The sequence below is a fragment of the Dromiciops gliroides genome, chromosome 1 (genome assembly GCF_019393635.1).
Source record: "Dromiciops gliroides isolate mDroGli1 chromosome 1, mDroGli1.pri, whole genome shotgun sequence".
Taxonomy (NCBI): domain Eukaryota; kingdom Metazoa; phylum Chordata; class Mammalia; order Microbiotheria; family Microbiotheriidae; genus Dromiciops; species Dromiciops gliroides.
The window spans coordinates 7,980,354-8,049,663 of record NC_057861.1 but is presented as its reverse complement, the minus strand read 5'-3'; the positions used below and the strand labels follow the sequence as shown (position 1 = coordinate 8,049,663).

At 52.2% G+C, this 69,310-nt stretch overlaps 2 protein-coding genes across 4 annotated transcripts; one reads left to right on the top strand and one right to left on the bottom strand.

The window, feature by feature from the left end:
- The first annotated feature begins 18,577 nt into the window (after window positions 1-18,577).
- INPP5J (inositol polyphosphate-5-phosphatase J) lies at window positions 18,578-34,823 on the top strand. Of its 3 annotated transcripts, none has more exons than XM_043976812.1 (13): window positions 18,596-18,960; window positions 22,136-24,147; window positions 24,447-24,557; window positions 25,294-25,402; window positions 25,808-25,924; window positions 26,633-26,808; window positions 27,593-27,704; window positions 28,958-29,067; window positions 29,202-29,385; window positions 30,917-31,054; window positions 32,843-32,920; window positions 33,092-33,196; window positions 33,884-34,823. In XM_043976812.1, exons 1-13 carry the CDS (start codon window positions 18,859-18,861, stop codon window positions 34,457-34,459), a joined length of 3,930 nt encoding a protein of 1,309 aa, XP_043832747.1. In that variant the 5' UTR covers window positions 18,596-18,858; the 3' UTR covers window positions 34,460-34,823. The 3 variants fall into 3 exon arrangements, with proteins under 3 accessions (XP_043832748.1, XP_043832747.1, XP_043832749.1); XM_043976814.1 differs by having other exon boundaries at window positions 18,719-18,960; window positions 23,457-24,147; window positions 33,884-34,822; XM_043976813.1 differs by lacking the exon at window positions 24,447-24,557 and having other exon boundaries at window positions 18,578-18,960.
- Window positions 34,824-36,754: 1,931 nt separating this feature from the next.
- PLA2G3 (phospholipase A2 group III) lies at window positions 36,755-47,871 on the bottom strand. Its single transcript, XM_043989760.1, has 8 exons — window positions 47,779-47,871; window positions 46,603-47,470; window positions 46,081-46,213; window positions 45,002-45,136; window positions 42,851-43,287; window positions 40,396-40,525; window positions 40,168-40,281; window positions 36,755-39,288 (listed from the first exon to the last, which is right to left on the bottom strand). The coding sequence occupies exons 1-8, from the start codon at window positions 47,869-47,871 to the stop codon at window positions 39,051-39,053; spliced, it is 2,148 nt and encodes a 715-aa protein (XP_043845695.1). The 3' UTR covers window positions 36,755-39,050.
- Between the last annotated feature and the right edge of the window lie 21,439 nt (window positions 47,872-69,310).

Sequence of the window (69,310 nt, the reverse complement as noted above, 5' to 3'; positions counted from 1 at the left end):
CAGCCTCAGTTTGCTCATCAGCAAAATGAGGAGCCCTCTCCCTAGGTCAGCATCCCTAGACTGGTGCCCCTAGGCACAGAAGGTTCCGACTTGCACCACGAGAGGGAGCCCCAACACCAGTGAGACCAAGGAAGCTTCCCTTCCTGCTAGGGTCAGTGCCTCTCTTCTACCAGAAGCTTCTCTCCCTCCTCCTCAGATGAGCATTTCCTTTTTTGTTTTTTTGTTTTGTTTCGTTTTGTTTTCAGATGAGCATTTACATTCAAATCTGTGTCAGTGGTATTTCCTGGGGGAATGTAAGCTCACTGAGGGCAGAAACTTTCACTTTTCTCTTTGCATTCCCAGTGCCTCCAGTTGTACCTGGCACAAAGTAGGTGCTCAATAAATGCTTCTTGGGCTGAACCAGGCCTTCAAGCTAATACCAAGCACACACACACACACACACACACACATACACTCAAAAGTTTAATAAATATGTAGCAGGAGAGACCCCTTGGACCTCAACTTGCTCACAGCCCAACCAAGTCACAGGGACTGAGAGACAAACCAGGAATCACTCACCGAGTCACACATGTCTACCCCCACTGGGCCAGCTCCCTAGGATCATCCCAATTCCAAAGAACTGTTGAGCAGTGGTGAGATCTGAGGAGGACCTTCATCACTTCAAGAAGGGGGAGTGGAGCATGGTTAGTCAAGAGTTCTAATAAAAAAGATCTGAGGATCTCAGTGGACTACCAGTTCCATAGGCAACATCTTACACCGCAGCCTAGAAAACGAATGCTGCTGTAACAGGCGGCTAAGCATGGACGTCTTCCATCCTGTGACCACCCATGAAGAGAAGGCATCGCGTCCAGGACCCGTGAAACGGCCTGTCCTCTGCCCTCCTCAGGGTCCACGCTGGGCACCACACCTTAGTGTAAAGGGTGGGGCCGTGGAGTCAATCAATCCCCCCATGTACGTCCATCAGGCCGCACCTATGTGGAGTCCAATAAACAGAGGTATGAAATAACAAGGCTTAAACACTTCTATTGAGTCAGTGTCAATGACAGGCTTTAGGCTAGGAGAAAGAAGTCCTTGATTAATTGCGAAGTCCTACAGAGCCATTGGATGAAACAGGGACGGTTTTTCAGGAAGTGTGCTCGGATTGGTTTGGAAGATGTAATGGTGTCCTGTGGAATTTGTATAAAACCAGCAAGCCGCGTTGCAACCGGGCGCCTGGGGATCTGGTAGCTTGGTGGTGTAGCTGCCCCAGCCACACCCCTGAGAAGGAGTCTTTTGAGGGGGCTGCAAGCAGGGGACAGGAGAAAAGCCTGGCCCCCGGTCTCAGCCTCCACCTCTGTCTCCGTCTCCGTCTCCCCGCCCCTCTCCTGAGATCGCAGGATGACGCTGTGGACTTTTGGGGGATCTGGACTCTTTCAGCGTCGTCCCAGCAGCGTCCCCAAAACAGTGGCGATTGGCCGCGGTGTCTACACTGGGAGCCAAGGACAAAGAGACCCGCGGATTCTTCGAGACACCTTAAAAAGCACAGCAGAAACTACCTAATCTCCCGGCCTGCAGCAGAGAACCCTCCGGAAGCCGTACTCGGCTGTAGCCGGATCAAACTGGTTCCCCACAGTTAATTGTTAAATTTTCAGTGTGAACATTTACACCTTGGAAATCGACAAACACTCCAAATCGGACTTAGTGTATTGTTGTGTTGATTGTCCGGGCTAGAGAAAGTGATGGGGGAAATGTTAATAATGCAGCTGATAGAGCCTGGCCTGGAGTCAGGAAGACCTGAGTTCAAATGCGACCTTAGACACTAACTAGGTGGGTTACCCTGGACAAGTCACTTCACCTTCTTTGCCTCAGTTTCCTCCTCTTTAAATGGACTGGAGAAGGAAATGGCAAAACACCCCAATATCTTTGCTAAGAAAATCCCCAATGGGGTCACGTAGAGTTGGACATGACTGAAATAGCAGAACAACATGTACCAGGCATTGTGCTAAGTTGGGGGGATGCAAGAAAGACAAAAATCAGTCCCAGCTCTCAAGGAGCTTAGAGTAAAAAATGGGGGACAACTTGCAAACACCTATGGACAGATCTGTTCAGGGACAGGTTAGACAAGATGCCTGCTGAGGCCCCACCCAGGTGCAAGATTCTGATGACCTCCTTTGTTAACATTCTCTCTCACCCAGTCTTGAAATTACTTTGTGCAGAAACTGTGCTGATGTATTTGGTCTGTGTTGTACCTCCTTAGTAGAAATCGTGGGCTCCTCGAGAAAAAAGACAGTCCCATTTTTGTATTTGTGTTTCTATTGTCTATCACAGTACCTGACACATAGTAGGCACTCAAAAATACTTAGATGGATGGATGAATGCTGTTGTTTGAACTTTGTTCTCAAACAGAAGCCTGACATCAGGGTGATGTCATGACTTGCACTGAAATGGATTTAAGTGAGGGGAGCTGTTCAAGGTCACCAGCTTCACTCTTTCTTCCAGAGCCATCTGAGTCCAGTGGCAAGACATACATCAGCATAACTGGAGATGTCCCCGGATGTTTAAGGCAATTGGAGTTAAGTGACTTGCTCAGGGTCACACAGCTAGTAAGTGTCTGAGGTGAGATTTGAACTCAGGTCCTCCTGACTCCAGGGTCAGTGCTCTATCCACTGTGCCACCTCACTGCCAGATGAATGGATGGATGGATGGATGGATGGGTGGGTGGGTGGAAGGATGGATGGATGGATGGATTCCCCCAGGAAATATCAAAAGAGACACCCAAAAGAAGCAGCAGCAAGAATACAGAGGAATAAGGCAGTTAGGTGGCGCAGTGGATAAAGCACTGGCCTTGGATTCAGGAGGACCTAAGTTCAAATCCAGGGCCAGACACCTGACACTAGCTGTGTGACCCTGGGCAAGTCACTTAAACCTCCTTGCCCTGCAAAAAACAAACATAAAGAAAGTGAAGAATACAGAGAAATGGGCCTTCTTTTTTGGGGGAGGGGGTGAGGCAATTGGGGTTAAGTGACTTGCCCAGGGTCACACAGCTAGTAAGTGTCAAGGCTCTGAGGCTGGATTTGAATTCAGGTCCTCCTGAATCCAGGGCCAGTGCTCTATCCACTGAGCCACCTAGCAGCCCTGGGCCTTCTTTTTGAAGGCTTCTCCAAGGTCACCCATCCCAATCATAGCATCACAGATTTAGAATGAATGAGTGTTAAAACCTTTATGAGGGGCAGCTAGGTGGCACAGTGGATAGAGCACTGGCCCTGGAGTCAGGAGGACCTGAGTTCAAATCCTGCCTCAGACACTTAACACTTACTAGCTGTGTGACCCTGGGCAAGTCACTTAACCCCAATTGCCTCAAAAAAAAAAAAAACCTTTATGAAGCACTTACTGCATGCCAGCCATTGTGCCAAGAGCTGGGGGTGCCAACACTGTCCCTGCCCTCAAGAAGTTTACATTCTAATAGGGCACCAGGTTCTCAGGTCAGGGAAGTCCCAGGGCTGGTTAGTGAGTGAAGTCATCGGCGAGTGATTGATTCCTAATTTCCAAGAAAGGGAGTATTGATGTGATGGCTGATCCCAGAGCTAGAGGTGGGAAGTGGGGTGGCCTCATCATAGAAAGCACTGACCAATCAGAAGCAGAAAGGGCTCTAGGGCAGGGGGGCAGGGGGGCAGGTGAGCGGGCAGGAAAAGGGACCTTGGGGACTCTCCAGTCCAACCCTATCACATTACAGAGAAGGAAGCTGAGGTGGGCGATAGTAAACAGCGAGGCAGGATTTGAACCCAGGGCATCCCACTGGATCCTGTGGTGTTTGTGAAATCTGAGCCCAGAGCATGTCAGCCTCCCTCAGACTCTTCTGTTGCAAAGGCCGATTAAAAGCTTTCATTTGGACACAGGAAGAGCCCAAAATAAAAAGACAGAAGCACAGCATTCTCATGGGAACTGAAGCATCCGTGTGAACACAATGAGCTAATTGGCATATGGCTGCTGGACACTCACCTCTATAATCATGTAAAAATAGAATGTCAGGCCTGGGAGGGCCTTAGAACAGGGGATGTCAGGGCTGGGAGGGGCCTCAGAACAGGGAATGTGAGAACTGGGAGGGGCCTTAGAACAGGGGATGTGAGAGCTGGGAGGGGCCTTAAAACAGAAGATACCAGGCCTGGGAGGGCCTTAGAACAGGCAATGTCAGGGCTGGGAGGGCATTAGAACAAGGAAGGTCAGGCCTGGGAGGGCCTTAGACCAGGGGATATCAGGGCTGGGAGGGGTCTTAGAAGTCAATAAGTCCACGGGGTAGCTAGGAGGCGCAGTGGATAGAGCACCGGCCCTGGAGACAGGAGTACTTGAGTTCAAATACGACCTCAGACACTTAACACTTACTAGCTGTGTGACCCTGGGTAAGTCACTTAACCCCAATTGCCTCAATAAAAAAGAAGAAGAAGAAGAAGAAGAAGAAGAAGAAGAAGAAGAAGAAGAAGAAGAAGAAGAAGAAGAAGAAGAAGAAGAAGAAGAAGTCATCAAGTCCAAATTCCTCATTTTATAGTGGAAGAAACTGAGGCCCAGAGAAGGGAAGTCAATTGCCCAAGATTACATAGCTACCACAGCTGAGTTAAAACTAGAAACCAGGTCTTTTGACACCAAAGCCAAGGAAGATCAATGGACAGAGCACTAACCCTGGAGTCTGGAAGACCTGAGTTCAAATCCAGTCATGGACATTTCCTAGCTGTGTGCCCTCGGGTAAGTCACTTAACCTCTGTCTGCCTTAGTTTCCCCATCTGCAAAATGGGGATATTTCCCAAGGTCGTTGGGAGATTATATTTATAATTGTTTCCATGAATGCCACCTAATGGCTCCTCTGCCTGCTTAGTGCCCTGTCTCCTGGCCTTCCATGGGCTAGGAAATCTACAGATCAGCTGTTTATTTAGTTCCTGCTGACTGTGCCAGCCAGTGCTCTCCAGCCTCTGCCTGCCTGTGTCCAGAGCCAGCTCCTTCCTGACTTCCTGGGGCTCTCCCCTGGCTGCAGCCGGGCCCCTATTTGCCCCGCCCTGCCCCGCACCACCAGCTGGGCCATCCCAATGCTGGCTCTCTTTACTCAAGGGTTTCCTTGCCTTCCATGGAGAATAGCCCAACCCTGAGGCCAAAGAACAGGGATGTCAGGACTTTAAGGGGCCTGAGGCCAGGTGTGCTGGGATTCAGGGGAAGTCCTGACCCTCAAGGGCAGGGGGCCCAGAACTCAGTGGCTCAGCTCCTCCGTGGTTCTCCTGGGAGAGAGGACAGGGTTACCTCTCCAGAGAGTTTTCTCTTGTTCGATGCTCTCCACAACCTATCGAGGTAAGTAGGTCATTTTTGTGAACACATCAATATGACTTGATACAAAGGAGCATCAAATTTGGAATCAGGAGACCTACGCCTAGCTGTATGACTGTGGACACGTCATTTGCTGTCCCTGTGAAATGGTGACCCAAGTTCCAACCAGCTTTTGATCCTGAGTCTATCAGCCTCAGTTTCCCCGCATGTGAAATACAGAGAATAATAGGACTTCTCCATCATTTAGGGGTGCAGCGAGGGCCAGACGGGAATGAGGCAGGGTGGTATAATGCAGAGAGCAGCAGACTTGGAGTTGGAAAGAGCCGGGGTCAAAGCCCCCCATACTTAGGAGCCACATGACCCTGGGTAAGCCAAAGAACCTGCCAATCTGTAAAATGAGGGAGCGAGCCTCAGTGGCCTCCAGGGGCCCCTCCCCTTCTAAACCCTGGGCCCCAAGGCCTCATCCAGTCCTCCCCCCTCAGAAAGGCAAATGGGCTTGACCACAAGGCCCCAGGGTGAGCCAGTCTGAGGGGAGCTGGCCAGCATGCCTTCCACCATCCCTCAGGGGGTGCCCACTCCCAGCCTCACCCTCCAGGGACTCCTTGTAGGAGAAGGGCGGATTCTCCAGCGTTGGCCATTAAACCGCCTCATTCTCTTCCCTGGCCCACTGGGCAGCAGCTTGTGGCTTCCAGGGAGAGGGTGAGGCGCTCTTCTGAGGTCTAGGATTGGAAGAGATCTTCGAGACAGATCATCTTGGAGCTGAGGCCCAGAGAGGGAAGGTAATTTGCCCAAGGTCACACAGCCAGTATGTCAAATAAGGCACCAGCAGCCCCTGTCCAGCTCATGTGGGTATCAGGAGGACCAAACGGGGCAGTGTGGTGTAACAGCTAGAGCACCAGAAGGTAGCTCTGTGGCCCCTCCCCCTCAGCCTGCTCCCCGGCTCTTCCTCTGCTCCTACTGCCCCCCCAGATTCCCTCCTCGAAGCCCTGGGGTGCAGAAAACAATCCAGGCTGGGAGGGGCCTTCTGGAGGGTTCAGTCTCCCCCCCACCCACACCCCCATGTCTCCCTCTGGCAGCTGGCCCCTCCCAGCCCCCCCCCGGGGGCTGCCACCCTAAGCCTGGAGCCTGTTATCACGGCCCCTTAGTCATCCCTCAGCTGCCCAAATATAGATCTGAGAGTGCCTTCCCCTTCCCCCAGCCTGGGGCCCAGCCTGCTCTCCAGGCCCCAGGTCTACCTCCAACCCCCTCTGGGAGGGATGGCAGACCTGCCCCAGATCTCACTTGGGCGGGGCCCTTCCAGGTGGGGCCTCGGGGCACCTGCTCAAGTTTCCAGCTCCTGTAGTTGGGCTAAGAGGTCAGCTCCGGGCCTCTGTGTACCCAGCAGCTAGCTGAGACGGAGATCACACCAATTGTCTTCACTCCGTATCCAGCACCCAGCCCGGCAAGAAGCACTTATCTCCTGACAGCTGCAGGAAGAGTATTATTAGCATGGATATAATTATCCTACTTTACAGGCAGGGAAACTGAGGCCCAGAGGGGAAGTGACATCATCACAGCATCATCACAGATTTAGAGCTGAACGGACCTTGGAGATCAACTAGTCTAATCCCCTCATTTTACAAATGAAACTAAAGGGCTCAGCCAAGGGTCACACAGCAGGCCAGGGACAGCGGGAAGATTTGAACCCAAGTCCTCAGTCCTCAGATTCAAGATCCAGCATTCTTTTTTTTTTTTTTTTGGTGAGGCAATTGGGGTTAAGTGACTTGCCCAGGGTCACACAACCAGTAAGTGTCAAGCGTCTGAAGCCGGATTTGAACTCAGGTCCTCCTGAATCCAGGGCCGGTGCTCTATCCACTGCACCACCTAGCTGCCCCTTCCAGCATTCTTTCTACTACTGAACCACTCCATCTCCTGGAGTCGTTTCTTCATCAGCTTAGCTAATGATCTACTGAATGCCCACTGGATGCAGAGCTTAGTGGGGACATGGAAACCTTATAGACACAGAGTCCCTCTCCTCATGTAGCCCATTAAGTCAGAGAGAGGATTATGGAATCATACAGTATCTAGAGGTAAAAGGGAACCCTCATTTTACAGAGGGAGAAACTGAGGCACAGAGAGGTTATTTATTTATTTATTTATTTTTGGTGAGGCAGTTGGGGTTCAGTGACTTGCCCAGGGTCACACAGCTAGTAAGTGTTAAGTGTCTGAGGCCGGATTTGAACTCAGGTCCTCCTGACTCTAGGGCCAGTGCTCTATCCACTGAGCCACCTAACTGCCCCTACAGAGAGGTTAAATGACTTACCCAAAGCCACATAGGCAGTAAGTGGTAGAGGCTGGATTTAAACCCAGTGCTTTTAAATAAATAAATAAACCTAGGGCTTCTGATTCCAAATGCAGCATACTTTCCACTCTACCATTCTGCGGTGCCTCTCCTAACTTACAGAGGAGCTCTCCTAGATGAGAGAAGGTTGCTGAGGCTGAGCATGCCCTGTAAACTCATAGCTCACAAGCCCCCATCAGTGTGATTACTTACCTTTAGTACACAGAGGACACAATTAGTTCACAGCAAAAGGATTTAATGAAATGGCATAACCAAAAATGTTGCAGTAGAACATCTGCCCCATGAACCCAGGATGTGCCATCCCCTAAATCCATGCTGCTCAGTGGATTAGTCCATTAATAAACATTATTTAAGTACCTACTGTGTGCCTGGCAACATCACGAAGAGGCATATGCATGGGAAACATGGCCAGGATGCATATGCAGAGGGCTGACGCCTGCCTACAACACTGCAGGACTGTTGATGTCTTCTAGTGACGTCATCAAATGGCTCCTACCAGGCGTACTCACCAACAGGCTCTATCGGCATGTGGTCTCTGCTGGATGCTGTTTGCCTAAAGCATAGAATGTTCCTTTAGTTGTTTTTGGAAAGCACCTGCCCTCGCCTTAGCCATATGACCAACCACATTAAAAATTAAAAAAAAAAAAGAAAACCAATCTTTTTGTTTTTCCTTTTTGGAGAAGCCTGTCTATTTCTTTCCAAAGTCTTGGCTAGAGAAAAAAATCTACCATCCAGTCAGACGTTCTTTGCTCAGGTTCCAAGTTCAGGACATAGAACAGAGTCTCCTCCTAGTGAGCTAATTACCATCAATAGGAATCTTTTATTTGGACTCAGCCATCTTGGTACAGGGGTCTGGCTCTCCCTGTTGGAGACATCACTGGCTCCTGGTGGGGATACCCTCTGTTTCTAGGGTTTTGCCTCTGAAGCCTGGGTGACTCTTGGCCATTATACACATTAAGGGTATTTGCCCCCCAAACTACCAAATGAATCTGCTACTTGGGGCTCCCCAATTTTTCAACTGAAAATTCCTCCAGGGTAGATGAGGGGGTAGAGGCAAAGCTATGCCCAGGGGCAAGGTCATTGTCCCTCCTACCTGCCCAGTCACATTCCACTGGACTAGCCAAGGTCAAAAGCGGCTTTGAGCTCAGAGTTACAGCCCATTCATTCTTTCAGCCAACTTAAATAAGGGTCTATTATGTGCCAGGTTGGAGCAGCCAAGTGGCACAGTGGATAGCATGCCAGTCTCACCTACCCGAGTTCAAATCTGGCCTCAGACACTTCCTAGCTGTGTGACCCTAGGCAAGTCCCTTCACCCTGTTTGCCTCAGTTTCCTCATCTGTAAAATGGGCTGGAGAAGGAAATGGCAAATCACTCTAATATCTTGGTCAAGAAAGTCCCAAAGGGGGCCTGAAGAGAAAGACATGACAAACAACCGAACAACTGTGTGAAGTGCTGAGAAAAAAAGAACTCTTAAAGAAGTTACATTCTATAACGTTGAGTTGGGGGTGGATAAAATTAATACCCAATAATAAAACAAGCTACATACAAAATATAATTTCCTGGAGGGATATCACTAGGGACTGGGGAAATCCTCAGTCCTCATGCCGCTGTTCTGTGGTGAATATTTTCAGTGGACTATCTAAAAATAATGACAACAAAAACTTATAATAGGAGCTCACAATAAAACAAGCAAACAAACAAAAATAGCTCGCTTTCTGTGATTTGGAATTGAATGTTCACAAAGTGCAGGTGGTACGGAGGGTATTTCTTTTTTTAAATAGTTTTTTCATTTGTATTGATAGCTTTTGTTTTTACGCCACTTTCACTTCCCAAGATGTCCTTCACCCTCCCCCAGTCAAATAGACATCCCTTAGAACAAAGAAAAAGGGGGGGAAACGGTTTGGCAAAAGTCTCATAGCCCCTGCAGCATCCCAAGCCTCCACAGTTCCCCACCTCCCCAAAGAAGGTAGGGAGGTACATTCTCCTGTCTCCTCCTCACGTCAAACTTGGTCATCAAAATGACACAGCTTTCAGTTTTGATTTTATTTTATTGTTGTTGTTCTCTCCTTTTATCTTGTAGATATTGTATACACTCTTCTCCAGGTTCTGCTTACTTCCCTTGGCTCCCTGAGCTTCTCTGAATTCTCCATATTGATCATGTATAGTTAATATTCCATTGTATTCATGTATCATGATTTCTTTTTATTTTTTAATTTCTATTTTTTACCTTTTTTACGGGGCAATGGGGGTTAAGTGACTTGCCCAGAATCACACAGCTAGTAAGTGTCAAGTGTCTGAGGCCGGATTTGAACTCAGGTCCTCCTGAATCAAGGGCAGGAGCTTTATCCACTTCGACACCTAGCCGCCCCCTATCATGATTTCTTTAACCATTCCCTGATCGGTGGGCACCTATTCTGTTTCTAGTGCTTTGCTAGCACAAACAAATGCTGCTAGGAGTACTTTGGTCAGTGACCTTCTTGAGATCAATGAGGGAAAAGACCTGATCATTTTAGTCACTATCTTGTTGTAATCTCAGTTTCTTATTGAACATCAGGACCCATTCACAGCTACATCAACAATGTGTGCCTGTCTTTCCACAGCCCCTCCAACATTGACCATTCTCTCTTTTGATCATTTTTGCCAGCTACTTGGGTGAGATGAAACCTTGAGATTGTTGTGATTTGCCTTCTTATTGTGATTTGTATCAATCTTTTTTTTTTCAACCACCAAGAAACATTTAGTAAGCATTTGCCATGTGCCCTGCATCCACTAAGCACATGAGATATAAAGAAAAAGCAAAGTCTATGCCTGCAAAGAACTTATATTATTTAAAAAAAATTTTAAATAGACTTTTCATGTTATCATTTATTTTTACATTGCCTACATTTTTCTGTCTTTTCTCTCTCTCCCCCAGAGAGCCATTTCTTATAACATAGCTTTTTTATTCTTTTAAAGAGGAAAAGAAGAAGAAAAATCAACAAAAGTGAACCTCTCTAAAGGAGGGGGGAAGTATCTTCCCCTATCTCTTCTTTGGGGCCAGGCTTGTTCTTTATAATTTCACAGCATCCAATTACAATTGCTCTATGGTTGTGTTTCTTTCTGTGCAGATCATTGTAGTCATTTTTTTTTCTATGCCATTTTCTTGCCTCTGCTGACTGCTCTGCATAGCCTCAATATGTCACTCTATGCTTCTCTGAATTCATCTTTGTCATTTCTTAGATCACAGTAATATTCCTTTACATTCATGTCCCCAAGAGTGTGTTGGCTCTTTGTGGGGTGGAATTTACACATGACACACTTTTCAGCTCAATCAGCATTATTAACGTTTTAGCCATCAATTAAGTGACAACAACAAAACGATAGATCAAACTCTGATTTGTAGCTGTTGCCAATTTCTGAGATGTGACTGCTCAGCCTGAACATTCAACAAGAGTTAGAGCTGGCTACCCCTTTGTGTACCACAATTTGTATACCCAATCAACGGCCACCTCCTTTATTTCTAGTTCTTTGCTGACACAAAAAGTTTGGCCCTAAGTATATTGGTGTAGATGGGGGATTTCACTTTATCAATGACCTCCTTGGGCTGTGTGCCTATCAGTAGACTCTATAGGCCAAAGGATAAGGGGCACTTGAGTCAATTTATTTGCATAATTCCAAAGTTCTTTCCAAAATGATTGGACCAGTTCACATCAATGATGCACTAGTGTGCCTAGCTTTCCGCCACCCCACCAATGTTGACAATTCCCATTTTTGTCACCTTTTCCAGTTTGCTGAACAGGAGGTGAAACCTCAGGACTGTTTCCATTTATATTTCTCTTTTCATTTGTGATTTGGAGCAATTTTTAATAGCTTGCAAGTTGTCTTGTGAGAACTGTTTACTTTTATCCTTTAAGTATTTATATATTGGGAAATAATAGTTCTTGGTCTTATAGATTCATGTTAGTTCTCCTTATATCTTGGATATCAGACACTCCCAAAGATATTTGATGAAATGATTCCCCGCCCCCCCCCCCCCAATCAGTTGCTTCCCTTTTGCTGGGAGAAGCCTCTCGGGATGGCACTTAAGCTGACCCTCATAGGAAGCTATGGATTCTAAGGTGAAGGTAAGGAAGGTAGTGTATTCCAGGCATAGGGGACAGCCAGAGATGGGAGATGGCACGTCATGTAGTATACAAGGAGTTTCAAGCACAGATTGATTGTCTAAAATGTTCAGCACATGAAGCACAGTAACATGTAATGATCCTGGACAGGTCACCTAGGGCCAGGCTGGGAAGTGATTCAGATAGCAGGAGAAATTGTATTTTAATCTAGAGACAAGAAGGAGTCCCTTGAATTTTAGGAATATGTTTGGCAGCTTGGTGGGGAACTGATTAGAGAGGACTGGGAAATCAATGAAGAGCTTAGAAGGTATTTGGCATTTTCCAGCTGTGTCTATGGACAATTTTCTTTTGGCGCTGCCCCAAAGTAAGAGGGGCTATGGCCTCTGGAGGAAGTGAGAGGCAGAAACACCAAGGATCCTGTGGACAGGCTATTTGTTCAGATGTGGGCTCTTCTCCCATGCTTCTGAGTTGCCGTGATCCTCTGGAGATGACCCCAAAAGGGAAAGCTTTGGTGCACAATACAGTGTGAGCTTTGGAGGACAGAATGACATTGCAGTGGGGATGGAGCCATGCAAGGGTTATGGGAGGTCCAAAGTTGTTACCACCTGGAGGGGTCAGGGAGGGCTTCCTGGAGGAGGCAGCGGTGATGGTGGAGCTGGGCTTTAAAGGAAAGGTGGGGGATTCAGGGGGCAAAGATGGAATTTCAAATACAGGAGATTAGCTGAGCAAAGGCAGAGAGCCAAGAATTGTCCATCCCGCCTGGAGGGTAGAGGGTGTGATAGGGAATAATGGGTGGGTTGCTGCCAGATACTGGGAAGCCTTGAATGACAAACAAAAGTTATCAAGTGAGGCAGAGAAAGGATTAGAACCCAGATCTTCTGGTCCTCGGTTCACTGTCCTCCACAATCAGCACCTCCACCTTCCTCAGGTGCCTACTTAGGTTTCCCAACAGAAAGAACTGACCCCCTGGTGGTGCCAGAAATGCAGGTCTGAGCCTCTAAGAGGTGGACGTGAGGAGGGAAGGCACGGCTGGCATGCAGCACAGCCTGGGCAAAATACAAGAGAAAGAAGATGGAATGCTGAGTTCAGGAAACCACACTTAGGCCAGTGTGAGCATGACAGAGAAGGCACAAAAGATAATATCTGTGCTTGGAAAGGGAGATGGCTTCCAATTTTAGAGGGAAGGAGTTTGCACTGTTAGCCACTGGAGATTGAAGGAGTGGCTTGGGACGCTCTCTTTTTAAAAAGTACAATTTTATTGATATCTTTGTCTTTATATCTCCTATGTTTCCCACTGCCCCCCTCCCAGACCTCCCAGGGAGCCAGTCTTTATTTGGAAAAAAAAGACATAAAGAGGAAGAAAAGCGCCCCCCCCCAAAGCCTCATCTTCCTCTTACAACAGCTCAGAGCAGGCAAGGCTGGTGGTCTCAGCCATTGTCCCTTTGCATCCACTTTACCCATGACTATAATGACTGGCTGCATATGAAAGGGGGTCCCCTGCCTCTGCCTTACTCCTGAGATCCGGTCAGTGGCCAAGTTTAGACAACTCTAGGTGATGCAGTGGATAAAGCACCAGCCCTGGATTCAGGAGGACCTGAATTCAAATCCAGCCTCAGACACTTGACACTTACTAGCTGTGTGACCCTGGGCAAGTCACTTAACCCTTATTGCCCTGCAATACAAGTATACCAAAGCATCTCTTGTGTCTGTCCCCTTCTCTCTCATCACATGCTCACCACCCTAGCTCAGGTCCTTTCCAGCTCTGACATTCCCTGTTCTAGACTTCCTCCCAGCTCTGACATCCCCTGTTCTGAGGCCCCTCCTAGCTCTGACTTTCCATGTTCTGAGCTCCTTCCCAGCCCTGACTTTCCCTGTTCTAAGGCCCCTCCCAGCTCTGACATCCCCTGTTCTAAGCTCCTTCCTAGCTCTTTCCATGTACCTTACTATTCAGCTCTCCTATATTCTATGTTCTAGGGTCTCTCCCACTTCTGACAGTCTAGGACTGAAGTGAAGATACACACTGTGGCGAAGAGGCAAAGGACCACAGTCAGATCCTGGCTCTGTTACCTGCCACTTGTGTTGCTTTAACTTCTTCATCTGTAGAATGGGACATTTGGACAAGATGATTCATAAAGCCTCCTGCTCCAGGAATGTTGACTGATAGGCCTTCAATGTCCCCATAACAGAGGAAAGCAGGCTCTCTTTTGCATGCCATTTGCCTTAGGAAGCTGGGAGGGTAGAATACACAGGTGTACGCCCAGCCCCCACCAGCCTGGCCTCACCTGGCCCAGCCCCCACCAGCCTGGCTTGGCTCAGCCCATGGGATGTCACAGTTGGGGGGTGGGGTTGGAGGGAGGCCCCTCCCCTCTCTCCCTACCCCTACCCCCACCCCAACTGCCCCTGGCTTCCCATCCCTGTGCTTGGGTATAGAACTTCAGGCAGCCCAGAGTCTGGCAAAGCAGTTAGTCCTAGAACATCAGAGCCAGATGGTCGCTCACTTACCCGTCTTGTGGAAAAAGGCAATTAGGGTGGCGGAGGATGCACTGATCGCTTGGAGATCTGCTCTTGCTTGTCTGTGCAGCCTCAGACACTTCGCCTGCCCGAGCGCCTCCCCTCCCATCCCCGGTCACATCTCAGTCTTCCCAGTTCCCAGGGTCAGCTCGAGGAGCCTGCTTTTAAGGGTGACTTAAGGCCTGTGGTTCTGGCCTTCCCATACAACCCACCTCTTTCTATGAGGTTGGAAAACTGAGGCGGAAACAGGTGGAGAGAGTCCAAGGTCACAGACAGTCCAGCAGCAATGGGATCGCTAGCTCAGTCAGCAATTTAAGAGTGCCAAGGGAGGGGAGGATGAGTGCTCCATACCTGGAGGACAGGGTTGAGGGGGGATACCCAAGAGGAGGAAGGGGAGGCAGGAAGAGAAACTTTGCTGCTGGGAGTTGGAAATGACTATAGAGGCTATGTAATCATTCAGTCTACAGATGAAGAAACTGAGGCACGGAGAGAACTGAGCTATAACTGGAACCCCCATTTTAGACCTCTTGCTACCACCTCATCCCAGCAGGACCATTGTTGGGAGGGGGTAGGGAGAGGAAAAGTCATTTGAGACCCAGTTCAAAGCTCTGACAATTCTGAGGGGGGTCATGCATCTTGAACCCTTCAAGAATAGGGGGAACGCAAGAGATCTGGGCTTCCTGGGGCTGCTGGGGTGGGGGTGTCTAGAAGGACACTGAGGACTTCTGAGGGCAGGGATGGCCAACACACTTCACTGGGTTCCCAGGACTGGCTGGTTCTGCCTCCCTGGCCCTACAGCCTGGAGGTGGGCATTCTGCCACCCCTTCTTACCTGCTCACAGGGAACTGCCCCACCCCCATTCCCATCCACCTGCCCCCCCCTCCTCACAGCCACCTGCCCCCCCTCCTCACAGCCAGCTGCCCCCCTTCCTGCTCACAGCCACCTGCCCCCCTGCTCACAGCCACCTGCCCCGCCCTGCTCACAGCCACCTGCCCCCCCTCCTCACAGCCAGCTGCTCCACCCCTGCTCCCAGCCTCCTGCATCTCAGCTCCTACTCAGGTACTCAGGGGACTGTCCCAGAGGGGTTCAGCTGCCTCTCCAGCATGAGCCCTTGGGCAGCTGGGCCTGCACCTCCACAAGGCCACCCCAGCAGCATTATGCCACAGCAGGTTCCTACAAAGGCAAGGGCAGGTCCAGCCTCACTGGGAGGTTCTGGGGGTCATGCCCTGGGGTGTCCTGACTCCAATCCCACGGCTATCCTGAGCCCCATTGCAACCTGTGGGCTGAGAATGAAGGAGGGGCCCCGCTCTCAGTCCTGCCCCTGCCTGCTTTGTCCAGAATAAAGCAGAACCTCCCTCCTCCTCCTCCCCTTGCCCCTGGCAGTGGTCTGGAACCAACACCACCATCACACTGGGGGGGGGGGGTGGAGGGGAGGAGGGAGACTCAAAAACCAAAAGTGAACAGTACCCACCCTCAAGGAACTTACAGTCTACAGGAGAAAGATGCATGCACATATTGAAGTATTTCTAAAACTCAGACAAGCCAGCTACAAGGTGACCTGAGGTGCAGAGAAGCACCAAGGGAAAGGACTGCAGAATAAGTGGGCATTGGAGGTGAGGCTTAAAGCAGACCAGTGACTCCAAGAAGGGAAACTGAGGAGACAAAGCATTCCAGGCATCAGGGAGAGCCAGTGCAAAAGCCTGGAGGGGGGAAATGGGTCACCATGTGTGAGGGACCAGAAGGAGGCCAGAGTCACTGGATCACCAGCACCCCCAGCACCCCCAGCACTGTTAGCATCGTTTCCTCTACCCTTGGCATCCTCAGCAGCATCCTTACCATTTTCACCCATCTCATCTTCCTCACCATCACCATCATCTCTATCATTCTAATCACCACCCCAATGGTCCTAATCACTAATCCACCATCCCCCCATCCCCCCATCCCCACCATCCCACCATCCCACTATCCCACCATCCCCACCATCCCACCATCCCACCATCCCACCATCCCACCATCCCCACCATCCCACCATCCCACCATCCATCCCCACCATCCCCATCTAGGCCAGCAGAGCACCCTATTGGCCCATGGTATTCAGTACAGAGTCCCGAAGCCTCGGTCTCCTCTCTCAGAAGTCACAATCCAAAAGAGACACCGACACCAGCACTTGTATAGGACAAAAGAAGAAAACCCTTCCACAGGCTTTCTGTGCCCTAGAGAGGAGGGGATGTCATTGCAGAGGGAGGCTCAAACTTGGGCAAAGAGATCACTTCGCACTGGAAAGAGCACACCCTGGGTTTGGAGTCAGAGGACCTGAGTTCAAATTCCTGCCTTATTATTTTCACGGTGACCTCAGTCAATTCTTCTCTCTGGGTTTCTGCTACTTGAATATGTGTGGAGATGGAGGTGCAGAGTGGGGAGAGAGAATGGCAGGACCCTCCAGTCCTAAGCCTATGATCCTCTGAAGAGTGGGAGTTCTCTCTCTTAACAGAGAGGAGAAACAGCCCCAAGCTTTTCTCTTCAAAGACTTCGGGGAGGTGGGAGGAGAAGCAGATGGGTATGTGCCTGGCAGGGGTCCTAGCCCTGGCTTAAAGAAAACATTGTGTCCTGGCAACCTCTGACCCCCAGGGCCCTGCTGAACCTGTTTCAGGCTCCCTGGCCTCTATCCCAGCCATTCGACTTTCTCAGGTTGCCTTTTCTCCCCCTCAGCCCCTTCCCCCGCCCAGAATAAAGACCATTGACCATCTCTTCTACCATAAATTCTCCCGGGAGGCTCCCAGAGGCCCTTTGCTCTGGGCGGACTAGGGCTTGGGTCCAAGGCCAGCAACCTGCCGGCTCCCCAATCTCCCTTGTGAAGCAGCTCGGGTTGTGTCCATCCCTTGTCTTAGCCCAGTGAACAGAGCTCATTCCTACTGGAGATGCCCCCAGTCCTAGTCTGGACTCCGCCACTAAATACGTCTGTGACCTTGAGCTGCTCCTTCCCCCCCTCCTCCCCCCCCCCCCCCGCCTGCTCCTTCTTCCGTAAAATGAGAGGGCTTGGCCTCAAAACTCTCCAGGGTCCCTTCCCATCAGAACATTCCCCATCTACCCATGACTCCCTGCATCTCTCTTCCCCCAGGGAGGAAAGGCTTCTCAGGAGAGGGCTCTGGGAAAAGATCAAGAGAGAGATAACAGCAGCCTAGTCTGGGGAGCCGGTGACAGGAGGACCAGCCGGGCTCCTGGGGCTCGGGGCAAGGGCAAGGTGACTAGAGCAGGCCGAGTCCAGCACATCCTGGGGGGATGGAGAGGGACAGAGCTGAGACTTGGGAGGGGGGAGGAGAAAACACCACGATCTGGTGACAGTCTGAAAATGGGGCGAGGGGGGGTGCATGGGAGGAGCTCCGAGCTAGCAGAGCAGAGCTGGGCATGGAGAAAGTCAGAAGGACAAGGAGTTACTCAGAGGAGAAGGAAAAGGTGGTCTGGAGGCCCCAGCGACACCTTCCACCTCTGGCTCTCTCGGGGAAAACTAAGGCACAGCAGGGAGAAGGTGATGCTTCAGGACAAGTCAGAGAAAAAAGCCTTAAGGGGCCTTAGAGCATAGAATGTCAGACCCAGAAGGACTCTCAGAGCATAGAATGCTGGGACTTGAAGAGATCTCCCAAAGGACACAGTACTGTTGATTTGGAGCTGGAGGAGACCTCGGGGACCAGTTCATGCAATCCTCCCCATGTTCCAGATGAGGAAATTGAGACACAGAGAGGGGAGCTAGCCCGCCCAGGGTCTTAGAGATGGGTACCAGAGGTGAGATCTGAGTCCACAACGTCAGAGCAGGGAGGGGCTTCCGACCCCTAGAACACAACCTGTCCCATCTGGAAGGGTCTTAGTTAACCAAAGACTCCATTTCACACACGCGAGGGAAAGCTCAATCCCATCGAGGCCCAAGGAGTTGCCCAGTTGATTCCATAGTAGGGCAGGGGATTGAAACCGGCTCCTCTGACTGGGAACCCTGGAGACCCCACTTTCATCCATCCCCGGATGCCCCCCTCCCATCAAGTATTCTCCTGGAGAAGGGGAAGGGTCCGAGGAGAAGACCCCAGGCTCAGCAGGCCCCAGGGTCCTCCCCACCTGGTGCCAGAACAGGCCTGAGGGTTGGATTATAGAAGGGGCAGCTTGCCCGTTTTCTCTTAGGACCCTTGCCAGCCCCATGCGCACCTGATAATCCGGCATGCCCGTTCCTAAGGGGCCCCAGGATCCTCTTGGGTCTCCCCCACCCCATCCGGGCTGGGCTCCCCTAGTCCCTACCCCCACCACACTCTTCCACCTGCTGACAGCCTGCTCCTCCCCACCGACCCGTGGCCCAGACGGGCGCACGGTAGGGCACAGGGGCCCTGCGCCTTTAAATCCTCAGCAGGTTAGGGCGGTGAGTGACATCACTGGAAGCCTCCCGGGGAGCCGGGAGCCGGGGCCGGCCGAGCTGAGCCGCAGGAGCCAGCGGAACCCGAGTCGAGCCGAGCCGGGAGTCGGGAGCCGGGAGTCGGGAGTCGGGAGTCGGGAGTCGGGAGCCGGGAGTCGGGAGTCCGGAGTCGGGAGCCAGGGGCCGGGAGCCGGGAGCCGGGAGCCGGGAGCCGATCGCTAGCACTCATGGAGCAGCAGCGGCAGCAGCAGGGAAGCAGCGGGGGGCCCCGGAGGCCCGGCCGTCCGGCCCCTCCCCGGGCCGCCCCGGAGCCCGGCGGCCTGGCCAAGGTAAGCCCCGGCGGCCCCCAGCCCTCCCCTCCCCGCCCCCAGGGCCCCCACATCCCAAACCCTAGGCAGCAGCCGCCACCTGTCCGCACCTGCCCCAGGGCCAGAAAAGCGATCGCGGCGCCCAAGGGCAGCGGAGCGGCTGGGGAGTCTGGAGGCTGGCTGGGCTGGACTGAAGGAGGGGGCTTTCCTGGGCTGGGGACCCCTCCCAACACACACACCTGGGGAACTCAAAGTCCAGCCCACCTCCCCCTCCCTCTTAGCGGGCTTTGGCCGAGGTGGGTGGTCCCTGGTTGGAGTACTGGGCCCCCCATACTCCCCCAGGTCCTGCCCCCCCCAAAGGGTTTTCTTGGAGTGGCTGCTGGGGTAGCTTCTCTCCATCAGGGTTCTGTAGCTAGAGAGGTGCGATTCTCTCTTCCCCAGTAAAAATCCCACCAATTGGAACATCTCCCTGTATGGACACTTTGGGGTGGGGGTGCTCCTGAGTCCTGCTACCCATCCCCCACAAGGGATACCGGTTGGGGCTCAGAGTGGCTCTTGGTTACTTGACCCCCATAAGAACATGAGAGGCTGAGTGGGATTGGGACCTCCCAGTTCAGTCGTCCCTCCCCAAGCTGGGGACCCCGGAGTCCTCCTACTCTTACCCAAAAAGGGGGTACAAAGTGTGTGGGTGGGGAGCAAACTACCCTTGAGGCTTGACCCCAGAAGGGCATGAGAGGCAGTGGTGGGGGTCAGCCTTTTAGCCCCAGATGTGCAAGTCTCCCTCAGGCTAAGGAGGGCTCAGAGGTAAGCCATCAAATCATATGTCTGAGAGGGAACAGGGCAGCAGGGGGAGGAAGCAGCACCTCGGGGAGTCAAGTCCACATACACACACATCCCATTATAGCCAAGGGCAGCTTCACCCTGGCTTCCGGCAAACGGGGGCATCACTGGCGGCAGCTGCAGAGACGGCACCAGAAAGCAGGCACCCAAGGCTCTTCACCTTCCTAGATCCCGGCCATGTGGGGGCTCCCAGGACAGGACGGCTAGTCCGGGGGGCGGGTGGACACACCAGCTAAGAATGTGTCAGATGGAAGACCTGGGGCCTAGGAAGCCCAGCAGATTCCCCGGGCCCTGCTGGCTGTTGTCCAAAGGGCAGGGAGGAAAGAATGGAGCAAAGGAAGGGAAATGAAGGTCAGGGGCAGGGTGGGGAGAGAGGCCTGGGGTCAGGAGGGGACACTGGGGCGAGGGGGGGAAGGGGCATGGAAAGCAGAGGAGGGGGGCCTCTGAGAAGAGATAAGAACCACAGAATCCTAGAATTTCCGAGCTGGCAGACAACTTGGCTATCATTGAGCTGTCCCCTGAGAGGCCACCCGGTCTAACCTCTTCATTTTCTGGCTGAGGAAGGAAACTGAGGAAAGTGTAGAACTTTCCCTGGGTCCCATGCAGAGGAAGAAACCAAGTCTGGATTTAAACCCAGGTCCTCGGACTCCACAGTATTACTTCCACTTCAGGAAAGGGATGGTAGAGGTCATCCCCCCTAAGCTAGTAGAAGAGGAAACAGACCCGCGGAGGGGAAGGCACCTGCCCCTCCAGTTCACGGTGTGACCAGCACCAAGTTAAGGTTCATTTCCATATGTTCTCACGCCCAGACCTGGGATCTTTCCTCGTGCTCCAAGGTGAAAGGGAGCAGTCCAGGCAGCAGGTGGGAAGGGTTAGTACCCAGAACACAGCATGGTGGGACTTCAGTTGTCACGGGCCCAAGGGACAGCCAGGACCTGTAGGCCCCACCTGCTCCCCACCTTGCCTTCTCTGTGGCTATTTAAATTTTCTCCCCGAGCCCCCGGTTATAAGAACGCCGCTGCCCAAGCGTTCTGAGAGCAACAAAGTCCTGGGGTTCCAAGAGTCCGATGACAGCAGGGTTCCAAGAACCCCAAGGTCCCGAAAGCCCTAAGTTCTGCAAGGTTCCATGTCTGCTGGATGGTAGGAAGGTGGGAGGGGAGGGCTGAGCCCAGACTGCAAACTGCCCCCAAGCTGGTCCCCCTGGGATGGGCACAGGGCCAAAGAGTCCCTGGGGTGGGACCCTGGTCAGTCACCCCCCCATTGGGCCCTTTCCCAAGGAAAGGGGATGGGGCTGCCATCTTGGGTTGGGAGCCCGGCACCCTGAGGTGTTCTTCTGACTGCAGGGTACACGGGGTGGGGGGGAAGCTCCCACCTTCCCTTCCCCAGTAAGTTAGAACTACCACCCACCAGAAGCCTCTCTGGGGGAGGAGGGCAGGAAGGAGGTGGGAGCCAGTCCCAGCCACCCACTCCCTCTCTCACTGGGCTTGGAGGCGGGCACAGAGGCTGGGCTGAGCCAGTTGGGGGCTTGAAGTCTGTCTGGGGAGGGCTCCCATGTGAAGCATCAGCTGACCAGCAGTGCCAGGGCTCAGGTCCAAGTTCAGGTCCCCTCCAGAAACTCTTATGGGCTGTATCAGGACTGGTTTGATTGGAGGGTCCCCCTCCTGGGGGCAGGGGAGGATCATCAGATGTAAAACTGAAAGGGACTTTAGCCATCACCCGGTCCAATTTGGGGCTAGTCTGCACAATGAGGGAGGTGGGCTGGGTGGTCTCTCAGGCCCTCCCCGCTTTCCATTCTGGGGACCTCTGATCTTCCAAGAGAAGCTCTTGTGGAAGAAGAGCCCACTCAGGGCCAATGGATAAAGGAGTTCTGACTCAGGGTGAATGGGGGCCGGGGAGAGAAAGATTCTGTGAGACAGCTGAGCTTGGGCACTTCCCAAAAGCAAGACAGACTGAAATGAACTCACCTCCTGAGGGTCAGATATCTCTACGAGAAGTTGGGAAATATCGTTCTCATAAGCTGGAGAAGGGGGGCATAGACTCATAGATACAGAGCTGGAGTGGGGGCCGCCTAGTCCAACCCCCTCACTTTACAGAACAGGAAACTGAGGCCGATACAGGGACTTACCCAAGGTCACACTGGAAGTGAGTAGAATGATAGAGATTCAAGCCCAGGTCCTCTCTGACTCCTAATTCTATGCTGGTTCTTGTTAGTTGTAGCTTCTCCCTGGCATCGGTTAGTCTAGTCTGGAAGCAGGGGGGTAGGACAGGTGACAGCCTGTCTTAGGGCCCTTCCCACCCTTGGGATATCTCCCTGCCTTCCCCTATGGTGGAGCCCAGCTCGTTAATCACTTCACAGGAGCAGGCAGCCCCACGGCCCTTGGGACAGAGACCAAGGCCAGCACCCATGGGACTGAGCCCAAATCCACCAACCAAGGAGCAGAGGCCATCTTTGTCTTCCACTGTGGAGCAGAGACCAGCCCTGTCCCCCAACTCGACTCTGGCCCCGGTGGGGCCCTGGCCAGCGACCACCTCCACGGGGCACCGGCCATCTCTGACATCCCTGGGACCCAGCCTGGCTCCATCACCTGGGGAGCAGGGCCAGCCCCCTGTGTCCACGGGGCACCGGCCGTCTCTGACATCCCTGGGACCCAGCCTGGCTCCATCACGTGCAGAGCAGGGCCAGCCCCCTGTGTCCACGGGACCAAGGCCATCTCTGACATCCCTGGGACACAGCCTGGCTCCATCACCTGGGGAGCAGGGCCAGCCCCCTGTGTCCACGGGACCAAGGCCATCTCTGACATCCCTGGGACACAGCCTGGCTCCATCACCTGGGGAGCAGGGCCAGCCCCCTGTGTCCACGGGACCAAGGCCATCTCTGACATCCCTGGGACACAGCCTGGCTCCATCACGTGCAGAGCAGGGCCAGCCCCCTGTGTCCACGGGACCAAGGCCATCTCTGACATCCCTGGGACACAGCCTGGCTCCATCACCTGGGGAGCAGGGCCAGCCCCCTGTGTCCACGGGACCAAGGCCATCTCTGACATCCCTGGGACACAGCCTGGCTCCATCACATGCGGAGCAGGGCCAGCCCCCTGTGTCCACGGGACCAAGGCCATCTCTGACATCCCTGGGACCCAGCCTGGCTCCATTACCTGGGGAGCAGGGCCAGCCCCCTGTGTCCACAGGACCAAGGCCATCTCTGACATCCCTGGGACACAGCCTGGCTCCATCACATGCAGAGCAGGGCCAGCCCCCTGTGTCCACGGGACCAAGGCCATCTCTGACATCCCTGGGACCCAGCCTGGCTCCATCACCTGGGGAGCAGGGCCAGCCCCCTGTGTCCACAGGACCAAGGCCATCTCTGACATCCCTGGGACTCAGCCCGACTCCATCATTGGCAGGACCATGGCCAGCAGCGCCCTCTCCTTCCTCCTCCACCTCCTCCTTCTCCTCAGCAGTGGAGAGCAAGCCTTTCCCGACACCCCCAGTGGAGCAGCACCAGCCGGTGTCATCCTCCCCTTCTTCGGGGCAGAGGCAGGGTCCTGGATCCTCAGGCTTAAATCCAGGACCACCAACCATAGAGCAAAGGCGATCCTCCCCATCTCCCCAGGGGCAGAGGGTGGCTCCAGCATCCACAAGCCATAACCCTGCTCTGTCCTGCCCCTTACTTTGTCCAGCTTCATCACCAGTGGAGCAGAGACCTCTATCACCCTCTGGAGAACCATCTTGGACATCCCTAGAGCCAGCCCCAGCTCCATCATCCAGGGATTGGATGCACTCTGAGCCCAGACTGACCCCCTCTTCTGAAAGACTCCCTGTACCCCGGCCCCAGGGCACAGGCGGAGCTGGCACCCCCTCACCAGCTGGGACTACCCACACCCTAAGCCAGACTTCAGCCAATCCCTCCCTCTCTCTCTCCTTCCGCCCTCGGCCCGAAGCCCCCCGGAATCCCAGTCCAGAGGACTCTCTCCTGCCCCGGCCACCCCAGGCCCTGCCACTCGACACAAGCCATGGTCAGCAGGAGGCAGGGACCCGCTCTCCAGTCCTGCTGTCTCCTGTGTCACTGAAGCCAACGTTCCCCACCTCGACAGGAGGCCCCGTGGCCCTCCCGAAGCCACCCCCCTCCCCTAACCGCTCACCGAACCGTTCCCCGGGCACCAGCCATGTTAATGTGGCTGCACACTTGGGAGCCCCACCCCCTAAGCCTCCTGAAGCATCCCCCTCTAAGACTATCATAAATGGGACAAGCCCCAGTGGGCACAGGAGTGCTGCCCCCCCAGTCCAGGCCCCTCAGGCTCCCCTCCCTTCTTCCCCTTCTGGATCAGCCTGGTCAGCACAGTCTACCTGCAAAGGAGACCCTGGCTTCCGGTGAGAGGGGGGAAATGCCTAGAGATCCTGGGCCCAGGGATGGGGGGTGGGGGAGAGGGAGGCTTCACTGGACGCTAGCCCGGGGGATGTCAGTGCTACCTTCCTGCCCCCATTTCTCCCCAGACAAGCCCCTGTACCTCACTTCTGATCCCCCGGAGCAGCAAAAGTCCTGGCCCAAGCCACTGGAGGGGCTACAGGGGGACCCTGATCCATGCAAAGTGCCCTGTGCCTGGCCTTGGGGATGGGAGGGGCCATGGGGGGTACTGCCCCTCCCATGCCCAGTTTGGCTCGCCCGGCAGGATCACCATAGTGACGTGGAACGTGGGTACCGCCATGCCCCCTGACGATGTCACCTCCCTCCTGCATCAGAATGGGGATGACAGCGGCGGTTCAGACATGATAGCCATTGGGTGAGGGCCATGGAGCGGGGCACCCTCCTTTTTGACACCCCCTACCCCCCAACACACACCAGATGAAACTCAACAGACATAATTTCTCAAGAAACTGAGAGCCTGAACAGTTCCTCACATACAGCAGGGGCTTAATAGATGCTGTTTGACTAGTTGATGGGTGCAGTGGAAAAGCTGTGGATTTGAAGTCAGGACCTGGGACATGCACTCTGATGTTTGGGCAAGTTACTGCCCCTCTCTGGGCCTCAGTTTCTCTTTCTGTAAAAATGAGGAGCTTGTACTAGATGGCCTCAGATGCCTTCTAGATCTAGAGTTCTGATCTATGGGTCTTTCCTGCAGACACTAGAGCCCCATCTTCTCGTCAGAGAGTCTTCCCCCCTCCCCATCAATTAATAAGCACTCTGGAGCATCTCCTATGGTCCAGTTAGTGCACTAGCCTTAAGAATACAATCGCAGTCCTCAAAGAGCTTACATTTGCCTGAGGGATACAACAGATGCTTTGGACTCCTCCTATACCGCCCCACCCCCCAACCTCATACTGACAGGGGGAGGAGAATAGGAGTGGGGAGCTAGAGAAAAGAAGGGAGGGAGGATAAGTGTCCCAGCTGTCCCCCTGCTTGGGGGCTGGGGAGGGCAGCTGGAGCTGGAAAGGGGCACTCCTTTAAGGGTCACAGCTGGGTGCTCTCCCAGTTGGGTGGTCCTGAGCCCAAACGTGCTTCCTTCTTCCCTCCTCCAGGCTCCAGGAGGTGAATTCCATGATCAACCAACGACTCAAGGATGCACTCTTCACTGACCAGTGGAGTGAGCTCTTCATGGATGCATTGGGGCCCTTCAACTTCGTCATGGTAGTGACCACTGCCCCAGCAGAGGTTCCCCCCTCCTTGACTCTATGGAGGGGCTGAGAGCTTCCCATAGCTAGGAGTGGGCTGTGAGGCTGCTTACCTCTTACTCCTTGGATTCTAATCCCGATTGAACTGCTGGGCCTCAGTTTCCCCATCTGTAAAATGAAACTAGATGGTTTCTGAAGTTCCTCCTAGCTCTAAGATCTTGTGACCTCACTAGCAAATTTCATCTCCCCGAGCCTGTAAATGATGACCTCTGAGGATCTTTCCATCTCGAGCTATGCGTCTGTGCCTCTTTCCATCATTTTCCACGTAGCCTTGCTGGGTCTTTACATTGGCCCCTGGGAATGGGGTCCCCTGCATGCTCCCCTTTCCCCCTCCCCCAGCCCATGGCCTGCCTCCCCCCAGGTGAGCACAGTGAGGATGCAAGGAGTGATTCTTCTGGTCTTTGCCAAGTATTATCACCTGCCCTTCCTCCGGGACATCCAGACAGACTGCACCCGGACCGGGCTGGGTGGCTACTGGGTGAGTACCTGAGAAGGCAGAAGAACCCTGGCCTGGGAGACAGAACCTAGGAGGCTGGAATGGTGACCTTGGGTGATTTACATAATAACTTCTGTCAACCTCAGTCTCTTCACCTGGAAAACAGGGATGGCCATAACACTTATCTCATAGGGCCATAAAGCTAGGAACCGCAACAGCTATTTCATCATTATCAGAGACGTCCAAGTGAGAAAACTCCCCCTCAGGAGGCAGGCAGCCACCTTATGCAACTTCTAATCCTAAAGAAGACAAATTTATATAGAAACTTGACTTAGAAAACCACAGATTAACATTATCTACGTTGTATTGTATTTTGATTTTGTCATACATTTCCCAGTTATATTTTCATCTGGTTCATCCCCTAATGGGGAGGAGGGCTCTGAGTCTGAACCCTCTGGCTTAGAACCCGGAGAGATTATGACCTACCCAGCGTCTCACAGCCATCATGGGAATTTGAGGAGCAATGTGACAGAACAAACAGTTAGAGGACCATCCTCCCAGTCAAGAAGGCCTGCCTCTGACCCATGCTGGCTGTGTGACCTTGGACAAGTCACTTAACTGCTAAGTGTTCTAGGCAACTCTTTGAGATTGTGAGTTGCAATAAGTTGCTATTTGTATCTGTGGAGGGAGTGCCCACATAGGAAGTCCCAGGATTGTACACATTCAAGAACATTTTGGTTATGATTTCAGGGCAACAAGGGCGGCGTGAGCATCCGCCTCTCGGTCTTCGGCCACATGGTCTGTTTCCTCAACTGTCACCTTCCTGCCCACATGGACAAGGCTGAACAGAGGAAGGAAAATTTCATGACCATCCTCAACATGCAGCAGTTTGAGGGGCCCATGGCGCACGGCATCCTGGACCATGAGTACGAGGGGCTGGGGCTGGGGCGTGGCCGGGGCAGGGCTGACTCAGTGTTCCCATCCGTCAAATGAGGGGCTCAGCCCTTGGAGGCCTGGCTGTGAACCTCAGCGGAGCCGCCTTTGCTTGGGACTGTGGTCAAGTCATTTCCCCCTTTGGAAAATGGGATGGTGGGAATATTCAGGCTTCCTACTTACCCCACGGGGTTTTGAGGAAAACACTTTAAGGCTTCTAATGCTCCAGAGAAGTGGGAGGCATGATGAGTGCAGCTCATCCCTAGGACACTGACCTAAACTCTAGTTTTGAAAAAGTGAATTTTTTGAGCAAAGGGGGCTGGGGGAGGGGGGATCCACAGGACACCAGGACTTGGATCTGGAAGAGACACCTCAGGATATCTGGTCCCAGCCTCTTGTTTTACAGATGAAGGGCTTGAGACACAGAGGCCAAGTGCCTGTTCAAGGTCACACAAGAGCAGAATTCTCACCCAGACCTTCCGTCTCCAAATTCACTGCTCTTTCCATTTTCACTTGTTCTGACTTCTCAGAGGAGTCTGGGTTTGCGATTCCATTTTCTTCTTTTCTTTTGGAGGGTGTGTGTGGTGGGGGGAAGTGTCATGGGGAGTGGAGTAGGGGGAGACACTCAGGACTGGTCCTTCATGCACCCTGAAGCAACAGACCCTGGCACAGGTAGGGAGCTCCCCCTGCCCTCCCCTGTGGCCCTCGCCATGCCCTCTGCTTGGCCCCCTCTGGATGAGCCAGGAGCCTCACTCGCATCTCTTTCCTGGTCCCCAGCATTGTCTTCTGGTTTGGGGACCTCAACTTCCGCATCGAGAGTTATGACCTGCACTTTGTCAAGTTCGCCATTGATAACAACCAACTACAGAAGCTCTGGGAAAAGGACCAGGTGAGGGGCAGCTAGGTGGCACAGTGGATAGAGCACCGGCCCTAGATTCAGGAGGACCTGAGTTCAAATGTGACCTCAGACACTTGACACTTACTAGCTGTGTGACCCTGGGCAAGTCACTTAACCCCAATTGCCTCACCAAAAAAAAAAAAAAAAGGACCAGGTAAGGGTCAGGCCAAGGCCCCCAGCCCTGTGCCGTCTCCATCCCAGACAGACAGACAGACAGACACACACACACACACACATCACACCCAGAGGAGCATGGGCTCTCCAGTTCCCCTGTTCTCTACAGCTAGCCTGGCCCTGCCTGTCTTTGAGGCCCCCAAAGGAGGGCCCAGGCCTTCCCTCCCCCATCCCTCCACTCCTTTCCCTACTCTCAGTTACATCAGGAAGCCTACTCTGAGCTGGCCCTGTCTGCTGGGCCTGGGGCCAGGGGGAGGGGGGCGCCAGGCCACAGGCTGCCTTTTCCACTGTTAATTATTCAGGAGGTTGGAACCACAGTGTCCAGGCAGCCTCTTACTCACCTGCCTCCCCTCCTGAGCCTGGCTCCTAGGCCTGGCCCAGCCTGTGGGGACCTCAGGTGAACCCAGGCCCAAGGAACCGCGAGGCCGGGGCCCAGGAACTGGGCTAGGAGGGGTTGGCTGAAATGACCTCAGGAATGGGAGGCAGGAGTCTGGCCTCCACCCCTCACTAGATATCCAACTTTGGGCAAGCCCCTAGAATAAGGAGGTTGGATCCCACACTCTCTGGGGTTCCTCCTAGGGCTGACATTAGAATTGTAGATTCAGAGCAGGAAGAGACCCCGGATGTCATCAAGTGCAAACTCATTTTGCAGATGAGCAACTGGAGCCCTGGTTAAGTGACTTACACAAGGTCACACAGGTTATAAGAGCAGATGAGGCATCCAAACCCATGTCCTTCGCTTTCCCATCTAACCCTCTCTGCTGAATCACAAGGGCTTCTGTGTTGTGAGGGCCGTCTCCTGGGCTCTGACATTCTAGGCCCTAAAGCCCTCTCAGCATTAGCTTTCTGGGTTCTAAGGGTCCTTCTCAGCTATGACATTCTCTTCTTCGAGGGCCTCCCTCGCTCTATTATTCTACGTTCTAAGGTCTTTCCCACCTCCATTATTCTTTGAGCTTGGTTCTGGAAACTGAAGGGCTCTAGGTCCCCTGGGTTTGGGCCCAGCGATCTTGGCTCAGGACTATCCCAGCTCAGCCTCCTGACTCTACTCGTGCCCCTCCCCTTCATCCTAGCTGAACATGGCCAAAGGCTCCTGGCCGGTGCTCAGGGGTTTCCAGGAGGGGCCCCTCACCTTCGCTCCCACCTTCAAGTTTGATGTGGGCACCAACTATTATGACACCAGGTAAGGCCAAGTCTGCTCTTGGGAGCCCATGATGGTGGTGGGCTGGGAGGCCCAAGGGGACAGAAGGAAAGGACCTCCTGAGCCCGCTCTGATTCCTGTACTCCCCTTTCCTGTCTCTTTCCCCCCGGACATAGTGCCAAGAAGCGAAAGCCTGCCTGGACGGACCGAATCCTCTGGAAGATCAAGGCACCAAGCGGGGGGCCGAGCCCCTCTGGCCGAGAGAGCCACCGGGTGCAGGTGACTCAGCAGAGCTACCGGAGCCATATGGAATACACCGTCAGTGACCACAAGCCTGTGGCTGCCCTCTTTGTCCTGCAGGTGAGGACTGGCCCCACCGCCACACAGGCCTCTCCTGGCCTCCTGGCCTCCTGGCTCCTGTATCACTTCCCTCATCAACCTGCTTCCCCAGCTCTCGCCCTACCACTCAGTGTCCCAGAAGCCTCCTCCCTGTCCCTTGCCCTCCACTCACCAAAGCTAGGACACAAGGCATCTCAAGCATTTGTCCATCTTCCTTGGTGGGAGAGGTCCCATCGAACAAGGAAAAGAATATAGGGGGCAGCTAGGTGGCGCAGTGGATAGAGCACCAGCCCTGGATTCAGGAGGACCTGAGTTCAAATCCAGCCTCAGACACTTAACAATTACTCACTGTGTGACCCTGGGCAAGTCACTTAACCCCAATTGCCTCACAAAAAAAAAAAAAAAGAATATAGGACCAGGATCCCAGGAGGCCCTGGCTTCTCTCATCTCTGCCATGAGCTCATTGGCAAACCTCAGGCATGTGGCCTCAGGGTCAGGGACTTGGTCCAGATCAGCAGTTTTCAAATCATTCTACTGACTATAAATTGCGGAGAATGTGTGACCTGCTTTGATAGAAAGAGTTGTCTCACCTGGGAGTTCCCTAAACCAATGGAATCAGAGGCCTGGCAAGAACGATAATAATGACACAATGATGAGTAGCAGTACAGAATTGGATTGGGAATCAGAGATATTCTACCTCTGTCAGTTATGACCAGTGTAATATTGGGCGAATCTGAGACCCGGGTAAGGACCATATAAAAGGGGGACATTGGACTACGTGACCTCCTGATCCTCAGCCTGGTATGGCCCAAGTAGTTTCTCCTCTCCCCCAACTCCCTTCTCAACTCTTTCTGCCCAGGAAGCTCCAGCCCTTCTCTCAGCCCATGCTACCTGGTAGCTGCAAGCACAGAGTCCATCCATGTACTTCCAGTCCCAAAGTGCTGGAGACAAAAGTGGTTTAGGAAATACCAGGCTTAAATGGCCTATGAAATCTCCTCTAGATCTTAGCATTCTCCCCTGAGTGACAATAATAACACAAATCATAATGATAGTTATTATTTCTATAGCTTTTCCACAATTATTTCATTTGATCTATACAGCCACAGCACAAGCGAGGCAGGGCAGGGAATCTTATCCCTATTTTCAGGGCTAGAAAACTGAGGACCAAAAAGGGAGTATGAGGGGTAGTTAGGTGGCGCAGTGGATAAAGCACCAGCCCTGGATTCAGGAGGACCTGAGTTCAAGTCTGACCTCAGACGCTTGACACTTACAAGCTGTGTGACCCTGAGCAAGTCACTTAATACCAATTGCCTCACCAAAAAAAAGGCGGGGGGGGGGGGAGTATGATTTGCCCAAAGTTTCAGAAGGGAAATAGCCTTCTAAGCATTCCCCAGGGGAAGTCTTGGGCAGCTCATCGAGGCAGATGCAACCTTGGCTGCCTCCCTGAGTGAGGACAGGGGTGGAGCTCTCCCTCCTGACATTCTCACACCTTCCAAGATGACTCCCTCCTCCAACACTTCTCTATGCACCCCCTCCCCTCCCCTGGAGACAGTTTGCCTACAGAGAGGATGTACCCCTGGTGAGGATTGAGGTAGCGGATGAGTGGCTGAGGCCTGACCAGGCAGTGGCTCGTTACCGTATGGAGAGTGTCTTCTCACGAAGTTCCTGGGACTGGATCGGCCTCTATCGGGTGAGACACCCACCTATGCCCACAAGAGCAGTGGGAAAAGGGTGAGAAGGATGACACAAGTGTCAGGACCCCCTGAACCTGTCCCATGGAGGGCAGTCAAGTAGCAGGGTTGGGAGGGGCCTTAGAACAGGGGATATCAGAGCTGGGAGGAACCTTAGAACAGGGGATGTCAGTGTGGGAGGGGCCTTAGAACAGAGGATACCAAAGCTGGGAGGGGCCTATGAGGAATGTCAGTGTGGGAAGATCCTTAGAACAGGGGATGTCAGAACTAGGAGGGGCCTCAGAACAGAGGATGTCAGAGCTGGGAGGGGCCTCAGAACAGGGGATGAATGTCAGAGCTGGGAGGGGGCCTCAGAACAGGGGATGTCAGAGCTGGGAGGCAGCTTAGAAATATAGAGTAGGGACCACCATCGCTTGGAGGACACTTTTTGGTGAATTTAGCTCCAAAATTAAGTATCTGGGGTGCAGCTAGGGGGCCCAGTGGATAAAGCACTGGCCTTGGATTCAGGAGGACCTGAGTTCAAATCCAGCCTCAGACACTTGACACTTACTAGCTGTGTGACCTTGGGCAAGTCACTTAACCCTCATCGTCCTGCAAAAAAAACAAAATTAAGTATCTAAGGGGAAGCTTGAGGATTGCTGACTGAGGGGAGGATGCAGGGACTGGGACCAGGCCCAGCTGACCCCTTCTTCCCAGCCTGGGCTTAAGAAGATGATGACAGGGGCAGCTAGGTGGCGCAGTGGATAGAGTCAGGAGGACCTGAGTTCAAATCCGGCCTCAGACACTTAACACTTACTAGCTGCGTGACTCTGGGCAAGTCACTTAACCCCGATTGACTCACTAAAAAAATAAAATAAAATAAAACAGAAGATGATGACAGCCACCTCCACTGGGCCCCAGCTCCCCAGCCCCTCCTGGGTGGGGCCCAAGGACTCCTCTGCCTGGGTGGGGCTTGTGGAGTCTGGAAGGAGGCCACAGCCTTGAGCAGGAAGAAGGTCCAGAGTCCTCTATGCCTCCTATCCTGCCCCTGCCTCTTCTTCCTGTGTGACCTTTAGCAAATTACTCCCCCCCAGCCCCACCCCTGCCTGTTCCTCCATCTGTAAAATTGGGGAATGGGTGGGGCTGGGGCTAGATGAGTTCTGAAGGCCTCACTTTCAGAGGCTTGCAAACAAATCTAACAGAACCAAGCCTGCCTTTCCCCTCTTGCTGGGGGTGAGACTGCATTCTGTGGAGATAACAGTCACAGGGCCAGTCTGCGGTGCTGTCAGGGTTCTAAGGCTTAGCAACCTTGTTCCCAAGGCTGTTTTACATCTGAGCTGACCGGAGCTCACAGGCATGAAGTCAACTTGCACAGTTACTCTTCTTAGTCGGGATCTGAGCTGGGATTCAAACTCAAGTCTTCCCCCCACCCAGTAATGAGCATTTATTTTCTCTCCTTTCCATGTCTCTTTCCCATTGGGAAAAAAAAACCAAACCAACCCTCGTGACAAATATGCCTAGAGTAGCAAAACAAGCTCCTTTGCTGTATCCAAAAGTGTATGTCTCATTCTGCCTCCTTAGTCCACCACCTCTCCATCAGGAGGTGGGTATCAGGCTTCCCCGTGGTTCTTCTGAAATGGTGGTTGGTCACTAGCATCTTCAGTGACTTCCAGCAAGAGGGAGGGGGTCAGAGTCAGGGCCCGAATCCCTCAGACAGACCAGCAGATAGATGGAGGCAAGACCCCAGTGAGAAAGGCAGAGTAGAAATCAGGGATGTTGGGCATTTACCCCACACTGCCTCCTCCCAGGTGGGCTTCCGGCACTGCAAGGACTACGTGGCCTATGTGTGGGCCAAGCATGAAGATGTGGACGGCACCACCTACCAGGTGACCCCAAGGGCCCCATCCTATGGGGGGGGGCTTCTCCTGCCCCTTCAGGGCCCTCCATATATCCTTCCCCCTCACACACCCTTGCACGCACACACAGAGTGCTCCAGCCTTCTGGGGAGCTGGGGGGGGCAGTGTCACCTAACACCCCCCCCTTCTTGTTCCTCACAGGTGACATTCAGTGAAGAGTCACTCCCCAGGGGCGGGGGCGAGTTCATACTGGGTTACTATAGCCACAGCCAGAACATCCTCATCGGGGTCACTGACCCATTCCAGGTCAGAGAATGGGAAGGGAGGGAGAGTGGGGCGGGAGGAGAGAGAGAGGGAATGGGGAGGGGGGAAATAGGAGGGAGAGAAGAGAAGGGGAGAGGGACAGGACGGGGTGAGTGAGGGGAGGGGGGAGGGGCCAGGAGGGAGGAGAAGAGGGGGGAGGGGCCAGGAGGGGGAGGAGGGGAAAGGAGGCCACCCCCAGAAGAGCTGGGGACCAGAGAGAGGGGGGAGGAGGGAAAGGAGGAGGAACAGGAAATATTCCTGCTACAGTGAAATCCATCGGTGCTGGAGTTCAAATTCTGACTCCCATGAGACTCTAGGCATGTGTCTGGGGTTGTTTCTTCGTGTTTAAGAATGAGAGGGTTGGAGGGGGGCGGCTAGATGGCGCAGTGGATAGTGCACCATCCCTGGATTCAGGAGGACCTGGGTTTGGATCAGGCCTCAGACACTTAACACTTACTAGCTGTGTGACCCTGGGCAAGTCACTTAACCCCCATTGCCCCTCAAAAAAGAATGAGAGGGTCAGACTGGAGAGCCTTGGAGGACATGCTCAATCTCTGATCATATGGACATAGTGGAGTTTGGAAAGGCTGGGGCGGACCCTGTGTGAGCTGGAGTCTGCCTCTTGCCCTCTTTGGCTCACACCTACCCTGCCCCTGCCCTGATTCCTTCTCATTCTTCCTCACTGCCCAGATCTCCCTGCCCGCTTCCGATGAGGGCAGCAGCCCCACGGACAGCTCGAGGGCCAGCTCCGAGGGTGAGGATGACAGCACCCTGGAGCTGCTGGGCCCCAAGTCCCGGAGCCCCAGCCCGGGGAAGATGAAGAGACACAGAAGCCGCAGCCCGGGCCTGGCCAAGTTCCCCGGCCTGGTTCTCCGGCCTTCATCCCGGGAGCGGGGGACGAGCCGCAGCCCCTCCCCACAGGGCCACCGGCCCCTCAAATCCAGCGGCTCGGGGCTGAAAACAGGACCGAAGGCCAAGGAGAAGAAGGGAAAAGCGAGCTCGGGCCCCGAGGAAGACGATCCACCCCTGCCTGAGATACCCGGGCCCTGGAACTTTGCATTGTCCAGCTCCCTGCCTCGGCCTGTGCCCCGCACCCTGGGCCTCCTGCCCTCCCTTCGGCTGGAGCCCATCCTCGGCAGCCAGTGGCGCGCCGAGTCTGAGCAGGAGGACCAGATCAGCCCCAAGAGCCCGAGCCACAGCCCTCGGAGCCCTTCACCCAGCCCCAAGAGCCAACCGGGGATAGAAGATGGGCCCTTGGGGCCCTGAGTGGGAGCCCATCCCCAGGAAGCCACCATCCCCAGTAGAGAGCCTGCTGTGTGACCACCCTCCCTCTCTGTGCTGCCTTTGCCTCTACCCCACCCATGGCTCCTCCTCTGAGCCCTGCAGGCCAGCCATCTGCCCATGGGGAGGGCCAGGAGGGGCCCTGCACAAGTGTCGAGCTGGCCAGGGGTTACCTCCATGCGCCATCATGAAGAGGGACCCCCCTCCCTCCATCCTGGACCCTAACCTGTGACGATCACTGCCCCCTTGCTTTCCCCAAGCCCGGCGCTGGGTGCAGGGGGGCTGGGGGCTGTGTACAGCCCCCAGCTGCCAGCCATCATCCTGAGGGTTGTTTATTTGGAAATAAACTTCTCAAATCTCTTCTGAGACCCTTTCTTGGATGGGGGCTGGGGTTCTGAGACCCTTTCTTGGATGGGGGCTGGGGTTCTGAGAAGCTCAGAGACAGAAGGAGCTTCAAAAGCCCAGGCTGTAATGCAGCAGGAGCCTCCCAGACAGCACGGCCCACAAGTTAGCATCCATCCTCCCACTTTAAGACCTCCAGCGACAGGGAGCTCACTACCTTAAAGGGAGTCCATCCCACATTTGGCTGGCTACGATCATCAGGAAGTTTTTGCTTCTGCACCATGAAGGACAGCAGATTCAGAGCTGGAAAGGGTCATCTTTAATCAAAGTCCTTTCATTCTTTTTACAGATAAACAGACCCAAAGAGGTTAGGTCATGTGCCCAAGGTCTAGCAGGGCTAAGATCTGAAGCTGGATTCTCTCATCCCAAATCCATTAAAAATGATGCTTCCTGGGGGCAGCTAGCTGGTGCAGTGGATAGAGCACCGGCCCTGGATTCAGGAGGACCTGAGTTCAAATGCGGCCTCAGACACTTGACACTTACTAGCTGTGTGACCCTGGGCAAGTCACTTAACCCTCATTGTCCTACCCCCACAAAAAAAAATGATGCTTCCCCCCACACACACATAACCCCACCCTGTGCCTGGTCCTGCCTTCTAGAACCAAACCTAATTTCTCTTCCATCTGGCAGCCCTTCAAATACTCAAAGAGCAAGGGCGGGGAGTAGCAAACACCACCTAAAAGGAGGAAAGAAATCAGCATTTACTAAGCACCTACTATGTGCCAGGCATTCTGCTTAGGGCTTTACAAATATCTCATTTGATCCTCACAACAACCCTGCGAGGTAGATATTTATCCCCATTTTATGAGGAAATTGAGGCAGACAGAGGTTAAGAAGTGACTTGGGGGGGCGGCTAGGTGGCGCAGTGGATTAAAGCACCGGCCCTGGATTCAGGAGTACCTGAGTTCAAATCCGGCCTCCGACACTTGACACTTACTAGCTGTGTGACCCTAGGCAAGTCACTTAACCCCCATTGCCCCGCAAAAAAAAAAAAAAAAGTGACTTGCCCAGAGTCACACAGCTTAGTAAGTGTCCGAAACTGGATTTGAACTCAGATCTTCCCGTCTCCTCTCGAAACCCATCTAAAGAATGTCACCAATGAATTTCAATTGATTTCCTAGGGCTTCCAAGTCCTCCCCTCCCCTCCACCCCCTCCACCCCGAAGGAGACCTTGAGTTGTAACTGCAGGGCTTCTAATGAACTATACATTCGCTTCAGGTGAAGTGCCTTCTGTGTGCAGTGTAGGGTGCTGGGCACTGAGGGACTAGACCTGCCTACTGGGGAAACGCCTTGTACAGGTGCGCATTGGCAGGCACCTCCTCTGTAAGTCAAGGAGACCTACTTGGGGCTCTGGGAGGTTAAGCAGCTAGCCCGGGGTCAGGAAAGCAGTGTGAATCAGAGGCAGGCGGCAGGGGAGGGTGTTTATCCACTACAAAAATGAAAAATAGTCCCCCGAGGAGCTTAGATCCTGGGGATGGGCATGGACACGTGCGCCGAGGAGTAAATGCATGGTAATATGAAGGGAAAAGGGGAAGCAGACAAAATGCCCCAAGAGACATCTGGGTGACCTTATCACAGCCCTGGGTCATTTGCTTCTGCTGCCACGATTTGGAAGTGTCATTGAGATGCTAGAGAGGAGGAGAGGACTGTGGGTGCTGGCACTGAGGGTACCAAGGCCAATGCAGGGGATTCCTGCCACCTGGGGTGTCCATTGCGGGGGAGCTAATTAGAGGCGGGGAGGGGATCAACACCAGCAATGGAGGAGCCTGCACTGGCTTCCAAGGAAGGGGGCAAAGGATGATGACTAATCCTTGAAGGAAGCCAAGGGCTCTCTCACTCCCAAACTCCCAAGACAATTGCTTCCTCTGGAGGCTGTCATGTGAGAGGGAGATTAACCCCCTTCTGCTTGTCCTGAGCTTAGAACAACTAGTAATGAGTGGAAATTACAAGGCATTCCAAACGAACCCAGACTTCCTAGCAATTAGAACTTTGTCACTGGAAGGGGCGGAGTGTGGAGGTGGTGAGCTCCCTGTCACCAGAGACCTGGAAGCAAAAGCCAGATGAATGCTGCTCAAGGCAGGAGGGAGCGTAGAGACCTGGGCAAAGAAGGAAGAGCCCCCAAGGGCAAGGCCTCTGACTGAGATCTGAACCTGACCCCCAGGGCTGGTTGTTTCTTCTTCCGACATCGACTGGACCAGAGCCTCCAGGTGGTTGGAGAGAAGCAGAATAGGTGCTGAGTCCTGTCTCTAAGGCAGCTCTGTCTGGGAGGAGGGAAGGTCCCTTGGCAACCTCCGAGGCTGGGGGCTGCCCTTCTGCCCCCTGAGATTTAAGCCCAACTCCACTTTCTCAATGTCTACTGTGGTGCAAGAGGGGGGGGAGGTGCAGGAACGCCCTGGAAGTTGGGGTCAAGGTTGGGAGGGCCCTTAGAACAGGGGATGTCAGGGCTGGGAGGGGCTTTAGAACAGGGGATGTCAGGGCTGGGAGGGGCCTGAGAATAAGGGATGTCAGGGCTGGGAGGGGCCTTAGAACAGGGGATGTCAGGGCTAGGAGGAACCTTAGAACAAGGAATATGAGAGGTGAGAGGGACTTCCATTTTATCAGGTCCAACTCCATTTTACAGATGAGGTCATGGAGGCCCAGAGTGGAAGACTTGCCTAAGGTCACACAGCTGGGATGGATAGATATTATACATGGAGATATTTACACATACACGAATATATGGTAGTTGTGGTGGGGGGGTCTATCTCAGGACTGGCCCCCCTGGGTGCTAGCCCCTAGCCCCCAGGAATGTCAGGAGCACCAGGTCCTGGGTGGGGGTGAGCAGACACAGCCCCCTACCCCCATCCCTGGGGCCTTGCCCATGCCCCAAACCCTTTTCAGCTCTCCACAGTTTGGTCACCAATTTCTCCTTCCTGAGCCCTGGGACAGAGCCTCACACAAGGCCTCACAAGATACTCTGAAGGGGCAGCTAGGTGGTGCAGTGGATAGAGCACTGGCCCTGGAGTCAGGAGTACCTGAGTTCAAATCCGACCTCAGACATTTAACACTTACTAGCTGTGTGACCCTGGGCAAGTCACTTAACCCCAATTGCCTCACTAAAAAAAAAAAAAACAAAAAAGATCCTCCGAGGCTGAGCCCTGGGGAAGGAGATGATGCCCCATGATCTGCCCCCCACCCAGACGCTCACTCCAGCCCCTGGTGGGACTCTGGCCTGAAGCAAGGAGGCAGGAGTAGGGGTATCTCTAACAGGGACCTTGATGCCCCCCGAGGGGTGCCAGGAGGTGCTTACCCCCTGGGGGCGATGGCAGCACCCACCTGGCCTGAGGCCTTTGCCAGCCCTCAGCTTTGATCTGATATTGTCCCACAGCCAATACAGACTGGGCCCCATTCTTTACCTGCCCCTGCCCCAGGCACTAAGTAACCTCCTTGTTCCCTAGGGCAGAGGCGGCCCAATAAGTTAGCTGCCAGGGAGCCCAGGCTGGTGAGAGCAGGCCCAGGGGGGCCTTGAAGCGCATGCTGAGCAGGGGAATGGACAGGCCAGTGCCAGGGATGTGGCTTTGGGAGTGGCAGGCTAAAGCCTGCATTGGCTGGCTCATGGCATTGGAGTATACACGATAAAGGGCTCCACACCTGGGAAGGGCCACCCAAGCCATCTAGTCCAGCCCCCATATTTTACAGATAGAGAAACTGAGGCCCAAGAGCCCACATTGTTAAGTCCCTCACTTTACAGATGGGTAAACTGAGGCCCACCCGAAGGAACTTGACCATGATCATATGCAGAGTCCATGAAGAGCTAGGAGTGAACCCAGGTCTCCTGCCCCCCAATCCAGAGCTCATTCTGTTGTGCCAGTGACTCCTCACCTCACCATTAGTCTGGACAATGACCCCCGTCTTCTGCCCTGCCAATCACAAACATCGCCAAAGGAGCCAGTCCAGGCTGCCTGGTGGGGTGATGCCCCCACATTCTCGGGATGGCAGGTCGTTTGTTCTGAGTAGGGGGCAGATGCTGCCCAAGAAAACAGTGGATGGAGCAGGTCCACTGCCAGTCAGTATGAGGCCCAGCGGGCCAGGTGTGCCCCTTGGGAAGGCACAGTGATGCTCAGGTGCCAGTGGGCCTCGGGAATGAGGTTCCTCTGCACACATGGCCCCAAGGCTCCCTCCAGCACCTCCGCCATCACTGGGGTGCCCGCTGCTCGGCCGACGCCATCTCACGGCACTTGTCATAGAGAGTCCCGGCCTCTTGGAGCTCTTGCTGGTGCCCCCGGACCCACCGCCTCCTTTCCTCTTTTCTCTTCTTCTTTCTCTTCTCCACAGCCTTCCCCGGGACTCTGCTTGACCAGTCTGCCTGCTGTTTCCATACACGCCGCAGGTGCCTGGCAGGGACCACCACAGCCTGGGAATCACCCCTGCAGCTAGGGAAGGAAGGGGGAATAGGTCAGCCGGCATCTCTGAAGCCTCAAATGTCTGATCTGGGAGGGCCCTTAGAACAGGGGATGTCAGGACCAGGAGAGGTGCTTAGAACAAGGATTGTCAGACCTGGGAAGGACCTTAGAACAGGGAATGTCTGAGCTGGGGCGGGGGGTGCTTAGAACAGGGAATATCAGGACCAGGGGGGGTGCTTAGAACAAGGATTGTCAGACCTGGGGGTGTCTTAGCTGGGAGGGCCCTTAGAACAAGGGATGTCAGAGCTGGGGCGGGGTGTGCTTAGAACAGGGAATGTCTCAGCTGGGAAGGGCCTTAGAAATAAGCCACTCCAACCTCCTCATTTTTCAGAGGAGGAAATTGAGGTCTGGAGAGGTTCGGTTCCTTTGCTAAGGTTGAATGTCTGGAACACAGAGAATCAGCGCTGGACAGAGCCTAAGAGGGAGCTGGCCCAACGCCCTAGAAACTAGGGGAACGTGAATTTTTGAGGGAGGGAGCCAGGAGAAGGGCAAAGACTCGGGTCAGGTCTTCCACTGCCTCATCGCATGAGCTTCCTCTGAAGGCATGCAGGGCCTCTCCTGCCACCTGCTGGACAAGAAGCCAACAGTCTTCAACGCAGTGACAGGACGGGCAGGGCAAGAAAGATGGACAGGAGACTTGACACCAGAGGATTGAGATTCTTAAGGGACCTTAGAGGTCATCTAGTCTAACTCCTGCCTCTTACAGAAGAGGAAAAGGGGGGACCAGACAGGGACAGGGACTTGCCCAAGATCACACAGATATTAGTGAGTATTTGCACTCAGGTCCAGTCTTCTTGGCACATCAGTCATCCTTAAAACCAGAATCTTCTATAGTATGTGACCACTCACCCATTGCTGGGTTCACAGTCTTCAGGGGGTCTCAGCTTAAAGCAAGTCAGAGCCAACAGGTTCCAAAGTTTGTCCTCCACTTCATTGGGACTCTTCCTCAGCACCTTCGCCAGCCTAGAGGGACACACATGAACCGAGCCCTTCCTGCTCATCCCTACCTTCCTCCTTTCTTCCCTCCCTCTAGCTGCCCAGCCTCCCAGGGCCCATATGGGTCTGCTCCCGCTTTACCGTCTTGTACAATTGCAGTGAAAGAGGGTGTGGCTCTCTGAATTGTACAGCTGATACTTGGTCTCGCCGGGTTCAATCTTGTGCTGACACCGATCCAGTTGTTGGTAGCATTGGCAGGTCTTTGAAAAATCTGGAGGTAGAGAACGTAAACTATGGGAGATTAAGGAAGGGGCTGGGACACATATACAAACAAGCCCCTAAGCAAGAACCCTCAAAGTAGATGAGCATTAGGAGAAAGCTATTCAAAACACACATACTCGAAGTGGATAAAGCACTGGCCCTGGATTCAGGAGGACCCGAGTTCAAATCCAGCCTCACACACTTGACACTTACTAGCTGTGTGACCTTGGGCAAGTCATTTAACTCCCATTGCCCTGCCCAAAACACACACACACACACACACACACTTAGGAATGCACATCTAAGACACACACAATCACAAACACAGATAACAACACAGGAAAGAAACCCCCACTGGTTACAGCTGAAAGTGCCCGAGCCTTGCAGCAAAAGTATGATGGGTTCAAATACCACCTTTGATACTTAGAAACTGTGTGACCTTGGGCAAGTAACTTCAACTCACTGGGCCTCAGTTTCCTAGTTTGTCAAATGAGGGGGCTGTTCTAGATGGCCTTTGATGTTCCCTTCTAGCCCTAAATCTAGAACACTATGATCTTCCTGACAATCAAGACACACAGACAGTTAAGGATGTGTGTTTGGTTGTTTCAGTCGTGTCTGACTCTTCATGACCCCATTTGGGGTTTTCTTGGCTGAGATACTGGAGCAGTTCGACATCTCCTTCTCCAGCCCATTTGACAGATGAGGAAATGAAGGTCAACAGGATAAAGTGACTTGCCCAAGGTCACACAGCTAGTGAGTATCTGAGGCCACTTTGGAAGCCAAGAAAAATGAGTCTTCCAGAGTCCAGGCTGTTCTTTGTGCACTATGGGGCCACCTAGCTGTTCTTGAGGACACATACTCAGGGCAGATACACAGATACACAGATACACACACACACACACACACACACAAGCACATCCTTACCTCCACTTACCCCTTCATTCCATTGGCATTTGTATACACTAATTTACACAAATCACAATAAATTCCAAAGATTCCTGTGGAGAATCCTATGGAGATGATACAGCAGAAATTTCCTTGTTTTGGAGTTCAAATCCTAACACTTCTACTTATTACCTGTGTGGCCTTGGTAAGTCACTTCCCCTCTGTGAGCCTCAGTTTCCTCATCTAAAATACAAAGGTTGGTCCAGGTGACCTCCAGAAAGTCCCTTCTGCCTCTGATTCAATGCTTCTATCATCCTATAAAGCAGTTAGATGCAGACCTGCCTAGTGCCCACAGGGTGCAGGGCTGGGCATTCAGGAAATGTTTGCTTACATGCTTCATTGAATCATACTTCACTCCTACAAAGTGATGGATAAAAATAATCCCTGAATCTCAGAATCGCAAAGTCTCAGAACTGAGCAGGACCTCAGAGGCATTTAGTCCAACCCAAATCTGAACCGGACCAATTAAACAAGCATTTATTAAGTACCTACTATGTGCCAGGCATAGCCCTAGGGACACAAAGAAAAAGAAAAATTAGTCCCTGCCCTCAGGGAGCTAACATTAGAATGGAGGAGACAAGATGTGCTGATGTAAATAATCAATAAGCATTTGTTAAGTGCTTGTTGTGTGCTTTGCTAGGAGCTAAGAACAAGAAAAGGAAGGAAAGGTACAAGGTACAAGGAAAGGGAGGGAGAACTCACTGCCCTTGCAGCTCTCATTATTAGGAAGTCTGTCCCGATTTTTGTCCTAAATTATCTTCCCTCCATTCCCCTCACCCAAGCACAGGCCTTTATGGACACACTCAGGCAAGCACAGCCATGTACACACATCAGTAACAACAGCTGTCATTCATTTCTATGGTGATTCAAAGTTTTAAAAGCCCTTTACATCCATTTTCCTCCTTGAGCTTCACAAAGAATCAATGTGAGATGGGCAACACAAGTGTTTATCACTCCCATCATACAGAGGAGGTTGTGGTTGTTGTTGTTTTGTCTTTTGTTCTCAAGGAGGACCATGACATCAGGGTGATGTCACAACTTGCAGTGAATTGGATTGAAGTGAGGGAGGGTTGTGCAGGGTCACCAGCCTCACTCTTTCCTCCAGAGCCATCTGGGTCCAGTGGCATGATATACATTAGGACAACTGGAGATGGCCCTGGATGTTTAAGGCAACTGGGATTAAGTGACTTTGCCCGGGGCCACACAGCTAGTAAGTATCTGAGGTGAGATTTGAACTCAGGTCCTCCTGACTCCAGGGCCAGTGTTTTATCTACTGCACTACCTAGCTGCCCCACAGAGGTTCCTGAGGCACTGAGAGAATCACACACACCCCCATTGCCCAAGGGGCTATATGCACCTTAGGGAACCTGTCCCTTAGCAAATTACTCACCTTGGTACATCTTCTTATCAGCTGGGAGGAGAGTGGGCTTTGGACTTTGCCCATCAGGAGCTGGGCTCTCTGGTGGTCCCTGAGTAGCTCCCTCTGTTGAGCCTCTGGATGCTTGTTTCCCTTCAGGCCTGTGGCCTCTGTCCCCAGTCACCCTTGCCTGCTTTCCTGAGACTGTCAGCACGCTGGGAGCCAGGCCAGGGAGGGTTGGAGATGTTGGTTGGGCAGTGACGTTAGCTTTCTGCAGACTGCTGGGCAGAGGCAGGGGAGGGTGGAATTGGGAACCGTGCCCCTTGGGCCCTAAGCCCTGCATTCGATGTCTCTGTCGCAGCTGCTTCCTCCGAGAAGCCTTCTCTCTGCGGCTAGTCTGAGCCTGAGTCACGTTATAGCGACTCTGTGGCAGAAGTCGGGCCCGGGAAATGGGGCCGTATTTCTTACACCTAGTGAGGAACCAGAGAAAGGAAAGGAAAGCCCATTGGCTCCCAGATGTCCAGCTGGAATGGCCTAAAGTGGTCAGCTGGTCCCACCCCCTGATTTTACCGAGTTTGAGGAAAATCAGTTCCAAGGGACCTGCCCTGGCCCTTCTCTGACTGCACTTTGGGGGACTCTCCAGGCACAACCCAGAGAGGCCCCTCCAGGGGTTGTGATAGCACACAGGAAGAACTTAATAAAGGCTCGTTAGGGTGCTTGACTGGGGAAGGTGGAGGGGAGTGACATCTCAGGCTTTGAAGACTGAGAGACCCTGGAAGAGCTCCAGCCTGGACCTGGAGACCAGCCTGGAGCTGGGCACAAAGCACTGCCCTGAGCCTCAGTTTCTCCCTCTATCCAATGGTCATACATAGTCTGCTTCTACCAGGCTCCTGATGTGGGAGAGGAAGCCAGTCTGTGAACCTCAGAGTCCCATGGAAGCATGAGCAAGGACTTGGCAAGGTGGGGAAGGGAGAGGGAAAGGAAGAAGCATTTTGTCAGTGCCTACTATGTGTCAGACACTGCCTACTATGTGTCAGACACTGTGCTTTTTGACCTATACTATCTGGCTTTTTGACCAATACTATCTCATTTGAGCCTATTCTCTGACTGTTTTCATGAAAATTCTGGTTTTTATTCTAAGGCCCCTCCAGCCCTGACATCCCCTGTTCTCAGGTCCCTCCCAGCCCTGACATCCCCTGTTCTCAGGCTCCTCCCAGCCCTGACATCCCCAGTTCTCAGGCTCCTCCCAGCCCTGACATCCCCTGTTCTCAGGCCCCTCCCAGCCCTGACATCCCCTGTTCTCAGGCCCCTCCCAGCCCTGACATCCCCTGTTCTCAGGCTCCTCCCAGCTCTGACATCCCCTGTTCTCAGGCTCCTCCCAGCTCTGACATCCTCTGTGCTGAGGCCCCTCCCAGCCCATGATCTCATGGGCTTCTCCTCAGAGAGATGGCCCTGGAGCTGGTGAGGATGGGCCATGCCTTCCTCCTCCCCTCCCCTGCCCCCAAGCCTCCCGACCGGGGAAGGACTCGGGCAGAAGAAGGCAGCGAGGAGGCTGACTTACTGGTTTGGTGCCCTCGGGGCTGGGCTGACAGCTGTTTGTGGCCTTCTCTGGCCTCTCACCAGAAGGGGGTGGGGGTGGGGACAGATAATAGAATAGATTCCTGGATCCTAACCCAGTCCCTTCATTGTCCAGAGGAAGCAGAGGCCCATAGGAAAGTGACTGGCTCAAATGAATGGTCACTCTGCGGTTCACATAAGAACTAGCCATTTCTCTAGAGGTTAAGATTCAATACTGTGAGGATCAGGATAGGGTGGTTATTTATCATTATTACCTCATCCTACAGATGTGGAAATTGAAACTGGGATGGGAACTAGCTCTCAGTCACACAGGTAGAAAATGTAGAGCCCAGAAAGGGAGGATCCACTTCCAAACACAAACTCTTGCCTCCTCTACCCACGACTCCTTTACCCTGACCATCCATCCCCAGAAAAGGACCCAGCGGCTGGTCTAGCTAATGGGGAGGGGTAGTAGGAGGAGAGCATGGGGAAAGAGTAAGGGAAGGAGCCACGGGAGGAACAATAGGGGAAGGGCACTGGGGACCCGCTGAAGTCTTTCCTTGGTTAAGGGGAGGACTTAGGAAGGAAGTGGGGAAGAGTCTGGCATGCACTGTCAAGGCTACCTACCCGCCCCACCAGTACCACTCGATGCACTCTTCCTTCTCCTCCAGCACAAAGCAGGGAATTTCCAGCAGATTGAAGAAGGTGGTGCCCACAAAGTCTGAAATGGTGTCCTGTTGACTCTGGAGACAACCCTGGAACCTGGTACCCGGAGGCCAAAGGTTGGTCCTTTCAACCCATCCACAGCATTGGGGGGAGGGGAAGCGTAGGAGGCGGGGGGACCCTGAAAGTTGTGGGGGGGAGTTTGAAGAGCCCTCACCAACTCACCTGCTTCCCAACCCCAGAAGATCATGGGGTTAGAGATGGAAGGAACCCACATTTAATGCAGGGATCCTTAGCCTCTGTGCGTGTGTGTGTATTTGGGGGGGAGGCATGGATCCCTCTGGCATTTCCCCTTTCACAACAATAGTCTTTTTCTTGGGGGGGGTGCAATGAGGGTTAAGTGACTTGCCCAAGGTCACACAGCTAGTGTCAAGTGTCTGAGACCAGATTTGAACTCAGGTCCTCCTGAATCCAGGGCCGGTGATTTATCCACTGCGCCACCTAGCGGTCCCCAGAACGATAGTCTTAAATGCATAAAATGAAATACCTTGGACTTCAAAGGAAGCCAATCCTATTGAAATAAAGATGGAAATTTTTCCCTTCTAAGGTCACCCTTTGAAATCCAGCTCCAGACCCTTTGATCTTCCTTGGGCACCAGGTTAAGAACCCCTACTCTAGTCCAACCCTCCCCGCTCCATGTTCAAACTGAGGTCTCCGAAGCTCAGGGAGGTCTAAGGGACTCTCAAACCCAGCCCCCCTCCCACCCCCCACCCAAGCACCAATCCTGGGCTCTTCCCATGAAGCTGGAATCTCCCTCTATGGGGATTCCTTCCCCACCCCCGACAATAGGATCCTCGTAGATCTAGTTCCCCATATGACAAAGCGAGATCCAGAGAAATCACATGGCTGGTCCAAGATCACACGGATGTAGTGGTCTCAGAGGTAAGATTTGAACCCAGGTCCCGACTCCATTTCCTGCATCCTCTTTCCATCTCCCGACTCGGGGTGGCCAGTGCCCAGAAGGAGCCTGCCCGCCCACTCACCTGGAATCACAGTCACAGTGGGAGATGGTGTGGAAACGATAGTTGCGGATGCCGTAGTTATACTCGAAGGGCGCGATGTTCTGGGCACAGAGGTCGTGCTCCCGGCAGCACAGATCTGGCCCCCGGAAGATGCCTAGGGGATGAGCACAGGCTGGGCAGGCGGAGGGAGCGCGCCCCACCCCCCCTCGGTGCTCCCTGCGGACTCCTACGATCCCGAGGCTGGGGTACAACGCTTTCCTTTCCCATTCTCCTCCCACAGTAGGAAGATAGATTGGGAGCTGGACAGGACCTCAGAGGTCATTCAATCCAATCCCTTCCTTTTACCGAGGAGGAAACTGAGGCTCAGGTTGGCGAAGTGATCTAGTCACGAGTGGCTGGCAGGATTCGAGCCCAGGTCCTCGGCCTCTAAATCAATCCATCTTCCTACAGTCTAAGCCCGACCCAAATCAGAATACCCTTGGAGTAAGGGCAGCCTTCCCCTCTTCCTGAAGACGCCCCAGCGCTGAGCCCACCCTTACTTACCCAGTTGTGTGGCATTCTCTGCCGAGTCCCCGACTCCACACCAGAGCGTCCCAGGCATGGTCCAGCCCCTCTTCACGCGCCGGTGCCCCGCACCTGCCTGGAACACTTCCTCGCCTTCTGCTCGCGCTTTGATCCCCTGCCCCCAGATCCCCTCCTCCCGCCCGCCACAGGCGTCCTGCCGCTGCCGGAGGGCTCCCAGGGCTCGCTGCAGCAGAGGACTTGGGGTGTGGAAAAAACTGCCAGGCGAGATCTCGCTGCCCTTTCCCTGAGCACACGCAGCCTGGTAGGGCAGGACGATGGCAGCTTCCTCCCAATGGGCACACTCCAGCAGGTGCCCCTGCTCATCCCAGACGGCATGGAAGAGAGTCAGCCCACTTGGGCCCCGGCTCAAGAAGCTCAGCGACCGGAGCGGGGCGGTGGGTACCGTCCTGGGCACTGGCAGGTGACAGAAGGTGTTGTTCCAGTTGAACTTTGGCACCAACTCCCCCTTCGCCAGAGCTGCCCCCAGGGAGACCAGCGCCCACAGGAGCCAGCCTGGGTGTCCCATCTCGCCTCCCCCGGCCCCCAGCCTGGTCGCACAGAGTCCCAGACACTTGTCCCCTTCAGCCCACTGGCAGAGTATCCCACGAAGCTGCCCAGAAGCGGAAGTGAAGCTGGACTTGGGGGAGAAGCGGCCTCTGGACCAATGAATGGAGGGGCAGGCAGGGCGCCGGCACCAGGCTTGCGGGAGGAGGATGGCGCATATGGGGTGATCTCTGCTCTGTAACTGAATCCACCAGCCACACTGGCCCCAGGGAGGCCTCTGATTGGCTACAAGCCTGTAAAGCCGTCCGGCCCAAGCCCCGCCCTGGGACTTTCTGCCTGTTACCTGGAAGCCGGGATAGATAGGCTACAATGCCATCTCTGCTCCCCGATCCTTAGCCGGCTTCCTCCTCAGTAAAACAAAGAGGTCCCCAAGTGTCCCTCTCCCCACAGGCCGGCAGAGGAGGCCCATATGTGCAGGGTGCTGGGCAGGGCTCCGGTGCCAGGGAAGGGGGTAGCACTGCCCCACCTGTATCACATATCAGTTGGCACTGAGCCATGAAGGAAGCTGACTAGTGAGGAGGTTCAGGGCAAAGGAACGGGTAGGGCAGCCAGGGTTCAGGGGCCTGACAAGTGTCGGGGTAAGTCCCAGACGTGTCCCCAAACTCCCCAGAAGCAGCTGTCCCGGTTCCCAGTAAATTTCAGGGTGACAAGGGCCAGACACCAGTGCCAGCTGCCTGGGGCCATGCTAGTCCTGCTCTCCCCTCACCCCACCCTCCCACCTGGTTCTTGGACCTAGAAATCTGGGGTTGAGCCAAAGAACCTGCAGATCCATCCTCCACCCAGCTTTCTGTGAGGCCAAGTCATCCAGTGACTGGGAGTCAGCCAGGGCAAGGAGGAGTCCTGGGTTTGGAAGCAAAAGCCCGGCTTCCGGTCCCAGGCCCATCCTTGTGAGAAGGGGAGCGAGTGACTGGCCCACAGTCACACATCGATGAGCCCCAGTGATAGCTCTCGAAGGGCTTGAATACAGACTCCAGGTCCAGAAGAGCCAAGTTCAGATCAGGCCTCCAGCCAAGACTAGCTGTGTGACCCCGGATGAGTCAGCTGCCTCTCTGAGCCTCAGTTTCCTTCTTTGTAAAATGGGGGTTTGACTAGATGGCCTGGGAGGTAGGTGGACATGTGCAGTTCAACCTCCTCACTTTACAGATGAGGGAAATAAGCAGATAAAATCAGACACCCACGAATACAGAGGCTAGAGTCCAACCCCCTCATTTGGGGGTGGGGGGCAGAGGCCCCGGGCAGGGCTCAGGATCCTTTCCTCTGGGCCACAATTCTGAGGCTGATGCTGCTGACTCATCTGGAACCTCCATTTTCCTGTCTGGAAAAGGGAGAGGAACCCCCCCCCCCCTTCTTAGGAGTAAGATGACTGTAGGGTTGTTGGAGAGGCCACAGGCTCCCAGTGTCTTGTAGCTGGCAGTTGTTCACTCCTGTCCTCCCTCCCGAAGCCCGAGGTCACCCTGGCAGCTGGAGGGGTGGGGGTGGGCGTCGAGCCTCCTTGGGGGAGGGGGAGGGAGTGAGGACCCGAGGACCCCCTGGGAGCAGGGGAGACAGGCTGGTCTGAGGCCCTGAAGGGGGATTTCAGGGACAGGCTGGTGTTCTGTCTCCATCTCCAGGGTCCTCCACTAGAGGCTTTGGTGCGAGCTCAGGACCTGGAGCCAGGACGGCTGAGGCCTGGTTCTGCTGTGTGACTCTAGACAGGCCTCAGTTTCCTCCTCTGTAAAAAGAGGAGGTTGGACTAAGAGGAATCCTTTTTTGCTTTAGAGCTTGGATTCTGTAAACACTCTGAATAATTAATAATTAATAATAATGCTTCAGCTGCTTCTTTCTGGAATTCCCTCAGCTTTCTAGCTCAGATCTCCTTCTCCTCCTCCTCCTCCCCCTCTTCTTCCTCTCCCTCCTCCCCCTCCCCCTCCTCCTCCTCCCCCTCCCCCTCTTCCTCCTTCCCCTCCCCCTCCCCCCCCTCCCAGGCACAGCCTCAGCCTCATTATCTCTTATCAGAAGACATCAGTGTCTGTCAGGAAGAGGGTGGGATGAAGGATGGAGGAAGGGAGACCTTGTCTCCTTGCTGGTGAGTGGGTGGGAGGCTGCAAAGAGGACCAGAGAGTCTGAGGCCTTAGCAGGATCTGTCCTTCCCCTCCTCATCCTTTAGCCCCATGGCTGAGGCCTCCGCTGGAGCCTCCCCACATCAGCCTCCTCTTCCCTCCAGGATCTCTCCCCACCCCCACCCCCACTCCCTACTTTGCTCTCTGGCGCACCAGGTCAAGCCTGATGGCCAATGGGCTGGAAGAGCATCTTGTCCCCAGGGGCCAAGGGCTCGGGCCAAAAGCTCTGTCAGGCCAGGCCTGACCTGACCCAGGACAGAGGGAGCCAGGGGCACAGTGTGGTGGGGGCAGGGAGAGAGAAGGGGGGAGCAAAAGGGGGCAGACCCAGGGTCCAAGGGCCGGTCCAGGAAAGGAGGGAGGCCCTTAGATCTAGGCCCCTGCCTCTGACCGCAGGAAGCTCTGTCTCTGCCCCTCAGGAATCAATGACCAGGTCCCTTGTGCCAGAGGTTTAGAAAGGAGAAAATGCTGAATTCCAAAGAGAAACCAATAAGCGATTGTTCCTCAGCCAGGATCAGAGCCTTCTCTGTTCTGTGTCCAACACAAGCAGCAGATGTCCCTCTGGCAGTCCTTGAGAAGTACCCAAAGCTGGAGTTAGTATCAGTTCAGAGGGGGAGGAGATGAGGCCGGGGAGGCAGGGTGGGCTTCCTGGAGGAGGAGGCAGAGGGAATGGGGATGTTACATGGAGACTAAGGAAAGGGACTTGGTGGATGAGACAAGGAGTAGGCCTGGGTTTGGAGCTCGGGAGGCAAAAATAAAATCCTTTTCAGCCTGGCCTTGGGTGAGCAGATGAAGATAGCTCTGCCCCACTAGGGCTCACCATGGCCTAGCCCAGGGCCTCATGTGAGTGGGGGTGGAGACCTTCCCTGGGAAAGGAGTCAGGAGCAGAGGGGCTGGGAGGGCAGGAAGAACAGACAACAGCACGGCCAGGTTAACAGGGCACTTGACTGGGAATCAGGAGACCTGGGTTCAAGTTAATGAGTCTCATCTTGAGACAAATACCTTCTACCCTCTGGGCCTCAGTTGACCTATCTGTAAAAATGAGAAGGTTGGACTGGGTGACCCTTCCGGCAGGGAGCAATGCCGTCGAGGGTTTCAGAATCACAGAACCTGAATCCCGACTCTGCCGCCTATTGCCACCCTCCCCAGGCCTCAGTTTCCCATTCTGTAAAAAGAGGAGATTGAACTTGATGGCTTCAGAGGCCCTTTTCCAGGCTAGGAAAAGTAGGAGTAGGACCCAGAGAGGACACAGGCTGGGACCTGTGTGGGCCCAGGGGGAGGGGGAGTCGTGTGAGATCAATGTGGAAACTGAGGAGGGAGCAGTGTGGCAAAGGGCCTGCCAAACGGATGACGCTGTGTTTTATCCAGGTAAGGTAAGAGGGAGCCATGGAAGGTTTTTGAGCAGGGGAAGAGGAGGTCAAACGTGTGTTTTAGAAATCTCCTTTTTGGGGAGCTAGATGGCACAGCGGACAGAGCACCAGGCTTTGGAGTCAGGAAGACCTGAATTCAAATCCAGCCTCAGACACTTACTAGCTATGTGACCCTGGGCAAGTCACCTAACCCAGATTGCCTCAAAGGAAAGAAATATCCTTTTGGTAACTGAGATGAGGATGGATTGGAGAGGGGAGAGACCAGTGATGTAGACCTCTTTTTTTTTTTTTGTGGGGCAATGGGGGTTAAGTGACTTGCCCAGGGTCACACAGCTAGTAAGTGTCTGAGGCTGGATTTGAACTCAGGTCCTCCTGAATCCAGGGCCGGTGCTTTATCCACTGTGCCACCTAGCCGCCCCCGAAGTAGACCTCTTAAGAGGCTGTGTCAGTGGACCAGGCAAAAGGAAATGAAGGCTAGAATTGAGGTGGTAGCCAAGCGAGGGGAGGGAAGGGCACGGATACCGGAGGTGTTTGTTGTTTCGGGTAGAATCCACATGACTTGGCAGCTGAGTAGATATGAAGATGAGATCAGGGAAGAGTTCAGGATGACTCCCAGGTTTGGGAACTGGAAAGATGGTGGCTCCCTCAACAGGAATGAAGAAGTTAGGGGGAGGGAGGGGCTTCTGCTTTAGACTGGCTGGGTTTGAAAGGCCCATGGGCATCCAAATGGAGACGCCCAGGGGGCACGAGGCCCCCAATCCGGAGAGGGGTCAGGGCTACAAATGCCGATCCAAGATCACCGCAGGGAGGGGATAGATGAATTCACCAGAGCTGATGAGGCCGCCAAGGGCGAGAGAACAAAGCCTTGGTTAAGGATCGCTTGAAGTAACTGTTTATTCTGGAGAAGAGACGATTTGGAGGGACAAGAGCTGTCTTTGAGCATTGGAAGGGTGGCCGCTAGGGAGGGATTTGGTTCAGATGGCTTGGCCCCAGTGGGCTGGACTGGGAACACTGGGTAAAGGCTGGCTGCTTGGACGGAGAACTGGGCTAAATGTGAACACTCGGTACCGGCCCAGAGCTGACCACCCAGGGGTCTGCAAGCAAAGGCCCAGCGCCCCCTTGTGGACAAAGCTGTTGGGGGGGCAGCTAGATGGCACAGTGGATAGAGCATCAGCCCTGGATTCAGGAGGACCTGAGTTCAAATCCGCCCTCAGACACTTAACACTTACTAGCTGTATGACCCTGGGCAAGTCACTTAACCCCAATTGCCTCACAAAACAAACAAAGCTGTAGAGGGAATTTTCTACCTGGCATTAGTCAGTGAGGTTCCCCTCCATGCTTAGATCTGTGACCTAATAGGGACAGGGTGGAGAAAACGGGCAGGCACCTTCAAGAACACATGTGTAGACATGTTATCGGAAAACCTGGATCTGGGGCCTGTCTCCTCCACTGACTCATTTTATTACCCTGAGAGAGTCTTCCTCCCCTTTCTGAAGCTCCCTCCGTACAATGAGGCAATACTGATTAATAGCGAATCCTATCCCGCCATGGGCCGCTAGGGGGCGCCACGGTGCACAGAGCACTTTGCCTAGCGTTACCTGAGTTCAAATCCAGCCTCAGACACTTCCTAGCTGGGTGACCCTGGGCGAGTCACTTCACCCTGTTGGCCTCAATTCCTCAACTGTCAAATGAGCTGGGGAAGGAAATGGCAAAAACTGCTCCGGTGTTTCTGCCAAGAAAACCCCAAAAGGGTCACAGAGAGTTGGACTTGACTGAGCAACCTTTACCAGTACTGTAAGCAGTTACTGAGTGCTCCCTATGCACAGTCATTGTGCCAATACTGGGGATTGAAAGCCAAAGGCAGAGGAAAAACCCCAGTCCCTGCCCTCGAAAGGCTTACAATCTCCAAAAGGAGGCAGTGTGTTCTATAAGAATATGGAGGGCACCTACCAGCAAATGCAACCTGACTGGGGGAGAGGGTGAGGCGCTCCCCACCATGGCCCCTGCAGAAGATGAGGCCTGAGCTGAGTCTGGGAGGAAGCCAGGGTCTCCAGGGGGTGAACCTGAAGCAGGGAGAGCAATCCAGGCATAGGGATGAGAGGTGAAAGGCCATCTGTGAAGGAGGGGGCAGTTTGGTCAGACTGGGGAGTAGAGGAAAAGGAGAAATGAATAACAAAAGTGGGAAGAGGGGCAGCTAGGTGGCGCAGTGGATAGAGCACCAGCCCTGGATTCAGGAGGACCTGAGTTCAAATCCAGCCTCAGACACTTGACCCTGGGCAAGTCACTTAACCCTCATTGCCCCACAAAAAAAACCCCAAAACAAAAACAAAAAGCAAAGGTGGGAAGATCAATGGAGGCTCAGGCTCTGGAGGGCTTTAAATGCCAGAGAATTTGGGCCCTGGAGAGAATAGGGAGTCATAGGAGATTATTGAGAAGGAGGTGAAGGAGTGAAGTTGGACTAATCAGACCCATTCTGTAGGAAAACCCTTTGGTAGGGGTGGGAGAGTGTGTGTGTGAGTGTGAGTGTGTATGTGTGTGAGTGTGTATGTGTATGTGTGTCTGAGTGTGTATATATGTGTATGTGAGTGTGCATATATGTGTGAGAGTGTGTATGTGTATGTGAGTATGTGTGAGAGTGTGTATGTGTGTGAGTGTGTGTATATATGTGTGTGAGTGTGCATATGGTATGTGTGTGAGTGAGTGTGCATATGTGTATGTGAGTGTGTGTGTGTGTGTGTGTGTGTGTGTGTGTGTGTGTCCTGGGGAGAAAGGAGTGAAGAGGAGGTGGGAATGCGGAGAGGTTTGAGGCAGGGAGATCAGTTAGGAGAAATTGTGACCGAGAAGTGACTGATCCAAGGTCACTGAACAGCCAGTGGAGGCAGACCCTGAACCCAAAAGCAGTTCAGGGATCTTCTTACTACACTGCCCTCCCTTTCAATGACTCACGTGTAGGACACTAACTGGGAGGCAGCACCGCAGTCTTTGTGGACGCTGGGAGTGAAGCAGTCATCAGTTAGTCAGTGGATGGGCATTTCCGCTGTGCTGGGCTTTGTGGTCTGGGGAGCAGGAGGAGCAGGAGGAGCAGGAGGAGGAGAGCTGACAGCTCTGGATAGATAAGCATAGATTAGGAAAGGCTTCCTGTGGAAGGTGGGAAGACCAGGGAGCCAGAGATGGGGGGAGGAGGAGGTGGCGTTGAGAAGGGAGGGCGCTCCTGGCAGGGGACACAGCCAGGAGAAATGCCCCCATTCGGGAGATGGGGTGTCTTGTGTGAGGGACATCCGGGAAGCCCCATTGCTGGGTCCCAGAGCACACAGGGAGGTGGGGATGCTCACAGGTGACAAAGGGCATTACAAGCCCAAAAGACCTGGGTTCAAGTCCTGTCTCCCCACATACAATTCGGTGACCCTGATGAGGCAACTCCCTCAGATTCTGTTACAGAAGAGGTGCCCGCCGGCCCTGGCAGAAGGCACTCCCTTGTGGAGATTCCAATGCTGCCTCTGTGACCACAGGGTTTTCTTGGAATGGTTTGCCATTTCCTTCTCCAGCTCATTTTACAGCTGAGGAAACTGAGGCAAACACGGTGAAGTGACTTGCCCAGGGTCGCACGACTAGTTAAGTGTCTGAGGTGAACTCAGGGAGATGAGTCTTCTTGACTCCAGGCCCGGTGCTCTATCCAGAATCATCTAGCTCACCTTCAATCTGTGGTTACACGCAATAGGTGCTAAACGTGTTGGGTTTTGTTCTTTCCTCTCCACACCCCAGTCAGAAAGTGACCGTCTCCATATTACACCTGGCCCCAGGTGAGGGGAAGCCCTGCCTACCACACCGGGTGGGCATGGTGAGGCTCAGGTTAGATCTCACCAGGGGAAAGTGTTAGGGCAAACTGAGGGGAGGGGAGAGATTAGGAAGACTTCAGCCCATCCCTCAAGATAAGAGGATGAGTCCTTGAGGGGGTGGGCCCAAGGGGGTGGACGATTATAAAAAGTGGGTGGGAGGGGAACGAGGCAGCCCTTGGGTCCCTCCTGGTCTGGGAGGAGGGGTCACCCACATTCCATTCGTCATGCCCTTTCTCTGTGCGGGGTGGAGAGGATCCCGAGACAAAGGTGCCAAAGTTTGTCCTCAAAGGGCTGACATTCTAGGGCTAGCGGGAGGAGGGGGAGGGAAGCCCAGGCGCACAGAGAAGTGAATGCTTTTATATTTTAGTTTATTTTCCTAAATATCTCCCAATTACATGTAAAAAAATGAACATTCATTTAAAAAAATGTTGAGTTCCCAATTCTCTCCCTTCCTTCTGCCCCTCCCCTACTCTTTGAGAAAGCCGCCAATTTCTCAGGTGAAGTCATACCAAACCTATTTCTATGTCAGATAAGTATTTCCCCCCACCCCAGGGCAATGAGGGTTAAGTGACTTGCCTAGGGTCAGACAGCTAGTAAGGGTCAAGGGTCTGAGGTGGAATTTGAACTCAGGTCCTCCTGAATCCAGGGCTGATGCTTCATCCACTGAGCCACCTAGCTGCCCTTGGTAAATATTTTTAAAAATGTAAATGAGGGGCAGCTAGGTGGCAAAGTAGATAGAGCCCTTGGCCCTGGATTCGGGAGGACCTGAGTTCAAATCCAGCCATAGACCTTTGACACTTACTAGTTGTATGACCCTGGGCAAGTCACTTAACCCCAACTGCTTCACCAAAAAATAAAATAAAAAATGTTTTTAAATGTAAATGAAGTCATTTCTGGACAGGCGAAAGAGCGTTAACTAGACCATAATAAGCTCATAGGTTTAGAGCTGGAAAAGATTCTAGCTCAAACCTCAATTTGACCAAGAGGGAAACTGAGGTTCGTAGAGAGGTTCCCCCAGCTAGTAAGGAGCTCTAAAGGCTGGCTGTGGCGAAGTTTCTCATGACTTCATTTTGCCCCCCTCTTATTTTTCAGAAAAGGAAACTGAGGCCCCAAGAGAGGAAGCAGCTTCATGAGATGATGAAGTTGGGCCTGGAAGGTGGCCCCAGGGCCATACGGTCCAACCCCTTCATCATATTGACAGGAAACTAAGACCCGGATGAAGGGATTTACTCAAGGCCACTTGTCAGAGGTGGGATTTGAACTCAGGCCCCTGACTCCAAATCCAGGACTGTTTCCTGTTCCCTACACTGCTCCCCCTCAAGGGAGCCCTTCGAGGGAGCAGCAGAAATGGAATTTGAAGACCCACTTTTTGTTTTCTCTGAGTCCGGGGCTTTTTGCCCCTTACCAGAACCCGGGAGACCATTGTTATTCCCTTGGGGCCCTTTGGGGTGAGGAGAAATCTTTGGAGTCCGATGGGCCTGGAGCCAACAAAGTTGATGCCAAAGGCTCCCGGGGGCAGGAGGGAGGTCTCTGGCGGACAGCTGGAGGAACAGATGGTCCCACCCCTTCCCCTCCCCCTCTGGGACTATGCTAATGACCATTGTCCCCTGGCCAAAACTCCAGCACCACGTGGTTTCCCTGAGCCCCTAAGCCCCTGAAGGCCTTTGAAAGGAAGAGGGATTGAGGTCTGTATGGAGGGCTGTGAGGGGCTCCGGGCTGGGTGAGGGGGACCTCCTGGTGGTGCTGTTGAGTTGGGGTGGGAGTGGGTGGTCCGTGCTCTGGGTGAAGGACAAAGGACACCTGAATGAGAACTTTAGCAAGGGAGGGACCCCTTCAGTAACACAGGGCAAAAGACTTGTCCAAGGTCACTCAGGGGGTTACTAGCATAACTGGGATTTGAACCCAGGCCCTGGGACTTCAGGTAGCTGCAGTCCCAACTATGCTTGCTTATAGGAGGTCACTTCTAACAAGCCCCAGAAGTAAGTACTTGTTGGTTCTTGTTGAACCAGACGCTTCTGAGCTAGGACAGCCCGATCATTCCCCAACACCCCAGCACCTTGTTGGAGCCAGCACTGCCCCCTCCAAAGGTCCAGCCAGGGAGGTCCCCCAGGAGCCTGGGCCATGGAGGAGCCTACCAGGGTCCTGGGCTCCCAGGCCTTGGTGCATGGTGACATGAAGCTCTCAGCGGGTGTCCTGGTGCCATCTTCTCACTTCAGAGCCAATGGAATGTTTGACAGGGAGGGGAAGGATCCCTCTAAAAAGTATAAGTGGTAACCCCCCCCCCAGGCAAAAAGGGGCTGGGAAACCAGTGGGAACTGGATGTTTCTAGAATCCTATTTTGCCAACCACCTGTGTGACCTTAGGCAAGTCCCCTGCCTCCCTAGGACTGTCTCCTTACCCAGAAAATAAAAGGGTTGAACCCAATGACCTCTGATGCCCCTTTGCCTTCTAGATCCAATCCCATGCGCTTAATTTAGTGACCACAGGCCCCTCCCTGGGCCTCAGTTTCCTCATTTGGGTTACATGGCCTCAGATCTCTTCCAGCTCCGGGGCTCTGATCTCATCACCCAAGCTATCTGACCTTTATTAGACTTCACCTTCCTGGACTATAAATCAGGATAGCGACTGCGACAGGGACTAGATCAGTGATTTCTTTGCGGAACTCCCAGGTGAAGGCATTCCCTCCACTTGTGTAGGTAGATGCCTTCCCTAAGGAGCTGTCAGCAGTCCTGAGAGGCTCCATGTGGGACCCTGGGCAATAGCATGAGTCTGGGAATCAAGGGACAGAAGGATAGGGATAGGGCCTACACCTCCCTGTGAAGAAACTCCCTCTACTGGTGCAGATTGGCACCTCCTCTGGGGGTACTGACAGGCAAGGGACTTGTCCAGGGTCACATAGCCAGGATGGGTTAGACGCAAGTCATGGACCTACATCTTCCTGGCTTGGAGGCCAACTCTCTACCCACTGCCCCACCAAGCCTCTCCAAGGGTAGAGAAGAGAGGAAGCTTGTGCACAGTAAGTACAGGGAAGGGAAGGGAAGGGAAGGGAAGGGAAGGGAAGGAGGGAGGGAGGAAGGAAGGAAGGAAGAGTTCGCTGAATGGGCCTGCCATCTAATCACTGGACCCTCATAAAGAACTACCTTCTCCTTCTGGCTACTTTCCAAAACACCTTTCTCTCCTGGTGTCCCACCTGCTGACCACTTCTTCTCATTCCCCCTCGCTGGACATCTATCCAGGTGTTCCTGACATCCAAAGGACATTTACTAAGCAGCTACAGTGAGAATAATTGGTATAAAGCATCCCACTCCCCAAACCGGGGGGAGCACTGTCCCTCTGTTCACAGAAGCAGAGAGCAGGCTCCAATTTAGATGTTAACCAGGCCTTCTTTTCCTCTCTCTCAGTAGCCTCACCAGCTCCTGTGGGTTTAACTCTCTGCTGGCTCCCAGATAGGTATAGCTCCTGAGCTCCAATCCCATATCACCACCTGCCTACTGCATATTTCAAACCCACCAAGTCCAGAACTAAGTTAATTGTCTTTCCCCCTCAGTCCCTTACCTCTCCCAAACTCTTTATTCTGTGGATACTGTGTATTTTCTCTCCTCTCTCTCTCTCTCTCAGGATTCAGCAGAATGCCTGTCACATCTGGATGCTTGTTGACTACTAGACTGAAGATCTTCCTCATCTCCAACATTCTAAATTCCCAGAGTGCCTTACTAAGTCTGACATTTGATGCTCTCTCTTCTAAAGCCCCTTCTAGCTCTAATACTCTACAGTTATAATATCAGAGATTAGAGCTGGTAGGGAACTCAGAGGCCATTTTAGTTTAACCCCTTCATTTTACAGATGAGGAAACTGAGGCTCAGCAAGAAGGGACTTGCCCAAGGTCACACAGGTGGTAAGTGAAAGAATAAGCATTTGAACCCATGCAACAAACCTGCCCTCTGTAAATCTGGAGGTTTGGATTAGATGATTCCCATAGTCCATTGCAGCTCAAATAGAATCAATCTTTTGTTGTCCTCTGCTTTCCATAGTTATGAACTAAGAAGGGTAAGTTTTATTAGCCCCCTTAGATGGTAAGCTCCCCCTTTAGAATAAGAGCTCCTCAGGGCAAAGATGTGGTGCAGCGCACTGGTCCTGGCATCAGGAAGATCTGAGTTCAAATCTTGCCCTAGATACTGTGAGAAAATTATTAATAATAGAGTGTTTGGGGGTTCTATGAGACCCAGAGAGCCTGGCCAGACCTTTCTTAGAGCCAGCCCAGAGTCAGGAGAATTTCAAAGGAACTTTGGACTGTGAATAGGGATTAAAACCACACCTACTGGGGGCAGTTAGGTGGCACAGTGGATAAAGCACCGGTCTTGGATTCAAGAGGACCTGAGTTCAAATCTAGCCTCAGACACTTGACACGTACTAGCTGTGTGACCCTGGAAAAGTCACTTAACCCGCATTGCCCTGCAAAAACAAGCAAACAAACAAACAAACAACAACAAAAAAAAACCCACACCTACCTTAAGGCTTTTTCCCCTCAGAGGGCTCTTACTCTGACATCAGGCAGACCACCCTCAAATCCAGGAAACCAACAGATTTTGCTTTTTTTTGTTTTTTGTTTGTTTGGGGTTTGGGTTTTTTTTTTTTTGTTTTTTTTTTGCAGGGCAATGAGGGTTAAGTGACTTGCCCAGATTCACACAGCTAGTTAAGTGTCAAGTGTCTGAGGCTGGATTTGAACTCAGGTCCTCCTGAATCCAAGGCCAGTGCTTTATCCACTGTGCCACCTAGCTGCCCCCAAACCAATAGATTTGTGTGTGTGTGTGTGTGTGTGTGTGTGTGTTTTAGTGAGGCAATTGGGGTTAAGTGACTTGCCCAGGATCACACAGCTAGTAAGTGTTAAGTGTCTGAGGCCAGATTTGAACTCAGGTACTCCTGACTCCAGGGCCAGTGCTCTATCCACTGCGCCACCTAGCTGCCCCCAAACCAATAGGTTTTAATGATGTTAGCCAATTAGCTTTGAGCAATGTGTAAGGGTGGGCTCTCCTCCTGCTGAAGCAAGTTTACATGGGGACTCCCTCTCTTGATCTTGGGATGCTCAAGGGGGCAGGATGAAGATGATTCTCTAGGCTTTCCTAACTTTCAGGGCTCTATCTTTACTAATACTTAATATGCTTTAATAAATGCTTAATGCCCCAAAACTCTTGCAGTGGCCTCTAATTTCTTTCTTCCTTTCTTTCTTCTTCCTTTTTTATTTTGCTGGGCAATGGGAGTTAAGTGACTTACCCAAAGTCACACAGCTAGTAAGTATCAAGTGTCTGAGGCTATATATGAACTCAGGTCCTCCTGAATCCAGGGCCGGTGCTTTATCCACTGCATCACCTAGCTGCCCCTAGTAGCCTCTAATTTCTAAGTAACAAATGTATGATAAACCCCAGCTACATTCCCTGAACTTGGGACAATTATAGGGCGACCACATTTAATTTTACTCACTACAATACTCACTAGCTGTGTGACCCTGGGCAAGTCATTTCATCCTGACTGCCTAAAAGAGGAATACAAAGAAAAATAAATTTAAAGGGAAAAAAAAAAAGAGTCCTTGAAAGCTTGGACTTCTTTGGCCTTTCTTGGCACGGTGCTCAACACTTAATGAACACTTGTTGATTGTTGGTTGTTTTATAAATTAGGGAACTGTTAACTAGAAAAGTTAGCCAGAATTGGAACCCAAACCTTCTAAAGCCAAGTCCAGAGCTCTCCAGCTTTTATACTCAAGTAAACTGGGGAGCATAATCTCCTCCTATCCCAAAGGCCAGACCTCTTCCCTTGGGGCCTGGCCCTAAAGAACTGGGGCCAAAGATCCTTCCCCCTTATTCCCCAAAGAAACCAGGGTCCTGGGAAAAGGGCTCTGGCCACTGTCCCACGGACTGGAGCTTGGCCAAGCTTGGACTGGCCTCTGCTGCCCCCTGGTGGAGAAGTAGTCCAGGTCTTCATTGGCAGCACTTGATAATTAGAGTAAGACAACAAGAAATAAAAATGACAGTTTCTAGGTTACTCTGAGATTATCAAAGAATTTCTTATACCTTGTTTCATTCCACCCTCAGATAACTTGTGTAAAATCGTGTTACATGTAACATTCTTTTTAAGGAGGGCAGCTTAATTGCCTGCCTTAAGCTGCAGGTGATCCCCTCCTCTGTGGCTCTAGGGAGTTTATTTCAGATGAGAAGTTATGCGTTCAATCATAGTCACTCCGAGCCCCCAGGTAGGAAAATTCCTAACATTCAGGCTGAGGTTGGGCTCTCTGCCTAAATTTGCATTTCTATTTCTTTCTCCTAAAATCTCTGGCCTCTTTGTGGTCCAAGCAAAATTCAGGTTCCTGGAAACGTTTGAATAATGAGACAGCAGCTTTACATTGTAGGGTCTTGGAATAGACCATTTCAGGGAGGGGAAGTTGGGAAAAGAGCAGACCCTTTCAGCCAACTTTCCTTAGCCCCTGGATAGGTGGGTGCTCTGGTAGTGGTGGTCCTAGCCTTTTGCTTCATGCTTCTGTCACGGCTCGATCCTAAGTCTCCTTTTTCTTCTTCTGATTGCTTCTGGGTTTGGGGCTCTTGGCTTAGCTCTGTAAGACACAGCTTCTTCCTCTCTTCTTCCAGACCCTCAGAAATCTCTGTCTAGTTCAGAGATAATGCCGCTCCAGGCTGCAGCTAAGTCTCCCAAATGATGGCTTTGGAGCACAAGGAAGTATACAGGTCCAGTTCACACTCGGTTCTGGTAGACTGATTTCATCAATAAGCTAACAAGGGGAATCCTGCACTTTTCCAGATTCTTTGAATTCATACAATCATAGATTTAGAGGGGAACGAACCTTAGTGGTGACTTAGTTCAATCCCCTCCTACAGATGAGCAAACTGAGACCAGAGAGCTCAAGTCAGCCAATAAATATGGAGGACCTGATGGAGAAGAAGGGATAGAATGGGATCACTTGTGATTGTAGAGTGTGCATTGGTAAGAAGAAGGGGCACCTCATCATGTGAGACAGGAGTGAAGCAGGAGAGGGGAAGGCGTTTAGCTGATGTCAGTTGAGGAGAAGGGGAGAAGAGGGAGCTCAGCAAATGGCCCCATTTTTTCAGTGAAATAGGGAGCAAGGTTCTCCATGGAGAGGGGAGGGGAAGGAGGAATTATAGGATGTTTCAGGAGGAATGGAAAGCTTTGGAAAAGTTGCTGTGGTGAGAGGGATAGTGAGTTCATTAGGGAGGTGTCAAAGAATTGCCTTGCAGCAGTGAGAGCCCAGTTGAGGCGATGTCACATGAATCTGCAGCAGATCTAGTCAGCCCAGTTTCATGATTAGTTCAGAAGTATCTAAGGAGAAGAGTGGAGGAGTGATGGCCAGGGAATGAACTGGGAACGAGAGGAACTGGAGGTCCTGGTGAAGATGGCAAGGCAGAGAGGTGGAATGACAATTGTGATCAGGTAAGGGAATTTAAGAGTTCAAGAACAGAGAAGTGGAGCATTTGTGGGTGACAGCACGGTCAAAGGTATGGCTATTTCTTGTGTGTAGCTGAAACAGGGTAAAGGAGTAGGTCATGGGAAATGAGTAAGCTGAGGAACTGGGAGTTTAGGGTGTTTGAGGGAGTATCAATATGTTTGCCCCCTAAAATGAGGGTAGGAGTTTGAGAGAAATAAAGGCTGTGGGCTACGCACTGAGGAAAGAAGGGGGGCATCCTGGAATATTTATGGAGTAGTAGATGTGGTTTGAGTGAATCTCAAAGGAGAAGAGGTTATTGAGCAATGGAGGAAGGAGAGGGAGCCTCGAAGAAGCAGTGAGGACCAAAGAGAACCCAAATTGGTTTCCCTGACTCAAGTCTTCCCCCACTCCAATCCAACCTCCACTCAGCTGTCAGACTGATCTTCCTAAAGCCAAGTTCCAGTGAACGAATGAACGAATGAATAAATGAATAAGAAAACAAATAAATACATCATCTTTTTGCTTTTGAAGACCTTCAAAACATGGTCCCTTCAGACCTTCCCAGCCTTCTTACACATTATTCCCCTTCATATAACACACTCTGTGATCCAGCAACTAGCTTCTTTGCTGTTCATTAAGCATAACATTCCACTTCCCGACTCCAGGCATTTTCTTCAGTTTATCTCCCATGCCTAGAGTTCTCTCCCTCCTCCTGCCTGTTTCCTGTCCTCCCTAACTCCCCTCAGACCTGAGCTAAAATTCCACCTTTATTCTAGAGCTTCCTCTCTAAGACTACCCCCAATTTCTCCTGTCTCTTTCTTATTTGTACATAGCTGTTTGCAAGTTGTCTTCCCCATCAGATTGTGAGCTCCCTGAAGGAAGAAGCTGCATGTCTTTTGCCTTTCCTTGTATCCCCAGCACTTAGTCCAGTGCCTGGCACATAGTAGGTGCTTACTAAATGTTTATTGCCTGCCTGACTGACTATTCCAACTCCTCCATAGTGAGTCAGGGAATGAGTGGGAGTGCAGCCAGTGCTGGGAGAGGTGGCTAGGGAGGCTGTCACCAGGAGGGAGCCAGCCACATCTCAGTGAGAGCCAGCAGATGAAGAGTGGGAAAGGAGGAAAGCAGGTTTGATGGTTTTATGCCTCCAGAGCACACATCTCAGAGCACAGTAGAGGGGGTGGAGCTGCTGGGGAGAGGGGAGGGGAATGGGGATGAGGGAAGGATCAGAAGGGGATGGAGATGGGGGCCTGTATAATGGCAGACAGCCAGGCTTCAGGACCCTGGGGCTGGGGAGGTCTGGGACCGGGGTGGGAGTTTGCTAATCATGCTGGCTGGGTGCAAGATGCTCATTAACCTCAGTGGGGTGTCTTCTGGGTGTTAAGCAGCTCAGGCTGGGGACCAGGGATGGGAGCTGATGGAGCGGCCTTTCTCTCCCATCCCTGCAGGCAGATCAGGCCAGGAGATAGGAGAAGGGTGAGGAAAGAAATGGTGTCACTACAGGCAGGGCAGGAAGTCGGCATTGGACAGAATGGTGTCTTTCTTTCATCCCTCAGTGCCAGGAAAGGTCTCCAGCAAGCGGGAAGAGGCCAGCCTGGGACATCAGCGGGTCACCAGCCCAAGGTCGAGTGGCTAGGAAGTGACTAAGCCAGGACCCATCTTCCTAACACCACACCTAGCACATTTCCCAACATACCTCACTTCCTCTCTATTCATCCAAACAAGACCAGATTTTAGCTCCAGAAAAGTGAATTGAAAGGGGTCATTTATTTCAGTCTTAAAAGGAAAGAAACCATAGATGGCTCTGGCTTCTTTGAGCAGAACCAGGAGAACATTGTACACAGTAACAGCAACCTTGTGTGATGAAGAACTGTGAATGACAGCTCTTCTCAGCAATACAATGATCCAAAACAATCCCAAAAGACTCATGATGGGGGATGCTATCCAGCTCCAGAGAAGGAACTAATTTGTTTAAATATAGACCAAAGCATGCTTGCTCTCTCTCTGTCTCTCTCTTCCTCCCCCCCTTCCTCCCTCTCTCTTTATGTCTCTCTCTCTCTCTCTCTCTCTCTCTCTCTCTCATTTATTGTTAGTCTTCTTGCACAAAATATGGAAATGTTTTACATAACTGTAAATGCATAACCTATATCTGATTGCTTAACATCTCAGGGAGGGGGGAGGGGAGATAGGGAGGGATAGAATTTGGGACTCAGAACTTTAAAAAATCTGACATAGTTGTAATTGGGGAGAAAATAAAATATTATTTAAAAGTAAATCAGGAGGGTGGACTAGGTGAACTCTAAGGCTATAAGAAACTTACTTTCCCGGATGTGCCAGAAATCTCTCAGGATCTTCCAAAAAGATTCCCAATTATGAGGTCTGTTCCATCTTCATCTTTGTATTCCCAGCAACCAGCATTTAGCATATAGTAGACACTATAATTGTTTGTTGAATGAAGGAGCAACTATGTGGGGCAGGTCATTTCGCCCCCTTGTGGCTCTGCCTGGGAACTGAGGGGGCTCGGTGGTGAAGCTCTACTGAGCATAGAGAATGTGCCAGGCACTGTGCTAGGCACTGGGGGTGGGGGTGGGGGTGCAAAGCCAAAGTGAGGAGGGGTGGCCGCTATACCCCTAACCCCCTTGATGTGGAAGGGATAACTGTTAAGGGACTTTTATGAAGCTGAGGTAAGGTGACTTCATGTGAGATGACCAATACAGAAATACAGAGATGAGAAATGGTGAAAAATAGAGGCGCCGGTTTCACTGGATTTCTCAGCATGAGGGGCAGGTCCAATGAGCCTGGAGAAGTTGGGGCCAGATCGCAAACAGATGGGTTCCTATTTGATTCTGTTGGTCCTTCATTCTCAACGGGGTGATGTCATGACTTGCAGTGAATTGGATTTAAGTGACTGGAGATGTCCCCGGATGTTTAAGGCAATTAAGTGACTTTGCTCAGGGTCACACAGCTAGTAAGCGTCTAAGGTCTTTAGGGCCGGCCAGTGCTCTATCCATTTCGGCGCCACCTCACTGCCCCTATTTGATTGAGCAGGGCAGTCACGTGGTCAGACCTGTGCTTCAGGAGAAGCACTGACTGAGGCAGCTATGTAGAGCAGACTCCAGAGGCTCTTGCGAAAATCTTGGTGATGACACCTTCCTTCCACCTCCAGGGAGCAGGGGTGCCACCTTCGTCCTTCTAATTGGTGAGCAGATTTCATCATTGTGGGCACACCCTCCACTCTCCACCCTCCACCCACAGATCCCAGGGGCAGATCCCAGCCCCCCATCAGCCTTAGCAGACCTGTGAGTTTGTGAGAATCACAGCTCCTCCCAACCGGAAGAGTCCTCATGGACCACCTAGTCCAAGCCACTCTTTTTTTTTTTTGGTGAGGCAATTGGGGTTAAGTGACTTGCCCAGGGTCACACAGCTAGTAAGTGTTAAGTGTCTGAGGCCAGATTCGAACTCAGGTACTCCTGAATCCAGGACTGGTGCTCCAAGCCACTCCAACCTCTGCTTGAAGACCTCTGGGAAGGAAAGCCCATGATCTCCCTGGGCAGCCTTTGCCACTTGGGGAGAGCCCTGAGTTTTAGGAAGCTTTTCCTTTCATCAAGCCTAATTTTGCCTCTTCCTAACTTCCCCCGTTGCTCCTAGTTCTGACCTCAGGGACCTAGCTGACCAAAGCTAAGGAGAATATTTGAATATAGCTAGCTTGTCTGTGTTACTAGCCCTCAGTCTGTGCTACTGCCTAGCCATCCCCAGAGCCCCTACTGATTCTCCTATGGCCCTTCCCCCTTCCCCCCCTCCCCTGGATGTTCTCAAACATCAAGCATGCAGCAAGCACCTACTATGTGCCAGGAACTGTGCTAGACACTGGGGCTATCCAAAAATAAGTAGAGGGATTTATATTTGAGTCTGGAGATAATAGGGAGCTAGCTATTGAAGTTTATTTATCAGGGGAATGAGAAGATCTGATTTATGCTTGAGGAAAATCAGTTTGTCAGCTGTGTGAAGGAAGAATTGGAGAGGGATTACCCAGAAGGCAGGGAGACCAATTAGGCAGCTATTGTAATAGTCCAGGCAAGGGGCAGCTAGGTGGCACAGTAGATAGAGCACCGACCCTGGAGTCAGGAGGACCTGAGTTCAAATCCAACCTCAGACATGTAACACTTACTAGCTGTGTGACCCTGGGCAAGTCACTTAACCCCAACTGCCCTGCCAAAAAAAAAAAATAGTCCAGGCAAGAATGAGGCAAGACCAAGAAAGATTAAACTGAGTATAGCTTTCCATAACATCTGATCTCCATACTTTTATACCCCCTTTTTATTATGTGTGTAAAAGGCATAGGCCCATGGTGGATGTTCATTCTTCCCAGGAGGGCCCCTAGCTCTGGGTCTCACACAGACTAGGTTCATACCCTTGGGCAACCTCACTCCCAAATGAAGGGATCAGACACTTCTGGAATTCTCTGCCTCTTTACCCCCGCCCCCACTGAGCCCCAAGGAAAGTCCCTCTCTCTCTTTCCCCATCTCCCTCTCTTTCTTCTCTCTCTCAAATTCAATTTTACTTTCAGTTTTTCAAATTCTCTCCCTCCTTCTTGCCCTCCTCCATTCATACAAATATGTATAGCCATGCAAAATAAATGCCCTGCTTTGGCCATGTCTAAAAATAAAGTGAAGAAAAGAAAGAGAAGAAAATAGACTTCAGTCTGTACTCTGAGTCTGTCAGCCTTCTTTTTAGCTTTAGACAGCATATTTCTTCAGAAGTCATTGGAAATTGTAGTTGATCATTGTGTTGATCAGTTACTTTTTCAAAATAGATAATCTTTACAATATCATTGTTACTGTATAAATTGTTCTCCTGGTTCTGCTTACTCCCATTTACATCTGTTCATACAAGTCTTCCTGGGTTTTTCTGAAACCATTTCTGTGAGGGAAAAAACCATCCTCTTCTCAATAATTCTCAGGAACTCAACAGGGATGTGACAAAGGCTCTTTATTTCCTTCTCATGAGGAGGAGGCACCCTAGTGTGCAGCTAGTGGGTGCAAAAAAAGGGGGCTCAAAGGCCCTGTTTTATACCCTTGTCCCTAATGGGAATGGACCCTCCCCTTTTTCATCACTGGTCCAATTACTTAAGGGTTACAATCTATTCTGAAAAAAACGCTAATCGAAAGGCAGTATTCCCACCCCTCTTCCTTGTATGGCCATAACTCAGGAGTAGACCTTATACTTCCTTATATGGACACAACTCTGGAGCAGACCTTATTGAGACCAGGGCTCCTTGAACCATGTGATTTTGTTAACCTGAGGGGGAGGAGGGGATCTGAAACCTTTGTTCTACAAACAGGTCAGGAGGAGTATGACTGACTGTAATATCCACATTGAGAGAAGACAACTACCCATTTTCTCACAATTCCCTTCATCATTTCTTACAGAAAAATAGAATTCCATAACATTTACATATCATAACATGTTCAGCCATTTCCCAATTTATGGGCATCCCCTCAATCTCTAGTTCTTTGCCACTACAAAACTAAGACAAGTCCCTTAAAGTTCAGTCTTGGCTTCTATCTAGAGTTTCCCTTTTTTTTTTTGTGGGGCAGTGAGAGTTAAGTGACTTGCCCAGGGTCACACAGCTAGTGTCAAGTGTCTGAGATCAGATTTGAACTCTGGTCCTCCTGAATCCAGGGTCAGTGCTTTATCCACTGCACCACCTAGCTGCCCTAGAGTTTCCATACAAGGGATAAACAGGCTCCCTCCTAGAAAAGCACTATTTACAAAATCAATCAAGTACAGACTGGCTACTTATTTCCTCCACCACAAAAGACATGCTTTAAAAAATACATATTTTTTTATTTTTAAGTGAGGCAATTGGGGTTAAGTGACTTGCCCAGGGTCACACAGCTAGTAAGTGTTAAGTGTCTGAGGCTGGATTTGAACTCAGGTACTCCTGACTCCAGGGCTGGTGCTCTATCCACTGCGCCACCTAGCTGCCCCATTTCTTTTTTTTTTTTTTTTTTTTTTTGGTGAGGCAATTGGGGTTAAGTGACTTGCCCAGGGTCACACAGCTAGTAAATGTTAAGTGTCTGAGGCCGGATTTGAACTCAGGTCCTCCTGAATCCAGGGCCGGTGCTTTAACCACTGTGCCATCTAGCTGCCCCTAAGACATGCTTTAAATACAGAAGATTCATTCATGTTCCTTGATAGTTAAAACATAAACGAGAACCTATCACATTCAAAGGAATTCATAAACAGAACATGCATGAGGCACTTAAAGGACTCAGAAGCCCATCACCCCTTTTCAGACCTGTGATGTCTACACAACTTACAAATCTTCCCAACCCAAGGCTTGGTTTGGGCTTTCTTAGTGCCTTTATTTCCTGGTGGTGGTGATCTCTGGGAAGCATTGTATGATGTACCTCCCTAATGACCAACTAGCACCTGGACCCAGACCTTCCAACTTCTTGAACTCACAAAGTTGCCATCAAGGCTGGATTTAGTAACTGATTGGATTGGTTGGTGAGAAGGAAAAATTGAGGATGACTTTAAGGGTGCAAATCTAAGTTGTTAGAACGATGGCGCTGCCATCAACAGAAAAAGTTCACATCGGAGAAAGCTTGAGGGATACAGACATTAAGTTCAGTTTTAGACATGATGAGTTCAAGATGTCTTGGAATATCTATTTGAATTGTCCAGTAGGCAATTGGTGATATGTGACTGATGAGATGATCTATAAGTCACCTTCATAAAGGTGAAAGTAAGGGGGCAGCTAGGTAGCGCAGTGGATAAAGCACTGGCCTTGGATTCAGGAGGACCTGAGTTCAAATCCAGCCCCAGACACTTGACACGTATTGGCTGTGTGACCCTGGGCAAGTCACTTAACCCTCATTGCCCCACAAAAAAAAAAAAGAAAGAAAATAAAATTTAAAAAAAGAATGTAGATGCTATGCCATTTGGTGCATATGTGTTTAGTATTAATATTAATTTATTGTCTATGGCACCTTTTAGCAAAATGTAGTTTCCTTGTTTATCTCTTTTAATTAAATTTATTTTTACTTTTGCTTTGTCTGAGGTCATGATTGCCACCCCATGATTGCCATGTGCTTTTTTTCTAAAACATAGTTGATTCTGTTCCAGCCCCCTTTTAAAAAATTCTATGTGTATCTTTCTGTTTCAAGTGTACTTCTTGTAAACAACATATTCTTAGATTCTGGTTTCTAATCCATTCTGCTATCCTCTTCTATTTTATGAGTGACTACCTCCCATTCACATTCTCAGATATGATTGCTAGCTGTGTATTTTCCTCCAACTTATTCTCTTATACTTCCCCTTCTCTTTTTTCACCCTGTCTCCTTTTTGAGACTGTTTTGCTTCTGAATA

Excerpts from the sequence above, each read along its gene's own strand:
- INPP5J (XM_043976812.1), top strand. The coding sequence starts at position 18,859 with ATGGAGCAGCAGCGGCAGCAGCAGGGAAGCAGCGGGGGGCCCCGGAGG. Across the intron at positions 24,558-25,293 it reads TCAGACATGATAGCCATTGG|GCTCCAGGAGGTGAATTCCA; the intron begins GTGAGGGCCATG and ends TCCCTCCTCCAG. Across the intron at positions 26,809-27,592 it reads CACGGCATCCTGGACCATGA|CATTGTCTTCTGGTTTGGGG; the intron begins GTACGAGGGGCT and ends CCTGGTCCCCAG.
- PLA2G3 (XM_043989760.1), bottom strand. The coding sequence starts at position 47,871 with ATGGCCCCAGGCAGCTGGCACTGGTGTCTGGCCCTTGTCACCCTGAAA. Across the intron at positions 45,137-46,080 it reads CACTGTGACTGTGATTCCAG|GTTCCAGGGTTGTCTCCAGA; the intron begins GTGAGTGGGCGG and ends TCCGGGTACCAG. Across the intron at positions 39,289-40,167 it reads GACTGTGAACCCAGCAATGG|CTGCAGGGGTGATTCCCAGG; the intron begins GTGAGTGGTCAC and ends TTCCTTCCCTAG.